Raw genomic sequence first — 55,013 nt, 5'->3', positions numbered from 1 at the left:
ACTTCGAAAGCGGCGCAACTAAATAATGTATTGATTAATGTTAACACGTGCGGATTGATTGTAATAATTATATAACATTCGGAACACTCGGTATGTAGCGGAAAGTTCCAGAAGAGCGGAGAAACATGCCGAAAAACTTGTTTGTGCCAGGACATTGTAATGCCACGGATCTGAGCACAATAGGCACACGTGAACACACGTGATGATTGCATGACGCTAAGCGAGAACAACAGCTAGGCAGGGCGAGCGCTCGAGGAGTCTCTCGCCAGACACGATACGGTGCGGACGTACATGTATCTGCCGGTCTGCGAAATACGAAAATCCCGCGTACGGAGCGAATCCGAATTAAATAGAATTACGTTGTTATAACGCGAAGTATATATATTATCGCGAACGTAGAACCAATATTACTCGCATAGTGCGGTTACGCGTTCGGACACTAGTTTGTACTTGAAATCAAAGGGAAATAAATTCTATTTTACCCGAAATCGAATCGAGTGACAAATCATTGACATTTCCTGCACAACGATCCTGATTTCGACTTACCTATCCACCTTACCTGTCGGCGTTCCAAACGGAGATCCAGTGGCGGTCCAGCAAAGGTCCCGAGGCAGTCCAGCGGTGCACAGTGGCAGTCCCACGACGCACAGTGGATCGAAGCATAGGGAAAGTCGGACATTGGCATTAAATCAATTACAACAAGACAAATAATGCATTTTTAATTAACTCACACATAGTTTTATAGGTTTTTGGGGTCGCTGATTACGATTCTGCTGTCAAAATTACTATTTGACAATTGACAGCTGTCAATTGTCAAAACCATTGTCAACTTTTAAGTAATACGCGATTGTCCCTGAACCACTTTGCGTATAAGAATTTTTGGGAACGCTGAGTATAATTCCGATTACAAAATTTCGATTTGACAATTGACAGCTGTCTTTAGACACAGTTGTGTGCGATTATGCAACGTCCTTTGCTACTTTGGTAGAATTGCGTTGATGAACCGTTAGACTACTCATTTAGTGTTTACTCGCATATGTATCTATTCGGAAGTAATGGAGGTATTTATTTCGATATCATGGTATTTATATACATGAAATGAAACGTCTGTTATTAGCCTACAAAGTTGTTCGTAGTTATCAGAGTCTACCACGTGGAGGTAACAGTACGTTTTTAGACTCCTTTGGGGTGCTTATTTTCCGTGAGTCCCCTTGCCTCTCACGAATCGGGGTGCTTGTTTTCCGTGAGTCCCCTTGCCTCTCACGAATCGGGGTGCTTGTTTTCCGTGAGTCCCCTTGCCTCTCACGAATCGGGGAGTTTACTAGATAAAGAAGCGATAAAAATGATAAAATTTATAATAACAATTCCAATGTTTCATCGTACAATTCCTTTCTTTTAGTCACAACAAGTTTTGGTCTGAGGCTAGAAATTAGAGGATCTGACGTAATCAACGGATGATGCAAAACATCCTCGTTAGTTGCTCTTCGATTGATTTTTCGCGAATGATTTTCTCGGTATTTTCGGAATTCTTTATTTCTCGCTTCACTAGCTTCTTCTGATAGCTGTCCTATCGGGACCGTAAAGTGGGGAATAATTGCTTCTCCGTACATGAGCAATTTGTGGACCGAAACAGGCATGTAATACCAACCGAACATAGAAACGCATTGCTTTGCCGTTTCGAGAGCAAATTCCCCGAATTTTGTGGCATTTACTTGTTCTCCACAACAAATAGCTTGCAGAATAATTGCAAACCTTTTAATTAATTCTTTGTCCAAACCAGTAATTTTGGCTGATATTTCAAATTCAGTGCAAAATCGCCTAGCCGTATTTCCATCGTGCGTTAATCCAAATCCTTGTTTTACGACATCTATTAACTAGCCTAATTTTTCTTTAAATTCTTGCTGTATTTTTCTTTTTGTCTCTTCTCGTTGCTTTTTATGATTAGCATCTCGGACACTCCATCTTTTGAACTGTGAATTGTATGCAACGTGAAGCAAATATTCCATACAACGAATTCTCGCATGAAGGCTTGAAACACCAAAATTACATAAATTTACATTAATTTCTCGTGTTACAACCTTGTTGAGGTCGTTCATCTGTTTGGGTGTAGCCAAACACAGAGGACATGTCGCACAAGATGATGTGTTTGATATTGCTGTACATATTTTCCCATCAATCATGGTTAAAAGCATTTCGTGCTCAACAATCACATTTTCATACATTGTTGGTACTAAACTCTTAATTTCTTCTTCCATTCGATAATATTCTTCTTTCGATATTTCAGTATTTTCGTGAACAAATTCAAATCGAATGGGTCGACAATATCGAGTGGATGATAGACTTTCATTTTTCCAAATAATATTAGTGGATTGAGACAATTTAATAGGCACGAAACTCGTCATTAAAACTGAATTATCTGTGTGCAATAGGTTTTCATCGTGAAACCTTTGTTTATACATGTGTTACGTCCTGCGAACTCCACGACTTCCCTTTTTCGCTTAAATTCCTCTGCGCTCCGGATAGCCGTTAAGATTAGGATAGGGTAAACTAAGCACGGACGGTTGTCGATCGACGAGTGAGCCTTGATCCTTGCACATTCCTTTTCCTTTTTTTATAGGTAAAGTATCTGTTTACCTAGGCGCTTAAACGCAACCTTCCAGATGACGAATTAGTGACGGACGGGGCATACGTGACAGGATTTTCATCGGGTTTGTCAGGCCTAAAACTGAAAGAATGTAAACCTGGCGACTCGACGCGCCAAATGGGCCTTAATGGGTTGATGAAGATCTTTATTGCATCAAGCGAGCTTTCAAAATGCACGTACGATGTTTCCGACAAGCGGAAACAAAGCCTGAGACGTGTCCGTAAATACACGTGGCGGAGTTTTTGCTTGCATTTGGGATTGAGAGGTGTGTATCGTCCGTCAACACAAAAACAGGGCCGCGAGATAAAAAAGAAACCCTAATAAAGGAGAAACCAGCGATAACCGAAAAACAAGTGAGTCACTGGAGGAAGCGATGGGTTGCACCCCCAATAAGACAGTGGGGGCCTTACGAGGGGACTCACCAATGAACACCCGGAAAAATCGACAACCGTCTCTAAGCTTCTAGGATAGGCAAAGACTTAAGAATCTAGCTCTTGGGTGAGAAACATCTCGCCCAATAAGAAATCCTTCAGACAAAAGTTAGAAACATCCCGCCAACCAGAAGTTCCCAAAATGAAAACCTGACACATCCCACACGCAATTCACCCTTCCCATCCTTAGAACTTTCCTATATAAATCTCGACATCGCAGCACTTGCCCTCTTGCCCAGCTCCTCTTCAGCCAGATCATCTCGTCGCTTCGCCTCCTTTCAATTTACTGCGCTAGATTCAAATCTCATCTTGAGTTTAAGTTAAATTCTGTGCGTGAACTTAAACCCATCGAGCGCCAACGAGAGCCTATCCACAGGACCCAAGGAGAGCCAGCTATTTCAAAAGAACCAGCTATTCGATCAGCGACAAGTAGTAAGTTCTACACACACCATATATATATATATATATATATATATATATATATATATATATATATATGCTCCCCTTCTTCTTCATATATCCACGCGTTAGGGAAGTCTCCCAGTATAACCCTTCCATCCCTCTTGCTACCCCTGTTCCGAATTAGCCGATTTATCGGTCGATTCCAAACAATCTCCTTTGCTTTGAGTTAGCTGGCTCGGTGGACTCGGGGTATGTTGCTTTGAGTTAGCTGGCTCGGCGGATCCGAGGTATGTTGCTCTGAGTTAACTGACTCGTCGGTGGACTCGGGGTACACTGCTTTGGGTTAGCTGGGTAGGCGGACTCGGGGTATATTGCTTTGAGTTAGCTGACTCGCTGGTGGACTCGAAGTACTCCTTAGATTTATTCTCCAAAGCATGAGGAGACTTCCCCGCACGTGACGGACTTAAATTTTAACAATCCGCTAATTCGTAGTGGATTCGGCCGGTCCCACCAATAAGAAGTCGCAAAACGCCGCGAAACACGGGAGACGTCGCCACAAGCGGGCGCGCAGGGAACCGGAAGAACCCACACAGCCCGGTGCTTCGCGTCTCGCCACTCCACCGCCCCTACCAGCCTTCTCAGAGGAACCCTGTTCCTCACAACAGTGTCGTCCCGTCATACGATCTCGCCCCATTATCCTCCCATCTCGGTTTTCCCCCGCACCTTATCGTCCGGTTTGTCGGGTGGCCCCATTTCGCGTGGTCCCCGTCAACCGCGATCCGGTCGCCCTCCTCGAACCTCCCGACTCCCCCTCCTCTTCCCGAACTCCGTCTCCGGCCCCGTCAACCGCCTCGACAGTTATAAATCTCGAGGAAGTAGACCAACCCGAGATGATAACCTTGGAATAGCAATTATAAAATACACTTTATTTATTTTAATTCTCATATGTTTCGCCTCAATAGAGAATTTCATTAAATGTAACCACGCAAATCGTCCAGAATCCGCATAATGTACAACAACCGTTTACACAACTCTCTTTTGTTTTATTGTATACACATACACATTTTACATTAACGCCTATATAGTCTATAGTTAATTATTATTTTTTAAATATACTAAATAACATTTTACCTATGTCAAATAAAATTAAGTATTTATGTTAGAAGCATCTCCATTCATTCTAAATTAAGACCTCCCCTACTCATCTTCCCTCTCGGAATTGCACGAGGTCCGATCCCGAGTTAAAGGGATTAAATTTCTTAACTCGAAAGAGGACCGACGATCGCACCGCTCACGGAAGGCGTCTTAGCGTCCCTACAGACGTTGACCCTTCCTGAGTCATAAAAGTGCGTTCGGGCTCGCGCCACGCGCCGCAGAGCGCGTACCTGCGAGCAGTATTCTTAAGCTTCGAGTTGCATCCTTCCTTACCCCGACCCCTCTGGTTAGCCTTTCCTTCGCTTCCCAGATTTTCTTATCCTAATCCCGGGGTTGGACGTAACAGAACTTAAAAATTGGGGGCCTCTCCGGGATTATTGGTGCGATTTTTCGAGAGTGGTAATGAATACGAGGTCAAAATCTGATAAAGATCAAGTTGACGATCTCTATAAACAAGCCCTAGAGAATCAAGGCAAAATTAAACCTAGCTCTACACCATATACATCCACTCCCTTTCCTAACATTAAATCAGCACCTAGACAACTTTTCACCCCAAACGTTGGCGAGACAGCGGAGGACAAATCAAATATAACCGACGCGTCCGATTTCACCCTTTGCGTTTCTGATTCCTGGGATAAAACAATACTACCTGCACCGCAGGATCAGTATCCCGTTTCCGACGATCCCTCGAATAAAACAATACTACCTGTGCGGCAAGATCAGTATAACTCTTTTATAACCATCGCAGAAACAATGGCCCACGCTAACCCTTTCGCCACATTAAAATACGCGGTAGAGGCCGTTCCCTTCTTTGACGGAAAAAGTATTCCGCTAACTTATTTTATCGATGGATGCGAGGAAGCGAAAGCTATGCTGCCCGATGAGGCAGAATCTTTAATTCACTAAAATAATCAGAACCCGAATTATAGGCGAAGCTCGTCGTACCATACAAGATCAAGATTTCGATACGGTAGCCTCGTTAACAAAATATTTAGAGCAAGTCTATGGCGCTGCTAAAAATATTTATCAATTACAAGGAGAGTTAGGTTGCATCTATCAAAAAACCGAGGAAGATGTAGTAACATACGCGAATCGTGTAAAATTGTTAGGCAAACAGATATTAGAAGCACATAAAAATTCAGGACATGCTGCCGCTCCCGGTCAAAATATTAAAGCCTCGTTAGAAAAGGACATGTGTAAATGTTTCATTAGAGGGTTGAAACCGGAAATTGAACAAAGAGTGACAAAAAATTTGGATGTCCAAGCCACTGTGGCCGACGCATTGAGAATAGAAAGAGAGCTGTACGAAATGACAGATTTACGACAGGGTCAAGGTAATCTTGCAGGAAAATCATCGAACACTAATCGCTTGCGGGAAACCTGCCAGATCTGTTATAAGGAAGGACATTTAGCCTCTAATTGTAAAAAATTAACTCAGTTTTCACCGCAATCTCAAAATAAAACCGATCTAGGAACTGAGATTTTAATATGTCAAATCTGCAAAAAACGCGGACATAGCGCTGATAAATGTCGCCTCCGCGATCCTCAGGTCCGACGCCCTGTTAATATCGTCCAAGGAACTCATCTTATTTGCCAATTATGCTCTAAATCCGGCCATGACGCTAAAACATGCAGAGCGAACAACAATCAGAATAAAGTTTCGATAATTTGTCAATGGTGCGATAAACCAGGGCATTCAGCTAATAATTGCTGGAAGAAACAGAATGAACAACTTAATACTGAAAGCAAACCAAAAATCGTTTGTCAAATTTGCAATAATCTCGGGCACATTGCGAGAAATTGCCGAACTAAAACAGAGTCGAATACAACAGTCAAAAATTCATTGTTCTGTCGTTACTGCAAGGGAGAAGGGCATCTCCTCGAAAATTGTGAATTACGCATTGCGAGTAATAATCGCAGGCAAGCAATTATTAATCAGGGAAACTCCAATGGCCCCTCGAAGTCGGGTGTGCAGCAGGGGTCCGATCGGATCTCACACCCATCGACATCTCAGAAAACTCAATAGACAAAAAATCAATAGAGATACGACCCGTAACCGTAAATCTCGATAAACACCGTCGCGTGCCGACTATTCAGGTAGATTTCGGTAAACCAATTTCACACGTTACCCTTATGCTGGATACCGGTTCCGGCCCGAATTTAATTAAAGAAAAATTCTTATCAAATAACAATACAGTCAATCACAATAAACTTTTGCAATTAAGCGGTATAAATGAATACCCCGTTTATACCCTCGGAGAGGTTATTTTACCACTTTTTGAAAAGCCAGTAACTTTTAACGTAGTGTCAGATGATTTGCCGATTCCACAAGCCGGTCTATTAGGGAACGACTTTTTTCAGCAAACTTCCTCAAACATAGATTACGCGACGGGACACTTAAACGTATCAGGAATTACCTGATACCTTTCCTCTCACCGGAAACTATTACAGCTTTTCCGCGGTCAGAATCTCTATTTTATATAAGAGTGGAAAATCCAGAAGTAAAAATAGGATATCTACCAAAATTAAAAATAGCCCACGGGATTTATCTAGGAGATACCATAGTAGAAAACAATTCCGGAAAGGCATATTTAAAAGTTATAAGTACTTTGGACGAAGAAGTGGAAGTTCAAGTACCAACCCTGCGTCTTAAACCATTAAACGACTTATTTGACAATCCTGAGTCAAATATGGAGACGCATAATAACCGAGAAGAAATTGCGATTACGCAAATTAATCCTCGACACTTAGTGGATAATCAAGTCCATTGTAAAATAATTGACGGAACAAATGAAGAAGAAACGAAAGATGACATCAATAATGAAAATAAAAATAATTATGCAAGTTCGAATAATGAAGACGGGATTATAAATGGAAATAAAATTATGAGAGAAAGTATAAAATCAGATAAAACTCTTAATCTAGATATTCAGAAGGAAGGTTTCCAAATCTTTCCCGAAATGCTAGATTCCCAAATCCTTGGAGGGGGAAGTTACCAAACCCTTCCTGAAATATTGAATAACAAGATCTCTGGAAGGGGAAGTTACCAAACCCCTCCTGAAATATTAAATAATTCCAAAATCTCTGGAGGGGGAAGTTACCAAACCTCTCCAGAAGATTCCCAAAATCCTGGAGGGGGAAGTTACCAAACCCTTCCTGAAATATTGAATAACAAGATCTCTGTAAGGGGAAGTTACCAAACCCCTCCTGAAATATTAAATAATTCCAAAATCTCTGGAGGGGGAAGTTACCAAACCTCTCCAGAAGGTTTCCAAAATCCTGGAGGGGGAAGTTACCAAACCTCTCCTGAAAAATTGAATAACAAAATATCTGGAGGGGGAAGTTACCAAACCTCTCCAGAAGATTCCCAAAATCCTGGAGGGGGAAGTTACCAAACCTCTCCAGAAGATTCCCAAAATCCTGGAGGGGAAAGTTACCAAACCCCTCCTGAAATATTGAATAACAAAATCTCGGGAGAAGGAAGTTACCAAACCTCTCCAGAAGATTTAAACAATCCTAGAATTGCGGAGGCAAGTTTCCAGGCTCCTCTAGTATATTCTACTCCCGTCGATTGCGAGGAGGGAAGTAACCAAACCTCACTACGTAATACGACAGAATTTTGTTTAAGAGAGCCAAAAGTTGAGAGCTCTTTAAATCATGTAGAGAAAATAATATTTCCAAGGGTTGGAATACCCATAAAAAGTGCAGATATTAATAAGAATAATACTTCTCATGTTACTATTGGAGAACTCATGAGAAGAGTAAAATCATATAATCCTAATATAAAAAAAATTTATGAAATTAACAGAAAAAGTAAACCGTCTTCAAAAACCTTGGCATGCGCACAAACTTGATTCCAAAAAATAATGGAAAATTTCCGGTATAAACGTAAATCAAAGCAACATCAGCTAATGTCAGAAGCACCGACTAATGACATTATTTCACGTGAATGTTTTGTATCATCCGGAGAACCTAAGAAAGATAGGCTTACGGAGATTACGAAATTGCTACGACTGGAGCATTTAAATAATGAAGAAAGGAAAAGCGTTATAAAACTCATAAGTAATAGTCAAGATCGATTTCATATTCCCGGAGACAAATTAACAGCAACTCATGTGTTGCGACATCAAATACCGACAACAGATGATCGACCTATAAATACTCGACAATATAGATTTCCGCAAATCTACAAGGAGGAAATAAATAAACAGGTAAGGGAACTGCTCGAAGGAGGGATCATAAAACCTTCTCAGTCACCTTACAATACACCCATTTGGATAGTGCCAAAAAAGGAAGACTCAAAAGGAAACAAACGTTGGAGAATGGTATTAGATTTCCGAGGTGTGAACGAAAAAACTATGGGCGATGCCTACCCATTACCGAATATTGTCGAAATTATTGATCAATTAGGCAATGCAAAATATTTCACAGTATGTGATCTCGCCTCTGGATTTCACCAAATAGAAATGGATCCTGCAGATAGCCACAAAACCGCATTTACCACTCCTAATGGCCATTATGAATTCGTAAGAATGCCTTTCGGGTTAAAGAATGCTCCCGCCACTTTCCAACGACTAATGGACCTAATACTAACAGGAATAGAAGGTGTATTTATCTACATGGACGATATTATTATTTCCGCTCCTACGTTAGAAGAACATGAAAGAAGATACAAATTAGTAATAGAACGACTCCGCCAAGCTAATCTAAAATTACAGCCCGATAAATGCGAATTTTTAAAAACCGAGGTAACATACTTAGGACACATAATAAGTAGCGATGGAATTAAACCCGATCCAAAAAAATTGGAAGCCGTAAGACAATTCCCTAGGCCAAAAACACCGAAAAACATTAAACAATTTCTTGGATTAGCAGGATATTACAGAAGATTTATACCAAATTTTTCCAAATTAGCTAAACCTTTAACAAATTTATTAAAAAACGATACGCCTTTTAACTGGACATCTGTTCAAGAAGAATCTTTCGGAATGTTGAAACAGAAACTATGCGAAGAACCAGTCTTGCAATATCCTGACTTTTCGAAACCTTTCATTTTAACTACCGACGCTTCCGGAACTGCCGTAGGGGGCATATTATCGCAAGGAGAAATAAACAAAGATCGGCCAATAGCATACGCGTCGCGAACTTTAACCGACAACGAATTAAAATACGACACTTATGAAAAGGAAGCTTTAGCGATAATTTATTGCGTCAAACATTTCCGACCATATCTATACGGGCGAAAATTTACATTAGTCACCGATCATAAGCCTTTACTTTGGTTTAAAAATGCCCAAGATGCAAACATGAGAATTCTCCGCTGGAGATTGAAATTAGCAGAATATGATTATGATGTAGAATACAAGGCAGGAAAAACTAATGTTAACGCCGACGCCTTGTCAAGAAATCCGGTAAATTTCGAAGAAGCAGACTGCAACATAATTAATCATAAAAAACTTTTAAATCCGAATGATCCCAGAGATGTAAAAACAATTGCTAAAATGTTAGAAGAATCCGATGAGGAGGAGGACGAGGATTTCGATCTATACCTTTCAGATGACGAAAAAATGGAAGATTTACCACCTAACGATAACCCACCTGATAGAAACGAAGATTCTATACCTTTTACGCAGGAAGAACTGCGTGAGCCACCGAAATCGGAAATTGTAGAAAAAGCATTAGTCCACGATCCTCCTAATTATAATAGAATACAAACTCGAAGCCAGACAGCGAAAAATATGCATAATCAGCAAGAAAGATCACAGGATCAGGGAAATGAAATCGAGGAGATAGAGGATAGAAACGACCCGCCAGACAAAGAAAGTGGCCCATATAATGAAATAGACGATAAGGGAGACGAATCTAGCGAATCTGACTTCTCTGCTAATGAAAATAAAAACCCACGGATAAAACCTACCATTATTGATAATCAAATACTCAAAGGTAATATAATAGAAACTCGTGTTTTATTATTTTTACGTAAAGACAATGTGGCATACTTTGTCGACACTAATGGGAAACCATTAGATTCTGGATCACAAAAGCTATTCGAACGAAACGAGATCCCACGTTTAAGACCGCTTACCCTAGGTGAAGCAAAGGCTGTAAAGTATAAAAAATACTACCACATAGCACTACCCATCGGTAAAGGACAACGGGAAGGCCCAACAATGACCTTAACGCAGATTACCACAGTTATAAAAAACTTACAAGACGTAGCCGACAGACTAAAATTAGAAACACTCAGCATCGCAAAAACAGATATTGTTAACAATGTACCATGGAATAATATAAAATCTGTTTTACAATTAAATTTTACTAACTCAACAACCAAATTAATCATATGTAATGGATTGATTAAATACCCTCCTAGAGATCTCCGTTCTATTATAATCGGTGAAATGCACTGTTCGCCTACCGGAGGACACCGAGGCGTTACAAAGACATATCATAGAATTAAGCATAAATATTATTGGGAAAATTTAAAAGCCGACGTTCAACAATATATACAGCAATGCTTACAATGTCAATTGAAAAAATTAGTGCGAGTAAAGACTAAACAACCTATGATAATTACTGACACACCAGGATCTTCTTTCGATAAAGTAGCGATGGATATCGTAGGAGAGAGAGAGACCCCTGTCCAAAACCGAAAGAGGCAACGAATATATTTTAACCTTACAAGATCAATTAACTAAATTTTGCATGGGAGTACCCCTACCAGATCAAACTTCCGAAACAATAGCGGAAGCCTTCGTGGACAGATTTATTTGTGTATTAGGGGCACCTAAAGCAATATTAACCGACCAAGGAAGAAATTTTATTAGCGATTTAATGAAAAAGATTGCTAAAATATTCAGAATTCGCAAATTTCGTACAACTGCCTTTCACCCTCAATCAAACGGATCGTTAGAAAGATCACATCATGCATTAGGAGAATATCTTAAACAATATGCAAATGAGCAAAAGCAGTGGGATAGATGGATTAGTCTTGCAATGTTTAATTATAACACCAGCATACACGAAGCAACAAAACACACCCCGTACGAATTAGTTTTCGGTAAAATAGCAAGAATTCCATCGAACGAACCTCTGGCTCCAGAAGACAAATTAGGAAATTACAACGAATATTTAATAAGTCTCGTCACGCAACTTCACACTATACAGACGAACGCTCGTGAAAACGTCGTCGAAGCTAAATTCAAATCCAAGAGACACTACGACAAAAAAATTAACCCTCAAACCTTTAAACCTGGAGACCACGTCTTTTTGCTAAAAGGGCCTAAGCCAGGTAAATTTGGAGAGCAATATACTGGACCTCATGAAATCTTAGAAATACTGAATAAAAACAACGTGAAAATCAGAATCAAGAAAAATAGCCGAGTTGTACATCCCAACCGATTGCGAATTTCCCATATCAGAACCGGCTCTCAACAAGTAAGCGAATAATAATCACAACTACGAGGAACCTGATAAGATGATGCAGCCAACTGTTAATCACCTGCTCAACCATATCCAATCAATCGAAACCACTGCAATTCGGAAGAGAGAGGAACAACAAGAAGAAACCACGATCCAAATCAACAATCCTACTTAAGCGATTAAAAATATCCAGTGGCCCATATTAGACATCCACATTCTGGAAGATATAAACTCCGCGACTTTGGATGGCAGGCAATCCCTTGCGGGCTTGCTAACATCTAGCCTATCGAATCAAAGATGAAGAGGGCCCCGGAGGGTCAATAGACTAGCCAAACTCCTGAAGAACGAAGTGGATGGATGAGGATCCGCAAGGCTCTCAGAGACGAAGCTACACCCGCCTACTTCAGCCCGGAGCCTGAAAGTGAAGACGAGATGAGCAACCTAGAAGAACTCTTATGCGGATGGGATGCGCAGCGCCCAGCATTCCAGAGGAAAAGTAGCAGACACACCTCCCAAAAAATATATATAGAAGGAAAGAAAACAAAAAAAAAATTTTTTTTTCCTTTTATATACGTAATGTACGAATAAGGCCTTACATATAGTCTCTCTTTAGATCTTAAGCATATACAATATATATGTATATATATATATATATGAAATATATATATATATATATAAGAAAGGAAAAGGAATATATTTATATACACATATATATATATATATATATACATATATATATACATATATATATATGTATTTATTGTAAAAGAAAGACATAAGAATTAAGGAAGGGGTTTTGGAGGTCGCCTATTTCTTTCCTCTTTCTAAAAAATCAAGGGATGTAAACAAATGCGAACCTTTCGATATCTAAACCCCGGCATCAATTAAATTTGACCGGCAAAAAGGGAAAATTGCCATTGCAAATGTCGTGCTAAACCCTCAACCTTTGTTAGCTTAATCATACTTTCAACTCCATAAATCGTAACAACTTTCCTTTCTTCTACCACATGTTTGACGCTCACTTCCATAAGTTTTACATCATCCTAACTTTTGTAACAAACTTTGATTTATACTTTATGCTTATAATAACCTTATGTATTCATAATTGTATCCTACACGATAAACAAGTTTCGCTCCTAATTTCGACACATACGAATTAATCTTTTATTATCTATGCCTCCTTCTTTTTAAGATTTTGAATAAATATAATTGCGTAGGTATATAATTGTAGTAAAAAAAAAAAAAAAAATATATATATATATATATATATATATAGCGTGAGGATGCTTTTCTTTTCTTCTAAATAAATAATAATAATAATAACAAAGAGAAAAAGGGGCACACTAATAAAACATAAATACAAGTAGTATAAAAATAATAGCCAACTGACTGTCAAATAAGCACGAGGCTCCGGCACATCCCCCTCCTTGAACTAACTGATGCGAAAGAAAGAAAACTCGCGAATCAAATTAAACAAAATATGTGCCGACTACCAACGGTACCCCGATGAGTCATTCCGTTTGGGAATTTCATCCATTTTATTAACCTGCCGCCATTGCTATGCAAGGCGGCTGCTGGACGAAATTCAGCTAGCCCCTCGTCGTCCTCGGCGATCTAATCCATAAGGATACCATGCCCAACCAGACGAGATCACAGCGATCCAGCTATAATTAAATGGCAAGTGTTAAACCTGTGATATGTCACAAATGCATTAAAAATTGTCAGCAGGCTTACACAAAAACAAGGAGTTTTGGGGGCTGCCGCATGGGACGGTTGAAAAACTGCCACAAAAAAAGGGACGCCTCGGGACGGACGACAGTCACGTAGACAATTCATTACCCTAACTAGTTCCCATTTTCGGCAAAGACTATTATTGCCCCACATAAAGGAAAGGAAGGGCAGCCTCACGCTAACAGAGAACACATGCACTACAAATAGCGTTAAGAAATTAGAAAATTGATTGCGTTAAAAATAAATGTACCCTTGTTATTTGTTTACATGTGCATATGAAATAGAATTACTATTCTTAACTACTTGATAAAATAAAAAGGAAAAGACAAATTTATTTAATCTACCGATCTAATATGCACATGTAAGTAAACATTTCCTTCCAAAGCGCGCATATCTATGCAATAGCGTAAAAAAAAGGGGGGTTACGTAACGCAGGACAAAAGAATGAAATAAGGTGTTTTGGAAGTTGCCTTTTTCTTTCCTCCTTTTCTAAACAGAAACCAAAAACAAAGAAGGTAAGGAGGCTTGCGAAAAACGGAAATCGTTTCTCAATCAATTAGTCTGCAAATGTTGCGTTACACACCCCCAACATTTGTCTAAGGCGGGGGGTGTTACGTCCTGCGAACTCCACGACTTCCCTTTTTCGCTTAAATTCCTCTGCGCTCCGGATAGCCGTTAAGATTAGGATAGGGTAAACTAAGCACGGACGGTTGTCGATCGACGAGTGAGCCTTGATCCTTGCACATTCCTTTTCCTTTTTTTATAGGTAAAGTATCTGTTTACCTAGGCGCTTAAACGCAACCTTCCAGATGACGAATTAGTGACGGACGGGGCATACGTGACAGGATTTTCATCGGGTTTGTCAGGCCTAAAACTGAAAGAATGTAAACCTGGCGATTCGACGCGCCAAATGGGCCTTAATGGGTTGATGAAGATCTTTATTGCATCAAGCGAGCTTTCAAAATGCTCGTACGATGTTTCCGACAAGCGGAAACAAAGCCTGAGACGTGTCCGTAAATACACGTGGCGGAGTTTTTGCTTGCATTTGGGATTGAGAGGTGTGTATCGTCCGTCAACACAAAAACAGGGCCGCGAGATAAAAAAGAAACCCTAATAAAGGAGAAACCAGCGATAACCGAAAAACAAGTGAGTCACTGGAGGAAGCGATGGGTTGCACCCCCAATAAGACAGTGGGGGCCTTACGAGGGGACTCACCAATGAACACCCGGAAAAATCGACAACCGTCTCTAAGCTTCTAGGATAGGCAAAGACTTAAGAATCTAGCTCTTGGGTGAGAAACATCTCGCCCAATAAGAAATCCTTTAGACAAAAGTTAGATACATCCCGCCAACCAGAAGTTCCCAAAATGAAAAGCTGACACATCCCACACGCAATTCACCCTTCCCATCCTTAGAACTTTCCTATATAAATCTCGACATCGCAGCACTTGCCCTCTTGCCCAGCTCCTCTTCAGCCAGATCATCTCGTCCCCTCGCCTCCTTTCAATTTACTGCGCCAGATTCAAATCTCATCTTGAGTTTAAGTTAAATTCTGTGCGTGAACTTAAACCCATCGAGTGCCAACGAGAGCCTATCCACAGGACCCAAGGAGAGCCAGCTATTTCAAAAGAACCAGCTATTCGATCAGCGACAAGTAGTAAGTTCTACACACACCATATATATATATATATGCTCCCCTTCTTCTTCATATATCCACGCGTTAGGGAAGTCTCCCAGTATAACCCTTCCATCCCTCTTGCTACCCCTGTTCCGAATTAGCCGATTTATCGGTCGATTCCGAACAATCTCCTTTGCTTTGAGTTAGCTGGCTCGGTGGACTCGGGGTATGTTGCTTTGAGTTAGCTGGCTCGGCGGATCCGAGGTATGTTGCTCTGAATTAACTGACTCGTCGGTGGACACGGGGTACACTGCTTTGGGTTAGCTGGGTAGGCGGACTCGGGGTATATTGCTTTGAGTTAGCTGACTCGCTGGTGGACTCGAAGTACTCCTTAGATTTATTCTCCAAAGCATGAGGAGACTTCCCCGCACGTGACGGACTTAAATTTTAACAATCCGCTAATTCGTAGTGGATTCGGCCGGTCCCACCAATAAGAAGTCGCGAAACGCCGCGAAACACGGGAGACGTCGCCACAAGCGGGCGCGCAGGGAACCGGAAGAACCCACACAGCCCGGTGCTTCGCGTCTCGCCACTCCACCGCCCCTACCAGCCTTCTCAGAGGAACCCTGTTCCTCACAACAGTGTCGTCCCGTCATACGATCTCGCCCCATTATCCTCCCATCTCGGTTTTCCCCCGCACCTTATCGTCCGGTTTGTCGGGTGGCCCCATTTCGCGTGGTCCCCGTCAACCGCGATCCGGTCGCCCTCCTCGAACCTCCCGACTCCCCCTCCTCTTCCCGAACTCCGTCTCCGGCCCCGTCAACCGCCTCGACAGTTATAAATCTCGAGGAAGTAGACCAACCCGAGATGATAACCTTGGAATAGCAATTATAAAATACACTTTATTTATTTTAATTCTCATATGTTTCGCCTCAATAGAGAATTTCATTAAATGTAACCACGCAAATCGTCCAGAATCCGCATAATGTACAACAACCGTTTACACAACTCTCTTTTGTTTTATTGTATACACATACACATTTTACATTAACGCCTATATAGTCTATAGTTAATTATTATTTTTTAAATATACTAAATAACATCTTACCTATGTCAAATAAAATTAAGTATTTATGTTAGAAGCATCTCCATTCATTCTAAATTAAGACCTCCCCTACTCATCTTCCCTCTCGGAATTGCACGAGGTCCGATCCCGAGTTAAAGGGATTAAATTCCTTGACTCGAAAGAGGACCGACGATCGCACCGCTCACGGAAGGCGTCTTAGCGTCCCTACAGACGTTGACCCTTCCTGAGTCATAAAAGTGCGTTCGGGCTCGCGCCACGCGCCGCAGAGCGCGTACCTGCGAGCAGTATTCTTAAGCTTCGAGTTGCGTCCTTCCTTACCCCGACCCCTCTGGTTAGCCTTTCCTTCGCTTCCCAGATTTTCTTATCCTAATCCCGGGGTTGGACGTAACACATGCTCTGATTTGAAGCCCCATCAAAACCCCATTTACTAATTAATTGTAAGCGTGTTTCTGGTTCGAACTGAATCTTACATGCACTTAAAAGTCTTATGACCGTTAAATTTAAAATTGATTGCAAATTTATTTGAACCAATGTATCCGTAACCATTACTTTATCTGATGGTGCGACCGCTCTCCCCAAGGGCGATTGTGCGCCGCCGCGGGTCACCCCGAGTGATCGTAGAGCGGACGGTAGTACCGCCGAGTGTCGCTAGCGAGAGCGACAGGCCGCTCGTACCGGAGGATTGGCAACCGCGGGGCACGCCCGCAACCTCGCCATCTGACTCGGCGATTACCGGGCCAAGCGAGGAATCCGCGACCAGCCAGGCGATCCCGTTGCAGCCGCCGATTGTCTGGGTGGCAGTACCGGCGGGACAAGTCGATCCGCCGTCCGACGAGTTTCTGTCTCCATCGAGTGGCGAGGAAGAGACAGAGTGACGGGTCGGTGCTTGGTGGAAATTACCGGGAGCCGCGTCCAATCGGACCCGCGTCAGAGACTTAAGTCGATTTCGACAGAACGCACAATTTGTTTGGTCCATTTTTTCTTGGGTTTGTTTATTTTGATTATGACGACGGTCGCGGTTATAAAGCTCCGAAGTTAGAAATTAAATAGTAAATAAGTTTTGCGAGCCCATATGGCACTTAATACAAGATTATATTTAGCCAATACGGCATAAGATAGGTTAAGTTTTGCATAGCGGGCCGCTGGCCAAGACAATAAAGGTAATTGTTTTACGATTACGAGGCGTTTCACGTGGTTAAAGAATATTATTTTGAGCGCACCAGGGTCAGCGGGGCGTTAGTGCGAATTTACCTTCTCGGTAGTCTGGGGTTAAACCGAGTGGCGACCGTTGGATAGGAAGATAGCCGCGATAATCGGGCCGAACTCGTGCCGTCCGGTCACAGTGTAAGGGCACCGAGGATCGCGAAGAAGCACATGCTGACCGACAGACGTGTCGGAACCTGCGGGGTTGAAGCTTGCCCGAGGACAGAGGAGCAAATCTCTAGGCCCGAAAACTTCAAAATGGCGACCGTGACAGGACACGTAAGTGTCAGCAGTGTTTAACGGAAAAGTGCGCGAAATACTACGTTGCACCAAGTGAAAAGCAGGAAATACTTCAAGACAACTCGACGAGGCAACCGAAGACTAGTGCATACCCGTGTGTTAACAACGTGCGCGAAAAGTGCGAGATCGTAAGGCAACAACCGACGCGGTATAACAACTCGTACGAAAAGTGTACGATCGTGGGGTGCGCGACAAAGTCAAAGGCCAAGCGATATACGTCAAGAAGAAGCAACGGCGCAGAAGCGTCAAGAAAGAAGAAGCGTGCAAGTGCGAAGAGGATCAGCGAGGGAACCAGCGAAACGGTCGACGACGTCGATACAACGTGAGACGGAGGGACTCGGGGGCGTAACGCAACGTAACGCGCACGTCCTTAACAACCGTGTCGAGGCGTCGAGCGGACGGACGGAGACCAAATCGAGGTTCACCGAACGAAGAAAATAACGGCCAAAATAGGGCCGAAGGCGAGAGCGAGAGGGAGAACAAACTGTGTGCGATCAGGACGGATGGCCACAGTAGGGCGGACACCGCCGCGAACGACGACCAGGTCGCAAGGACCGGCGTTGACCGAACAGGAAATCCAGCAGGAGATAGAAAATCAGCGGCTCATCGAGCAGCAATTATTGACAGTTCCGAACGGGAACGAGCAAACAGAGGTAATCAACCTCAGCGCGGGGAAGAACATGTAGACCCTGACGGAGAGTGAGCAGCAGCTCAGATTGCAGGTGCAATTCCTAACGGCAGAGCTAGAAACGATGAAGGCCAATATTCGACGAATGCGTGGTTCCGCCGCAACAATTAATACGGAGCGCGATCCGGCGGGCAGGAGTCCCGATCGACAACCGGATGAGCGCGCGTACTGTGGCGAACACCAGCGCGAGGAGAGGAAACACGAAATGGTCCCGTTACAAGCTCGACTGCCGAGAGGGGGATGGATTAAAAACCCCTTCGATGAGATATCATACAAGGGAAAATCAGATAAACAGAACCCTATAAGGTTCATAGAGAAATTTGAAAAGCTCGCGAGATACGAGAATGTCTCGGAGGAAGAGCAGTACTTCTACTTTGGAAAATGTATGAAGGGAGCCGCCAGCCAATGGTTCGAACTTCAACGAGCGGAGGACATCTATGAGATAAAGGATCAATTCAATAAACACTTCTGGGGATGCCAAGCCCAGATGCGATTTAGGCAGACAGTGTACTTTGGGAAGTACAAACCAGGCGAAATGACAATGACCGAGTACGCGTTGGATATGGCCCGGCAGGCCAGAACACTGATTCCGCCGATGTCGGACGAAGAGGTGGTACAAACCGTGAGAGAACACTTCGACGCGGACATCGCGCGTGAATTACGCCCATCGGTCGTAAGAAATGTCAATGAGATGATAGATATGCTCGACACCCTAGAGAATGAGAGAGCAGCCAGAAAATTACGCGTGGAAGCACGCAGAGTGTCGGACAGGCCAGTCAATCGACCGGAGTATCCACGAGAAGGGAACGCTAATAGGAATACCTACGCCAGAGAGGACACCCGACGTAACAATTTCGCCAGACGCGACGCGACGAAGCCCTCGCCGCAAACAAAGTCAGCCAGCTGGCGAAAGCCGGATCAATCCGAGGTAAAAGCGGGAGATATAGACATAGTGGAGATGCCGGACAGCGACGACAACGAAGGCCGACCGACGGTTACGAGATACACGCGAAACAAGGAAGGTTTCCAGAGGAAAGACACCCCGAAACGGGGAGGTGAAAGGAGTCAGCCAAGCCAAGGGAACCGCGGGAGAAACCTCGCGGCCATAACGGCCAAGGGCGAAGCCAACGATGACGAAAAGGACGAAGACGTATCGTCGGAAGATAGTGACAGAGATTGCTGCGTCATAACGCAGGGACATGGCAAAGACATGGAGCCAGAGCTGAAGGAGCACGAGAATAACGGGGAGTCACGCGAAATGCAAGTCGCGACAGGAAAGCAATACGCGCAATGCTGCGTGATAACCAAGAGAATACGATGATAGAAGAAATAGACCGCGCGATATCGGAAGCAGAGAAGGGGAGCGCGGAAACACCGATAATCGAATTAGAGTTCCAAGAGTGCAAGGTACAAGCCCTGATTGACACGGGATCGCAGATCACAGCAATCACGCAGAAACTCCATCAGCAGCTCAACGAGACGGGGGATAAAACGATGGCCGTACCGGTAAAACAATTCACGCTCAGGGGCGCATTCACGAACAAGGGCGCCTTGGTGAGAAACAAAGCGCAGATCACATGTCGTTACAAGGGAGAGCGAATGAAGCACGACTGCTACATCGTCGAGGCGTTAGCCTACGAGATAGTGCTCGGCATGGACTTCCACTCCAAATACCAAATGAACATGAAGTGTGGCCGTGGCATACGGATTACGTTCCGAGGGCCAGTGGACGAAGAACGAGAGGATGTTAGGACGCGAGAACATCGACGGGACCACCACGGATTGCGCGGAGGGACGCGGATAACATGGAAGAAACCGGAGACACCCGATCGCGCCGACAGAGTGCGGAAAGTGTTGTTCGCGAGTGACGGCAAGAGTACGCCGGGCGCGAGTGCGAGATTCCTAACCCCGAAGCGCGGAAATAACGGGGAGCGTGACGATCCAATCGAAAGTCCGAAAACCGTGAGTGCCGTATATATAAACACGGACGAGAGTGATTACGTGCCGCCTAGCCCGGAAGCGACGAAGAATGTGAAAAACGAGCGAAGCAAACCAATTCGCCAAACCGGCGAAAGGACCATCGTGAGGGACAGCGACGATTCCGTAAGGACAGCGAGGACCGAGTCAGGAGCAACGGACCGACAAGGAGAAGAGACGGACAAGCGTGAAAAGGGCCGCTCGCGTGAGAACAAAGGAGGCGTAACGCCAGAGGGCGGCGGAAGTAACGCGCCTCCTCGAAGACGGACGAACGCGAGCAAACGACGGACGAGTAGAGCGAGGGTGACGAGCGAGAGCGAGCGGGACTCAGAGTACGAGGAATTGCGGAGACTGAGGAGCCTCGTGATAAAAGCCCGAGGACGGGGGCCGATCAGGCTAAGATCGCCGAGAAGCGGGAAGTTCCGACCATCGGACGAACTAACACGCCAAGTTACGGCGTTGGCCAGGCGATATTCCAAAACGCCACGGAAACGGGCGCGTTCTGAGACGACGCCACCCGATCCGGACGAGTCAGCTGCGAGCGAGAGTCGGGAAAGTGCCGCGGGCAAACCGAGTGCAACGCGCCGTCGCAAGCCAAAAACACCCGAGCGAAGAACGCGAAGGAGACGAAAAGTCCGTAGGAGCGAAGGAGGAGGAGACCCTAGAGGGCCAGGAGTGGGGGAGACAACTCCCTATATAAGGAGGGACGCCAGGCGCTCGGCGCACAGTCGCACCATGACAAGACAGACGCACGGACGTGCAAGCCAGGAGCGGATGGACATAGCGGACCTCAATGAGGACCAGCTTGCAAGGGTGGAAGCCGGATTCCAAGCCATACGAACGGCGGCTATACCGGAACAACCAGCGGTACAACGAGCTGGCCGTCCAGATGATGGACAGATACGTGGAGACGATGCCACCCACGCCCCGGGCAACTCCGGAACAAGTGACACGGGCCCGCGCCCGAGTCGACAGAGTGCTCAACATGATCGAGCAGAGTGAGAGGGAGCGCGACCTGGTGGTCGAGGTGGTTCAAGACGCCGAAGTCCCAGGCGAAAGGGACAGCCGAGAGCGTCCCACGTTAACGGTATTAACGTCCGTGGGATGGCCAACTAATGTCCCGCGACGACCATTCGCCGCAAGGTTGGAGGTGACAGCAGAGGGAATCACGGTGACCGTCGAGCCCCAACGGAAGGAGGAGATACGCCCGGAGGAACCGAGCGGTAACGACGAGCCCAGACCGGGCACATCCAAGGAGGACCAGAGCGATGCGCCAGCGACGGACCCAGTCAAAGGACCGACGGAGGCGAACGCGGAAGCCGCAACCCAGAGGGAAAGCGAGGACCGCGATCAACGTCGAACAGGCCCGGGGATGTACGCAATGATACTGGAGCAGATATCCGATCCGGAATCTGCGATATCCCCGGCCACTGCATGCCGTACGCCCCGGTACTCGGGCAAGGATATCGCCCGATGCCGGGAGTTGTACGTGCCACCCCTGGTGGAATTGGCGAGCTCCTCGGAAGACGAGAGGGCCAAGCGGGCCGGCCAGAGCGAAGCCGCCGAAAAAGTGCGGCGGGACGACAGGCCCGATCGAGAGAAGGAACGTTCAATCACCGACGCCGGAGCGGAACCACCGATTCTCCCCGCGATAGGCAAAACGTCGGAGGCAGGAGAGCGCGATCCCGAGGCGGCGATACCGCCGATTAGAGTGTCCAGGAAGGACACCGGGAAAGCGGAAGGGGCAGCCACCAGCCCCACCCGAACGACGGGAGTGAGCGAGCGGCGAGCAGCCAAAGCAGCGGTGAGCCGGAGCCGCGCTACGCAAGAAGCGGATCCGGAGACGAGCGAGGCGGAAAGGGACGCACGCCGGCGACGAAGAAGGGACAAGCGCCGACGATCCATGGAGCGACGACGCCGCAAAGAGAAGGAGCGAGCGGACCGCAAAAGGCGAAGAAGTGAGAATCCGACGACAACCAGTCCCACGGATGCCGCCGGATTAACGGGGAGTATGCGACCGCTCTCCCCAAGGGCGATTGTGCGCCGCCGTGGGTCACCCCGAGTGATCGTAGAGCGGACGGTAGTACCGCCGAGTGTCGCTAGCGAGAGCGACAGGCCGCTCGTACCGGAGGATGGGCGACCGCGGGGCACGCCCGCAACCTCGCCATCTGACTCGGCGATTACCGGGCCAAGCGAGGAATCCGCGACCAGCCAGGCGATCCCGTTGCAGCCGCCGATTGTCTGGGTGGCAGTACCGGCGGGACAAGCCGATCCGCCGTCCGACGAGTTTCTGTATCCATCGAGTGGCGAGGAAGAGGCAGAGTGACGGGTCGGTGCTTGGTGGAAATTACCGGGAGCCGCGTCCAATCGGACCCGCGTCAGAGACTTAAGTCGATTTCGACAGAACGCACAATTTGTTTGGTCCATTTTTTCTTGGGTTTGTTTATTTTGATTATGACGACGGTCGCGGTGATAAAGCTTCGAAGTTAGAAATTAAATAGTAAATAAGTTTTGCGAGCCCATATGGCACTTAATACAAGATTATATTTAGCCAATACGGCATAAGATAGGTTAAGTTTTGCGTAGCGGGCCGCTGGCCAAGACAATAAAGGTATTTGTTTTACGATTACGAGGCGTTTCACGTGGTTAAAGAATATTATTTTGAGCGCACCAGGGTCAGCGGGGCGTTAGTGCGAATTTACCTTCTCGGTAGTCTGGGGTTAAACCGAGTGGCGACCGTTGGATGGGAAGATAGCCGCGAGAATCGGGCCGAACTCGTGCCGTCTGGTCACAATGGAACGTAACAATCTTGCTTAGCTTTTTGAATTTGGTAATAAGATTGCCATTGATTATTTCCTTGTTCAATGCAAGTTTGTCTCAGATTTTTGTACTGCGCTTTGGAAAGATCAAGACTAACTATCGTACCTAAACATTTTTCTTTTGAAAGCAAAGGTGTTTCGATTTTATTCTCACAGAAATTCCGTACGCGCTTAATATCATTAGGGTAGTTAATCAAATGATCGATAACCGTTGCGAGATCTGAAAAACCCTCACTTTCAGTTTCGCTGCTATCAGAAGAGCTTCCCCTGAATTTTCTTCCCGTAAAGTCTGGGTTAATCTTCTCTTATGCCTATTACTTACTTCACTGAAAGATTTTTTTTGCAAAGGTGTCGACGATAACTTTGCAGGATTAACAATTGAATTGTCTGCAATTTCAAAACTCTCTGTTAGCCAAGACTTGTATTTGGCTTCAAAAGTTTTCAAATTTCGTCCACATTTATGCCATCGAGTACGTAAATTTGTACAAAATAGTCTTAAACGAGTTTTTAATTTATTTTCAGCAGTCTCAGACAAGCGAACATTAAGATGTTGAATTACAAAATTAAGAAACGTATCATCATAATTAATACCATTTTCAGAATTCCTTAAATAACAAAACAAGTCATTGTTTATTATTGACGTCATATTTTGAAAATATAAGCAAAATTAAAATGATAATAAAGAGGAATACACCAAATTAATAACAAAATATATTATTTATTTTTATCTATATATTATTTATAAGAGTCAATATATTCATAGAAGAATCGAACAGACGTCTATTCCAAAGACGTGCTAATTGCGTATAGGTTCAATAGTCTCGTCCAGAGATTTGGAGATATCCAAACGAAAGCTGCGTGGTCAAAACAAATGCGGAGCGCTTCCCTTTCTTCTCCTCTTCCCTACGATGCGCGCGGTGTGAGGTGTGAGACGCGATGCGGACACAGTCGGACGCATAACAAGCGCGCCGAGCGATTGTATGCGCGTGTTCCCCCACTCCAGAAGCACCGTGGGTGTTAGGGCTCAGTCACAATGAGAAAAATAAGGAATAAGATAAAGGAATAAGGAATAAGGGAATGTCGCATCTCACTTCAGTACATGTACATTAAAGTGAGATGCAACATGCCTTATTCCTTATTCCTTTATCTTATTCCTTATTTTTCTCATTGTGACTGAGCCTTTAGAGGGCCGAATCTGGCACCATTGTGCGGACATCGCGTATCCCCACTCAACGAATGCCATACTCCTTTTCATATTTTGACGGTATTGCAACATTAGCGACTCGTACATTAGATAATTTTTATCGAAAATAAACAAATTTAGCGTTTTGGAAATGTCTCCTCGTCAGCTACAATAATATGTAATCATAAATGCGGGTTCCCATTTGAAAAATTCAATACGAGCTAAATAGGGCTCAAAACATTAAACCCAGGCTCAAATTTTTATTGCTCCATATAATATCCCGCTCGAAATCCTACAACTTTTGTATTGATCTTTTTTTTCTAAATTGCATAGTTTTCGAGATAATCGATATTTCCGTACTTTGGGGACATACTCAACAAAAATATTTCTACATTATTCAACGTATCTCGAAAAACCGCAAATTACCGCAGCCAATTCTTGCAGATCCTAGTAGCCCAAGGTTGTCTGAATACCGTACAATAAGTGATTTAGCTATCATTTGTTATCATTTTTTTGTAGGCAGAATTGAAATATAAATTTAAAAAATCTAATTTATAACTTTTGATCCGTCAAATATTAAATGATGAAATAAAGAAAAATATCTTGGAAATGCATTTTTCGTTAGTCTCAGACGTAAATAATATCATTCTAAGAGATTGATCAAATTTATTTGATTGTATGCAATGTACTGGCAATTCATTATCGATTTAAAATAGGCTAAAAAATTGCACTTTTACAAATGTGCAACCTTGGGGTCAAAATTGGCATAATAAACTTACATTATATGTAATAATTGAATATATTTCAATTCTATAAACATTGGTTGATGATAATTCATTTTAAAAAGTTGATAATTTAGCCTTTTAATTTTCTACACAATGTCCGCTTTTTCTTAACGCTCGATCCACTGTGCGACGGTCCAGCGGCGGTCCAGCAGCGATCCATCCGGAGAACCTGAAACAGAAGAAAGGGGAATTAGCAAGGTCATCGAAAGGGTCAGTGATATACATATTCATATCTTTCTCGGTGGGCTAAGATAAAACCGAGTGGCGACCGTGAATAAATTCAAATAAAATTCAAGTTGTGGCATTACTAAACCTCCGTCCGGTTACAACCTCACATAAAATGTGATCTGTATCTTCTATCAACTTATTATTTTCATCATAGATAAAATTTTTAATATTAATCACGCTTTTTTCCACACTCATTTTGCTTCTTTTGAAATAATAAGTATTAAATTTACTGGTTATACCTCTTGAGTACCAGATGCATACATGCAGGATCATCCCTGAGGATCATGCACGCATGAATACAGTGCTGCTTCATCCTAATGCTGCCCCATCTCAATGCTGCACTGACAAGGGAACGGTCGGGGGTGTCCGAGACCGATTTGGATGCGCTTTGGATATGTTGTTGAGCATCAAAAAATATTAGACTCGTATTTTTTTTTGCGGCTTATCTCGACGTTTATTGGTCGAAAAAACCCGATTTAGAACCTACCCGATTTGGATGCGCTTTGAATATGTTGTTGAGCATCAAAAAACATTAGACACGTGTTTTTTTTTTTGCGGCGTATCTCGACGTTTAGGGGTTGAAACAACCCCTCAAAAATAACGGATTTTATAGTTTTTAGCGAATATCTTCGAAAATATAAGGCGTATGAAAAAAAGTTTGGTACAAAAGGTTTATGGCTTTTTGTGCTCTTTACAATGGCGTAATCAGATTTTTCAAATTTGTCACATTTTTTAATTTAACCCCACCCCCACCTATTATTTTTGCCAAATATAACAATTTTTCCAACGCAAATTTAAGAGCGTCAAATGCCAAATACATCCATGTGTATTTTTATTATGATACCATTATTAGATTTTTGGCAAGACGAGATGATATGTGGTATAGGCGTCGCGCTGTAGGTAGGTGTTGCGTTATTTCTGTTCAAGTTGCGCCGTACGCTTAAAAATTTCCATTTCAACTCCGGGATGACCGAAAGCGCTGATGCAAAGGCCAGCGCAAGGCTATTTCGAGAGTCCTGGACTAGCAACGGAATGTCGACTCCGACATTATAAATACCGCCGAATTGTATCGGGCGGGCAGTCGCAAATTGGAAAGAGACGGTATCAAACCTAACAAAGACCACTCCATTAATTATAAAGTGCGTATTTATTTATATAATTAAAGTTCGAGACAAATATTTAATTTTAATATCTTTCAGAATGAAGTTTAATCCATACAATGTAATAATGCTACTTTCTGCAACTTTCACTGCTTTCAACTAATCACCTCTCTCTCTCTCTCTCTTCAAATTATGTTATGTACTTCTCGCTCAGCGACTCAAATCTATCTGCCGTCCGTCCGTGCCTTCCTTCAGAACGCGCGAAGGCTTTCCCCTACTCCATATAACCTTCCGGACTTCCTGCTTATTTATTTTCGTGCTAACGCTATCGAAATAGCGTAAACTCCTCGCTGTCAGCGCCTAGTGCTGACCTTCGCATCAGCGCTTTCGGTTGTCCCGGAGTTATAATTGGGATAGTGTATTATTGTAGCGGTTAATGTGACGCACGTTCAAATTTGCGACTGCCCGCCCGATACAATTCGGCGGTATTTATAATGTCGGAGTCGACATTCCGTTGCTAGTCCAGGACTCTCGAAATAGCCTTGCGCTGGCCTTTGCATCAGCGCTTTCGGTCATCCCGGAGTTGAAATGGAAATTTTTAAGCGTACGGCGCAACTTGAACAGAAATAACGCAACACCTACCTACAGCGCGACGCCTATACCACATATCATCTCGTCTTGCCAAAAATCTAATAATGGTATCATAATAAAAATACACATGGATGTATTTGGCATTTGACGCTCTTAAATTTGCGTTGGAAAAATTGTTATATTTGGCAAAAATAATAGGTGGGGGTGGGGTTAAATTAAAAAATGTGACAAATTTGAAAAATCTGATTACGCCATTGTAAAGAGCACAAAAAGCCATAAACCTTTTGTACCAAACTTTTTTTATACGCCTTATATTTTCGAAGATATTCGCTAAAAACTATAAAATCCGTTATTTTCGAGGGGTTGTTTCAACCCCTAAACGTCGAGATAAGCCGCAAAAAAAATACGAGTCTAATATTTTTTGATGCTCAACAACATATCCAAAGCGCATCCAAATCGGTCTCGGACACCCCCGACCGTTCCCTTGTTAGTCTGTTTCTCTTCCTATCGTCTTCCTAATCTCCTTACACACACACACACACACACACACACACACACACACACACACACACACACACACACACACACACACACACTCTCTCTCTCTCTCTCTCTCTCTCTCTCCTCTCTCTCTCTCTCTCTCTCTCTCTCTCTCTCTCTCAATAATTACATTAGTTTTATGATTTTTCTGTCATTCAAAACTAACTTCCACTTACTCTGTCTCTTTCTAACGTCTTCTTCATCTCCTTACACAGACACACACACTCTCTCTTTCTCTAGCTTTCTTTATCAATAATTACGTTAGTTTAGTTTTATGACTTTTCTGTCATTCGAAACGAACCTCGCAAGTTGACACATATATGTATATAAAGCATGCCACGCATAAAACAGGAAAATGAGATACCAATTATTACCATTTATATTAAATGAATACATTACTTTTCGAGTATGTGAAAAATTGAAAGCGTTCTTAGAGGTTGAAAATCATACTTTGAAAGAATTAAGAACCAATTATTATTATTCATGTATTAAATCATTATTTATGTATTAAAAGTCAACACATCCATAAAAGTTCATTCAATTTGAATATCTTATCGACACACTCCATTTTATTGTTTAAAATAATTTTTTATTGCTTACATTTATCGTCAAGTATCAAGGGCCGAGATATTGAAAGGCCAAAATAGTGAAAATCGGGAAATTTATAAATACTTTAGAATACAATACAAGAGATTCAAGTAAAATACGAGATGCGTGTTATAAGTATATGTACAATACACGTTGCAGGAATTTCGTGCAATTTGTTATCTAATAACTGTCCACAATTTTAATTTTTTTATTATTTTTATCGTCTTGATCATCTTCATCATTTTTCTTACGCTTGCTACATTTAGCCTCTATCCCATCACTACGTTTCTCTGCTTGCTTTTCTTTATCCTCTACGTTTTTCTCTGCTTCATCCTCTTCAAAAACTATCATGAAATTAACCAGGACATCATTCCAGCCGTCATCGAGTACTAAATATAACCATATATATCTTATAAAATCATAAATATATCAAATATATATTATTTAAATCTTCTTGTTAAAAGCGAATACTTACAATTTTTTAAATCTTCCATCGTTCAATCACCGCGATTAAATTCTTCTAACGTATTATTGTGAAGATTACAAAATAAAATGTAATATGACATATATTAATATACTAGCTGGTTACCCGGGCTTCGCCCAGGAGGACATATGTAATAAGACACGCAAATAGTCTCTCTCTCTCTCCCTCTCCCTCTCCCTCTCCCTCTTCCTCTCCCTCTCCCTCTCCCTCATGTATAATTCTCCCTCTCCCTCACTTCATGTATAATTCTTTGAGATTCAATCAATTATTTCCCGAAAAATTGGAAAAATTAAAAAAACCGGTTTCCAGAAAATCAGTAACCAAAAACTGTACACATCATGGCGCTCCCCGTAAAATTCTACCCCTACTTCATATACAATTCTTTAAGATTCGGTCAATTAATTCCCAAAAAATTAAAAAAATTTTGGTACCGGCATCCAAAAAGATCGGTAACGAAAAATTATACACTTTATAGCATTCCCCGGAAAATTCTACCCCTGTTTGATCTATAATTCTTTGAGATTCGGTCAATTATTTCCCGAAAAATTAGAAGAATTGGAAAAACCGGTTTCCAGAAAATCGGTAACAAAAAACTATACACATAGTGACACTCCCCGGAAAATTCTACCCCTATTTCATATACTTTTGGTAAAAATTCGGTTCAGGGGTTTGGGCTGGGCGTTGATGAGTGAGTGAGTCAGTCAGTCAATCAGGACATCTTCCTTTATATATATAGATATATTTTTTTTCGCTTTAATTCTTTAAGAGATAGGTATGTGTAAGAAAATATTTTATCTTATTGAAAAATATAATTAACATTATTACTAATAATAATTTTTTTAATTGAAGGTGTTCGAAATAGTGCGTAATTCAGTGGTTGAAATAAATATAAGGCGTACAATCAACAGGAATTTAGTTATCTCAATATATTGACAGAAGCTCCTCCTGATAGGCTGAGTCACAATATAAATATAACATATAATATCAGCACATGTAAACATAAAATAATATTGCAGTTGACATAAATCAGCATAATAACGGGATTTCCATTGGCTAAATAAAAAAGGTAATTATATTGTAAGACACAGTGAGTGTCGAGAGCATAAATCGTGGATCGCTAGTATTGCGGTACAAAATGTAGTTGTGTAAAGCACGAGACTTTGTGACCTTAGTATTAAAGTGAAAGCAATAACGCGTTTGTAGAAATCGAAGGTAACTTTCAGTGATGCATTCAAAGAATTCTTTACGATAAATAGACGAAAATACACTTAAAGTAACTAGGTATGTAATGCGCAATAAAATGGATACGATAATAAATCGAATAATGTAAGACATGAAATGCCTCGCCGGTGAGACTTTCTTATAGCAACGTAAAGCAATTAAAACGAAAGTATTTGACAATAAAATTATACAAAGAAGTGCTTCAAAGTAACGCAGAATCGAGAGAATCTCGTTTAACACGTGTACACGTGTAGCAAGCCGTTACTAGGCTTCTTTATCTTGCAAGCGCAAGAAAGTGTCCGTCGTACGACAGAGTTATCCGACGCATATCAGATGGGCTTGCACGAGCCCGCAATGGCGTGGTACACGCTTATCCGAAAGTTCGGAGAGAAAAAGGAACAGAGTACTTAGCGTGGATGAACGTGGTTCAATCGTCAACGGCGACGGCAGGGAAAGATGTAATGGATCCTCGTTATGGTCCACTCGAATACATCCGTCGCAGGAAGTGCGCATGTAATGCGTCTCTCTTATCTGGCAGCGGCAAGAATACTGTTTCTTTGTGCTACGCACAACTTTCACACGCACGCATCATTCTATTCGATCGCGAGCTTTGGCACCGTACCACGCGCGGTAGCGCGGGCATGAGGCAGAATGCCTCGTAAAGAATGATACAATGCTACCGATGGTCAGGCTTCCGATTCACTACTCGCGTTAATATTCCCAATTTCCGACTGATTTCAATTGAACGCGCTTTATCGGGACTACGCAATGAACTTGACTTATCTAGGCAATTACACGAGTGAATAGAGAAATCGAGGAACGGACCAAACGTGCTTTCGGTACCGCGAACCTTGATTGAATGACGCAATTCTCTGCAAGCGCGGACCGGAAACTACACCCAACGATCGGCAGCGCGCCCTTCGCCACTGCTGCCCCGCAGAGCAGCGCTCTCGCTGTCACGTCGCCACGCTAGCGCGAACCGACAATACTAACAGACGATTGGTACAGCGCCTCGTCTCCACGGTTGCCACGCCTGTTTCGCTTTCTACCCGTTTTTAGAGCGCTCTTTTCAAACATTCTCTCCCCGCCTTCGTTGACCGAAGTCAACGAATGTTTACATTACGTCGGTTGAAATTGGTAGTGGACAAATCTTAACTATCGGTCGCTTTAACACAGAGTGTTGCGTACGAACTGAGACCACTCGGATGTGGCCGTCGCGTCCAGGATATGTTTCAACGATTCGGCCTAAAGGCCATTTCGATGGAGGGTACCTCTCATCGACGATTAATACGAGAGAGCCAACCTTCAACGAAGGAGTGGCTTTATTTCATTTGTAAATGGAAAGATAACGCTGCAAACACTCGCTAGACCATCTGGTCCAGAAACTGCCCAACATTTGTCGAATCAGTTGCCATCGGGATAATCGTGATACTTTAACCGCTTCAAGTGACGGTTCCGGAATAATCGATGGAGCACCTCCTATCAGGAAGTGACCAGGCGTTAAGGCATTTAGATCCTCAGAATCATCCGTGAGTGGGCAGAGGGATCGTGAATTGAGGGTAGCCTCAATCTGAGTTAACCAAGTATTCATCTCTTCAAACGTAAGCAATTTGTCACCAACAACTCGTTTGAGATGAAATTTAACGGAACGAAGCCCAGCTTCCCATTTACCTCCGAAATGAGGTGCAGATGGCGGGTTGAACTTCCACTGAGTTCCGTTATTGGCAAGAAGCATAGCCAAGTTCCCCAACTCTTTCGAGGAAGACGAGAACAGTTTTTTGAGTTCGGAATCAGCTCCCTTGAAATTAGTGCCGCAATCGCTCATTAGGGTTGCACATATTCCCCTTCTTGCAGTAAAGCGTTTGTATGCAGCAATAAACGCATCAGTAGAGTAGTCTGTCACGAGTTCCAAATGAATGGCCGAGATAGTGTGACAAACGAATAGCGCTATGTATGCCTTGTAAGTCTTGGCATTTCTTCCCTTCCAAGTCTTAAGGACGAACGGTCCTGCGTAATCAACACCCGAATGTAAAAATGCCCGAGATGGCGTTAGATTTTCTATTGGCAGCGGGGCCATTAATTGCTGTGCTTTTTTCTGACGAAAACGGGCGCATCGAATGCATTTTAAAATGAAAGAACGTATTGGAGCTCGTCCTCCTACTATCCAGAATTTGGTTCGAATTAAATTAGTAGTTAGTTGCGTACCTCCGTGCATCGTACGCAAGTGCGCATCAGCGATAATTAGTGTAGTAAGAGGGGAATCTTTCGGAAGGATAAACGGATGTTTAGTGTTAACAGGCAGGAATGCAGAATGAAGGCGACCGCCCACACGTAAGAATCCATCGGAGTCCAATTTGGGTGTCAGTCGCAGAAGTGGACTCGTCTTATCGAGAGATTATCCTGAAATTAAGGTTTGCAGGTCGTGTTTAAAGTACACTTGTTGCACGGATTTTATCCAAAAGAGTTTAGCTTGAATTAACTCTTGCGGAGTCAGTGGCGTCTCGGAGAGTGTCGCCTTTGATCGTCGAAAGCGAGCGATAGCTCTCATACAAGTAGCAGTAATTCGTAGTAAGCGAGTCAAATCTGAGTATCGATGAGCAATGTTCCACAACTCAGAACTGCAGTCTTTAGAGATGGTGACGACTTTAGCTGGTCGTTCTTCCAGATTTGCATCGAGAGAGGGAGTTCTTGATTCGTTAGGCCATGAAGAAGATGGTTCAGAAAGCCAATGTGGTCCTTGCCACCAAGAAGTATACTCTTGAAGTTGAGCGGGTGTTAACCCTCGTGTTGCACAATCAGCAGGGTTCTCTTTACCTGGAACGAATCTCCATTGAGCGTGTGGTAAAGTTTTCTGAATGAAAACTACTCGATTATGGACGAAGTCTTTCCAACGAGATGGATGACCTTTAATCCAGGTACCGGCGATTTCAGAATCTATCCAACAGAAAAGAGGTAGATTCTCCCATTCTAGAACTTTCAATGCTTGAAAACTTAGTTTCGTGAGTAGAACTGCGCCTTCAAGTTCTAGGCGTGCTATAGTAAGCCGTTTCAGAGGAGCGACCTTCGTTTTGGCGCACAACAATGTGACCTTTGTAACTCCGTGAGCGTCGGTGGATCGTACAAATACAGCGGCCGCAATCGCACGCTGAGAAGCGTCACAAAAGCCGTGGATTTCAATGTTTTGATCCGATGTCACACTGATCCAACGAGGAATGGCTATCTTATGTTTTTCTTGTAGTTGATCGATGAACCGGTTCCATTTTGTAGATACCGTTTCCGGTAAAGGGTCATCCCAGCCAAGTTTGAGAGTCCACAATTTCTGGATAAAAACTTTGGCAGGAATAAGTACAGGCGCAAGTAAACCAAGAGGGTCGAATATCTTAGCGATGACCGACATGACTGTTCTTTTTGAAAGTGTATTGGGCTTGGAGATTTCAATAGTGAAATGGAAGGTATCAGTAGGAGGATTCCAACATAATCCCAATGTATTGACGAGATCATTCTCGTTTATCTTCACTGGAGAAGAAATGGCGTGTTTATCCGGAGGGATAGAATGAAGAATTTCTGGGTGATTTGCGGCCCATTTATGAAGCGGAAAGCCTCCTGCATCGCAGATACCAATCACTTCCCTGATAATTTCTAGTGCCCTTTTAATTGAGTCTGCGCCTCCGAAACCGTCATCCATGTAACGTCCCTTCTCTAAGACTTGAACAGCCAGAGGGTATTTACTTCCTTCATCCTTGATGAGTTGTATAATGGTTCGAAGGGCTAAGAAAGGCGCGCAAATCTCACCGTAAGTGACCGTATTCAACTGGAAGGTCTGAATGGTAAGAACACCCTCTGATTGCAGGATCCACAGAATTCTTTGAAGATCTCGATCATCTGGGTGTATCAAAATCTGCCGGTACATCTTCATCATATCAAACGAAAAGACAAACGGGAATCTGCGCCACAAGATCAGAACGTCGAATAAGTTAATTTGTAACTTTGCTCCGGTAAACAATATATCATTGAGGGAATATCCTGTCGGTGTACGACTCGAGCCGTTGAATACAACTCGAATACGATTGAGATCGTTGTCACGTAGCACTACATGGTGGGGCAAATAATAGACGTGTTGAGGTTCCGGACAGGAATCCGGAACAAGTGTCATATGCTGCAACTCCTTGAATTCATCCATAAATTTATGGTAAACCTTTCCATACTGAGGATCAAATAACAATCTTTGAGACAGACTGTGCAATACTTTAACAGCCTTCGTCCGAGAATCTCCTAATTTTTCAGCTGGTTGCCTGAAAGGCAATCTAACTTGATAACGTCCACTTGCATCTCGAGTGTGAGTCGATTGGAAGTGAAGTTCGCATTGTTGATCTTCTGCAGATAACGAAGAATTATTCGACACAGGAATCTTTTCCATCTCCCAAAAACGTTCAATCAAATCGTAGAGCTCTTTATCAATTGAGATATGATGACTTCGAATCAGGAAAGAGGTAGGAGCGTTTGTTGCAGGACCAGAAATGATCCAGCCAAGTTTCGTGCTTTGCGCGATTGGAGAATCCAAAGCTCCCTTAACAATTCCTTCTTCGAGAATAATACCATAAAAGTCCTCTCCCAATATAATGTCAATGGGTCCTGGAACTGAAAACTCCGGATCTGCGTATTGTAAGCCGTTCAAATGAATCCAAGTTGAACAGTCACAACGCACGGAAGGTAACGCAGTAGTGAGTTTAGGTAGTATGTGGGCGTTGATGGACCATTCGTATTTACTACTGAAATGTGGCTTCAAATTGAAGGTAACAACTCCCTTTGTTCGACGGGCTCTCTGAGCCCCTATTCCAATCAAGGGAATTGGCGAATGTTTTCTTGGAAGGCGTAGCCGTTGTACAAGACGTTCCGTAATTAAGGATATCTCGGATCCTTGGTCAATTAATGCGCGAGCTTTGCCGCGCTCTCCATTGCAACCTTCAATCAAAATTTGTGCTGTGGCCAATAATACGCTAGAAGATGTTGAAATCGACGCAGAATTTACTGTTTTTGCATTCGAGTTCGTAGAAGTCGACTGTGCTACTTGATCCGTTGTAATCGTCGAAGTAGAGTCCGCTTTAGTTTCTGTCTTAGTCGAAGACTGATCAGAATTTGTCGATTTCTTATTAGGTTGATGGATAGTGGTATGGTGCTTGTGGCCACACTTCTGACAGCGCTTGGTTGTACGACACGCCGAGGCTCGGTGTAAACCGAGGCAATTAAAACACAGTTTGTTTTTTGAAATAATAGCCATTCGTTGCTGCACAGTTTTCGATGTGTACTGCGGGCAATATGCTATATAATGTTTCTCGGAACATATCACACAAGAATTTGGCTTCCCGGTTTTGTTATCTTTCGATTTTCCTTGAAAATGTGACGCGGCAGACGCTGGATGTAAGCGGGAATTTAATCTGCATTTTTCAACAGCTTGAAGCGTGTGAAACCGATCGAACAAGAAAGTGCTGACTTGCTTCCACGTAGGCGGTTGCTTAGCTGAGCCTAACTGATTCTCCCAAGCTTTTACCGAATTTGCGTCAAGTCGTTGAACGGTAATAAATACTAGGATGTCATCCCAAGTTTGCACAGGGCGTTTGAGAGTTTCGAGTGTGCGATAGATCTGCATTATATTCGTGTAAATCTGCTCCATTTCAGTAGCCGATTCCTTTGTCATTCGTTTCAAAGAGAATAAAGATTGAAGAGCTTCATCAACGAGTAATCGTGTATTTTCGTAAAATGCGATTAAGGTCTCCCACGCCTTTTGAAAATTATCTGACGTGAGTTTCGTATTTTTCAGTAATAGGGCAGCTGATCCTTTTAAACTAGTCTTTAAATATTGTAGTTTCTCGACAGATGTCAGCGAGGTATTTGTTAATACAATAGAGCAAAATAAATCTTTAAACGACAACCAGTCATTTTGCGTACCGTCAAATTCGGGTAATTTAATAATCGGCAAACGTGCGCGATGATAAAACGCTAGATTATCTGGAAGAGATTGCGTCGAAGTCGATGGTATTGCGGCTTCTTGTTCCGACACAAGAAGAGATTTTAATTTATCGATTTCCTGGAGATAACACTGGTGCGTTTGTGAAAAAAGACCTTCCGAAAAATACGCGTGATTAATTACCCGTGATCTTTCCTTTGCACTTAATCCGCGTATTGCCAATCCGATGGCTTGGTGTCGAATCGAGAACTGATTCCAGTTCTCCTTTAGATCGGTAATACGCGTGTGCACCATTGTTGTTGTAATATTAGATCGTCCGATATTAATTAAATTGTCAGCCGTTTTGGCAATTATGCCCATCAGGGTGAGCTGCTGCTCTAAATGATTTTCTACGTGACTGAGTCTCATCCTGCAGCCGTACACCGAATACGGCTCGAAGGACCAAAATGTTTGAAATAGTGCGTAATTCAGTGGTTGAAATAAATATAAGGCGTACAATCAACAGGAATTTAGTTATCTCAATATATTGACAGAAGCTCCTCCTGATAGGCTGAGTCACAATATAAATATAACATATAATATCAGCACATGTAAACATAAAATAATATTGCAGTTGACATAAATCAGCATAATAACGGGATTTCCATTGGCTAAATAAAAAAGGTAATTATATTGTAAGACACAGTGAGTGTCGAGAGCATAAATCGTGGATCGCTAGTATTGCGGTACGAAATTGAGACCGGCGTTAAAATCTTTGACGAAAATCAATAATTAATTTTGCGTGTAACGCCGACACCTGGCGCGGCCTGGGTCAAGGGCTGCCAGGGCTCTAGGAATTGACTAATATACTACGACAATTGGGCGCCAGTTAGTTTTGTGAGAACTAACAAACTCACGTTTATTAATCCGTGACTAATTATGAGACACTCAAGGGGAGTTCCGTCGGGGACCCAAGGAATGTTGCGAAAGTCAAAAGAAGAGAGATAGACAAGCTATACAAGCGTATTAATTTAATTAAACTTACATACAGGTTATGTTGCTGCTACCGTATACAGCGTACGGCCCGCTCACAATCTCGGTATCACGTTGACAATCGTTCGGAATACTCGTACAATACAACGCTCCACAATATTCTCAACTGGCAGACAAAATTACTCGGACCCTACACGCCGAAGACCGACGAGCAAGTTCTCTAACGCTCTAATATGACAATGTATGATTCGGACTGTTCACGCCGAAGACCGACGAGAGAGTCTTCTTCGTCGATCTCTCGGTCGTCCTGCTACCACGCGACCACACCTTCGATCCTAGTCGTTATCGGTCGATATATTTCGTCGCGTGCGGCTACGCTATTGGCCCTTTGTCTCGGCGGTTTTCGGGTCTCGGCGCTCGCACAGCGCGGGCAATACGACGATCGGCAGCCCTATCGGATCGGTTATTACGTCGAGTGTCGATGTCGAGGGGAAGGATTATATTCTCCTGTCACACTCCCCTCCCTCGAACCTTGACATCGTGAATGAGATGTTCGGAAGGTCTCGTACGGGCCGTACCTTCGCCTTGCTGCTCCACTTATAGTCACCTGAAAATCTCCCTTTCACCCATAATTTATGGGTATGACATTTCTCATTGACTTTGGCAATTTGAGGAAGGGATGTTAGTAAGTGGGGCTGGAAATGGTACACTTATTATTTTGGTGACAAATGTATTTAAAGTCACGGTAGCCTAATTATGCTTTATAATCTTGTAATGCTTATTTGCTAAGTGAGACGAAAGAACACAACGGAAGACTTATCTATACTTATTTCGACGACCCTTCCTTAAATTAAATTTGACAAATTCACCGAAACAACGTAAATTAAACTTGTCAATAGTCACGGTGAATAATAAACTCGGCAAAACAAACATATGAAAACAGAATATTTAGAACAAAATGTTTAACATTGGTCGTCGAGGTCTTCATGAGGAGGGTAGCTTACGTCCTTTTCTTGTACTTGGTGGGTACTAAGACGTGGATTTCCTCCCCGTCTCGCATTTCCGGCCTCTCCCGCATGATCTCATCCAGCGCTTTCCTGTTGCGCGGTGCGCATACTGCTTGAATCGCAAGGAGGTTCTTTTCTACCGACAACTCTCTTGCTGATGGTGCAGCGGAGTTGGCGACGACCGGTGCGGAGAAAAGGGCGTTCTCCCGAATTAGGAAGGCGCGTACACGGTTTGGATAGTCCGTGGGGTCGTCGAATTTAGCCTTGACTCTCCTTTTCAGGGTCTCTGTGCCCTCGTTGACCAGGTATTGGTGGTCTTTGGGTATCAATGCTGTAGGCCAGGTTGCGTAATTGAGTCTCAACCAGTCGACGATGTCTCCGTACCGGATATTGCAGTCCGGGCATTCCGGGCAATAGAGGGACAAGTCCGTAGCGCATCCGGGGCACCGGTTGAGGGCGAGTTCGTGTTCTATCCCATGTGGGTAGACGCAGTCGTCGGTGTCGAATCCATCGGCCCCGCAAACTTGGCAGAATCCGGGACGATAGGGCAGTCTGCAATCTTTGAAATGATGCTCCTTTGAGCGGCAGTTGACGCATCCAGCGACGTGCTTTTTGCCTACGGAGGTGACGAAGGTTTGAGTGCCACGATCCACCTTAGTTGATTGCATGCGTTCGACTAGGAGTTTAGCCCGTTTAATAATAAGGTCTTTGAGCATGCCTTCGCTGATTATTCTACAATCGGCGAAATACAACGGCGTTTTCCCGCCCGTGGCATCGGGAAGTTCCGGGACGCCGAGTTCCTTCCGCACTTTGTCGAAGGACGGCATTTTTGCCAGTGGAAGTGGCATTACGGCTACCGAAGGGGCGACCAATGCCCTAGGATCGTCGGTTGTCTTCAACTCCCTTTTCCATTTCGACGATGTTTGCGAGGGATGATCCTTGCTGTGGATGCGGTTTCGTTTTATGTTTTCCGCACGGACTTCGGCAGCGGAAACCCTCGTTGGTTTTGTCAACTTGAGACGAGGAGGGGGAAGGGCCCGGATTTCCTTAAGTAAATTTTCGTTGGAGTAGCTCCTCCAAGCTCGGCGTGATTTCGTCGTCTCCGCCGTCCATGATGTTCTGTCGATTACAGATGAGTCCTGTCGAATGGCATGCAAAGTTTAAGAGTTGCGTAAACTCCGTCGAGGAACTTTCAAATCCGTTACATAATATTTGCCTATGACTTTATCAGTCTTGTCTGCCAGTTCGACGATCATTGGCCCGATTATTCGCTTTACAATTGCTGGGCCTAGGTAGCGGTGACCCAGTTTAGCTGAGTACCCTCCAGCTTTGTTACTCAGTTTTTTGTTCGGATAAAAAACTTCCGCGCCGATATTTAAGTCAAACCGTCTCATTCGGTCACGATTAGCCTTGGCAAGACGTTTGTCGGAGTATGATTTCAACTGATTTTCGACCTGATGTCGTAATTCGTCGAATTTACTCAGTTTTTTAACCCAGTATTTGACCAGGTCATCCGTTATCTCCTCATTACCGTCGACGAAACATCTCCGCTGGTTTATGTTTGCCTCTCGCGCGTAATTTAAGTAAAACGGCGTGACTCTACTACCGGCATGTGGTACCGTATTGTAAGCAAGTTGAAGTTTTGACAAATCTTTATCCCATTTATTTTGACTATCTTTTATGAACGCGGCAATCATTGGTTTTATCGTCCTATTGACGCGTTCTACCGGATTTGCTTGAGGGTGCGCTAATGGGGTAGTGATGTGATTTATTTTCTTAGCTGTAAGAAATGCTTTGACGTCTTTGTTTACGTATTCAGTACCGTTATCTGTAATAATTGACTCGGGGATAATTCCCCATTTATCGAATACCGTCTCTAAGATTCTAACGACATTTTTACCGGTTTGCTTGCATACTGGGAACAGTTCGACAAATTTCGTATAGAGATCCTGCACGACAATTATGTATACATTCCCCTTCTTTGAACGAGTAAACGGCCCTACCGTATCGATTGACAATTGCGCCCACGGTGTGAGTAGGGGTCTTGTCATCAAAGGTCCTTTCAGTGGCCTTTGATTAAACTTGACCTTCATACACACGTCACAGTCCTCGACGAAGGATTTTACGTCCTGTGACATGCCTGGCCAGTAGTGGTTCTGTCGAATTCGATCGTATGTGCTATCTCTACCTAGGTGTCCTGCCTGTGGGGTTTCGTGATTTTCACGTAAAATCTCGAGAACTTCCGCTGGTCTAACTACTCTTTTCCACGGATGTTCGTCATCGATCAGCATTTTCGCGTAGTCTGGTCTATGATAATATAACTCATCATTCTCGATCTTCCAATCCGCGAACCTATCGGGTTGTTTGCTTACGAGTTCGCGTTTTACATCATACCAATCTTTGTCACAGATAGTTGTTAACCTAGTTTGACTTTTAATTGTTTCCTCGACCGTTTTCTCCCACCCGAGAGGATCGACGTCAACATCGTACATGCGCGAAAGGGCGTCCGGCGCCTCGTTTGTTGTTCCGCGCCTATACTCGACTGTCATTTTATGCTGTAGGAGATAGATAGCCCACCTCGCTAGGCGGCCTACGGGGTTTTTTAATCCGTAGAGCCACTGTAAAGCCTGATGATCCGTGACGACTTTAAACGGCATGGCCTCCAAGTAACAACGCAATTTATCGACCGCCCAAACCACCGCCAGACACTCCTTCTCGGTAGTAGTATAGTGCAATTCCGCGCCTCTCAACGGTCGACTCAATACCTCGATTAAATTCTCTTTATCACCGTCAGGGTCTTTCTGTACTAGTATCGCGCCTAACCCGAAATCACTGGCATCTGTGTACAAAATAAAAGGTTGTCCCGGTATCGGCGTGTACAGTCGCGGCGCGTTGGCTAGTGCCGATTTAATTTCGTCAAACGATCTTTGTTCGACTTCCGTCCATTTCCACGGAACTTTCGGACTGGTTAGTTTATTCAACGGTCCCTGAACTCGGGCGATACTTTTCAGGTGACGATGGTACCAATTTACGAGACCGTTAAATTGTCGCAACTGCGTTCGATCTTTGGGAACCGGGAAGTCAAGAATTGGTTGGATTTTTTCTGGGTTTGGCCTCATACCAAACTCGTCGACTATATAACCAAAGAATTTCACTTCTTTACAGGCAAAACTACTTTTCTCACGATTGATCACGAGTTTTGCTTCGCGTAGAACCTCGAACAAAATTGATAATATTGCAAGATGTTCCTCAAGATTTTGACTAACTACAATCCAGTCATCTAAATACGCGAATACCTGATCCGCCCACTTATTCGGGAGATGTCTTTCGGCGATTTTTTCTTTAATTTTACGTTTTAATTGGTCCATCAGACTCTGGAAAGTAGACGGCGCGCCTGTTAACCCGTATGGCATTCTCAACCATTCCAACAATCCTTTACCCTCGACAACAAACGCAGTATATTTCCTACTTTCCTCGTCCATTGGAATTTGATGAAAAGCCTCACTCATGTCTAGGGTCGAGATTATTTTTGCTTGATGTAGCTGAGACAAAATTGACTTCATGTGTTGGAGTGGGTAAGCAGGTTTCGCCGTTTGACGATTCACGGGACGGTAGTCTATACAAAACCTCAGACCTCCGTTTGCTTTGGGAGCCACGACCGGTGAGCACGCCCAGTCACTATTGCTCGAAGTTATGAATCCCTTTTCTAACAACCTGTCGACTTCTTTGTTAATGAATTCGCGGATTGCTTCGCTATGTCGATACGGTTTCTGCCTGTGTGGGGTCGGGTCCGTTAGTTCGATTACGTGCTTTGTTAGATCTGTAACACCGGTGGATTCCCGATCAAACTTCGCGAATTCGGCGTCGAGGAAAGTTTTCAGTCTATTGGCATGTTCGTCTGTCAAAGCCGTTAAGTTTGTCGGTGTGACGAATCGGTGTAATATGGGGTAGGAGTATTTACTCCCCTCCAAAGTCCATTTTTTCGTCGTTGGATCAGTTTTGACCTTAAAGGACATCCAAAAGTCCATACCGAGAATCAAATCACTCGACAAATTTGGGAGGACACTAAACCATTGAGGGCCGTAAACGTCGCCTACGTCAATTATGAAAGACGTGCCCCCTTTAGTTTTGACGATTGTTCTATCACCGAGTCGTACTCCCTTTTCCGATGTCGAGTCCGTAGAAAGTTCCTTGACTTGAAAATTTTTTACTCGCTCGTAAGTTGTTTGATTTAGGTACGATCTCTCGCTACCACTATCTATTATTCCGCGAATTTTCTCACCAAAAATCGAGATCTTCACTGGTATTCTTACGACTTTAGTCGGTTCCGTAAGACCGTTGCCCGTACAAAAAATTCGACGCTGAGTTAAGCGATGGACAAGGTGCGGTGGTAACCCGATCGGTCGCCATTCTTTTAAATTGTCTAAATCTGACGAACTACTTTGTTTCGCGCTTCCAACGTCTGATGTCTCGTCAGTCGTCAACGTTGACAATTGAATAATTTCCGCGGGTTGTTCGTTCGAATTGATTGATTCCAGGACCATTCCGAATCGCTTGAGAGCGTTTCTAATAAATCTAATGATACTGTCTCGCGATTAACGTTAGCCACGGTAACTGGAGGCTGACTCGGTGTAGATGTATCGGTGCGCGTTTTTAATCTATCCAGGGATTTTATCTGTTCTATATTAAATTTTGTTTTCTCTCCCTCAATCGGGCCTTCTGTGGCGGTAGCCTGAGGGGGGATTACTGCCGGCCCTGCTCGTTTCCCGACCGCGTTGGACAATCCCTATTCACGTGGCCTTTATTTAGACAAATATGACACAAGACTTGCCGCTCCGCGGTACAAAAACGCGCCGTGTGTCCCATCTCGCCACAGTTATAGCAGAGTATTTTAGTAAAGTCTCGGGCAGGCTTTGCTTGAGGAGCCGGTGGTTGTTCGTTTGGGGTGTCGGTTGACGATTTCGCGGCTTTCTTGAAGGTCGCTATATTTTTTTCAAGCCTCTGCTTTACTAATGTCTTTGTATTGTTTGCCGAATTATTTTCCTTTTTAACATTACGCGGTTTTGTTTGTATCGCCCTTAGCTCGGTTGCACTTTCCTCGTCGCTACTCCCGCCCTCGACGGACTGAATGTCGGACTCGTCGGTGTCATCTTGCAAACACTTCAAATCCGACTTAGGGGATCTTCCGCGCGCTCCCTTTTGAGCTTCGACTGAACGATTATATAGATAATTTCGCTCATTTAAGTAGTGTAAGAATTCGTCGTAATCACGGATAGGTAAATTTAAGACTTCAAAGGTTAATCTTGGATTAAATTTGACGAGAATTTGTTTCAACTGTTCGCGAAATGATGGTGGACTCTGCATTCTTTCGAAAATGAGACGTGCTCGACAAGTAAACTCCGCTAGAGTTTCCCCCTTTTCGAATTTTAAGTTACAGACTTCCAGAAAGAGTGCTCCATCGTCCTTCTTCACCGCCCATTGAAAACGAAAAGCGCGTGTAAAATCTTTCCACGTTTGCCAACGTTGTTTATTCAATAGATACCAAGCTCTATACGGTCCCTCAAAGACGCTCGACAGGCAAGGGACAAACAAATCCTTCTTTATTCCGCTCACGCTCAGCTGATCTTTCAAAATTAATAAAAATTGTTCCGGATCTTTTTCTGTTTTGGGAAACGTGAGATTCCAGTCTCTGACAATACGGCCGGTTTTCATGGCCGATTCAAGTTCGCGGTCGTACGCGGACAAATTATTTTCCCCACCACCGTACCGATTTGTTGACGAGGCGTTCCTTTGAACTCGCGCATGTTGATAACCGTCGGTTTCTCGAGTATCAACGTCGCTATCGTCCGATTCGCTACTACGCCACGATAGAACTCCCCTCCTGATCGATGGCGATCGTTGTTCGCGCCAGGATCTGAAGTCAGGCGCACGGGTCTCGCCATGTCCTGTTTCAGATCTATTTCGCATTTGACGATATTCCTCGCCAGTTACATTTTCTTGATTTACTAGTTCGCCTTCGGAGGTTATCTCCGCGACTATGAATCTATTAGCTCGTCGATTGCCCCGTTCCGTATTCATAAATTGCGGATTTCGGTGACTGCCATTTATTAGGTTTTCTGTCCGAAAATTTACACGGCGAGGGTATGACGCAGCTTGCGGATTATTAATTAACATGCAATTGTTATTACCAAATAGCTCGGTTCCGTACACCATTTCTCGCATATTTTGATTTGCCCGTTGTGTCTCTTTGTCAATATTCCGTGAGCCGTTCGACGATTCTACGCGTACTGATTTTCTCTGTCCGCTCTCCCGGCGATACGGTACGAAAGCTCCCAGGGGGCTCGCCGGTCTTTCTCGCGGTGGCCCACGTACGTTTTGATATAACAGCTGTATCTTTTTATTTATGTCGATTAGGTTACTTTGTTGCCTATTTCCGGCCGTTTTTGACAACCCGGTATTGATCTGGCTAACCTCTACTTCGTTGTCTTCTTCGTCGCTAGTGTACGCGGGATCGATTGTCTCGTTATTCGCTGTTATATCGCGCGTCGCGCTTTCCCCTCTAGACGCTAAGTTGGGCGGCGTTTCATCACCCAACATATTTAATTTTCGCAAAAGCAGGTCTATTTTATTTTCGAGAGTCTCGACGCGTGCATATTTTGTATCAAGATGGTCTAGTCTCGTCGTCACGGTCCCGAGCGTCATTTCTAATGATTGCCGACGCGGATTCTCGTTAAATGTCGGGGTCGGTCCTCGCGAACCTCTCCCTCTACCCACTGGCGTGCCCCCCCGAATGATTTTGGGAATGGCACCAGTGGCTCGCTGTGTCGAAGCGGCCATGTTCGAGTCTGAGCGGCGAGCGAGCTCTCCACCCCCACGTCCTCGATGGTTTGTGACGGGATGGGCCCGATCTGTAAGTCTCCGTTCGACGCGTCCCCCCTTGGAAACGTTTCGTTGAGCGGCATTTGTAAACTCTGGTCATTTGACGGTTTTTTATTACTCGTTTCTATTAATTTCGTTCCGGCTCTGGTCGTTCGTTTAGGTGGCGAAATAAACATAGACGTCATGACGTTAAACTACGTTAGTCTTGCTGGGGCCTTATCCGACAATAATTGTGTGTTTCGGTTTAATTACTCAGTAATTATGCCAATGCTTAGTTTGACAATTTAGTGTCTTAATTTTGGCGTAACCAACTACTCCTTTAACGAGATTCCACTAGAAATCAATAGCTTAATCTATTTACAATTGTTCGGTGAGTCGACCAAAACTCGAGCTATGTCGTAGACTTTCGACGACAACATGTAATACTTATTATCAGTCAGTGACTGAGACAGACTCAAGCCACCGGAATGTCGTCGACTTTCAATAACAACGCATAAGTATGTGCCCCCTCAACAATTCATAGCGGTATAAGTCCGTTGACAGAACGCGTACAGAATAAATTACCGAATCCCGACATCGTTATTGACACATGTAATTATCGTGTTTACAGTTTTCCGGACTTACTCCTCAACGATTTGTCTTGCCAAGACGTTATCAATATTTCGAGTTTATGTTTATAATCGGGTCAAGATTCACAATTAAATTAAATTAAATAAGCGGGTAGGTAATAACGCAAAATTACAATAAATAAATAAGCACATATTCAAATAGCAATTAAATAATTCAGGTGACAGGTAAATAATCAATCAATTAATAGATAATAAATAACACACAAGCAATAAGCAACAAGCAAAATAAATTACTGTTATAAAAGAAACTTTGAAAGCGTTGCGAAAACAATTAATCAAATAACGCAGAAGCGATAAGCAATAGGCGAAAAGCGCTGTAGAATATTATTCATGCGTTAAGCGAAAGAAAGTCGAACATGGCGAGATAGCTGTGTTGTCAAAATTGCCATCGAAGGTCTCTCAGTGTTTATGTTTTCTGATTCGATCGCTCACGCGAATTCCACGTGCTATTGTTCTCTGAACTATTACAATCCGAACAGTTTCTCGTCATGCTCGACCTTACAGATAAATTCCTCCGGATTTCAGTATCTCCTGAGTTGCTCCCAAAATTTTACAATTTACAAATTACAAATTTATATAATTTATTACAATTTAGATTTTACAATTTACAAATATTTTCAATTTATTGCCGACGTGGCCCCACGTTGGGCGCCAAATGAGACCGGCGTTAAAATCTTTGACGAAAATTAATAATTAATTTTGCGTGTAACGCCGACACCTGGCGCGGCCTGGGTCAAGGGCTGCCAGGGCTCTAGGAATTGACTAATATACTACGACAATTGGGCGCCAGTTAGTTTTGTGAGAACTAACAAACTCACGTTTATTAATCCGTGACTAATTATGAGACACTCAAGGGGAGTTCCGTCGGGGACCCAAGGAATGTTGCGAAAGTCAAAAGAAGAGAGATAGACAAGCTATACAAGCGTATTAATTTAATTAAACTTACATACAGGTTATGTTGCTGCTACCGTATACAGCGTACGGCCCGCTCACAATCTCGGTATCACGTTGAGAATCGTTCGGAATACTCGTACAATACAACGCTCCACAATATTCTCAACTGGCAGACAAAATTACTCGGACCCTACACGCCGAAGACCGACGAGCAAGTTCTCTAACGCTCTAATATGACAATGTATGATTCGGACTGTTCACGCCGAAGACCGACGAGAGAGTCTTCTTCGTCGATCTCGCGGTCGTCCTGCTACCACGCGACCACACCTTCGATCCTAGTCGTTATCGGTCGATATATTTCGTCGCGTGCGGCTACGCTATTGGCCCTTTGTCTCGGCGGTTTTCGGGTCTCGGCGCTCGCACAGCGCGGGCAATACGACGATCGGCAGCCCTATCGGATCGGTTATTACGTCGAGTGTCGATGTCGAGGGGAAGGATTATATTCTCCTGTCACAAAATATAGTTGTGTAAAGCACGAGACTTTGTGACCTTAGTATTAAAGTGAAAGCAATAACGCGTTTGTAGAAATCGAAGGTAACTTTCAGTGATGCATTCAAAGAATTCTTTACGATAAATAGACGAAAATACACTTTGTTGTGCCGCCGCCTTGAATTGGAGATCAGGGCCGGCACCGAGTTCTTTGGATCCGCCGATTAGAGGGAGAGAGGACACTGGCGATATGTAGTTTGCAGTCACGTTTAATAAAAGATAGTTTTATTGATACACTTGTAGATTTGCACTACCCTGACTTGCGGGTTACAATTAATGTTTCGTTGACTCGCGGTACGCTCTCGATTCTTAGACTGCCCGCCGTTCCTTGGAAGGGCGGGCTTTTTATCACCTCGGTATTTGCTGACCTAGCAGTCAGCGGATTTTGACTTCGCGACGGCCTAACGGGCAGGTGATGTCCGGCCTGCCCATATATGGTCATTCCCGAGGCTTGTGCAGGTCTTCGCGTCAGCGATCTTCGTCGCTAGGGTCATATTTCCGATAGGAGGAAACTCGGAGTTGCCAAGTGCATTACTTAATCTCTAATACGTTGTGCGCTCACAACATCCCTTCCCCCGCGGAAAAAGGAAAACTGAGGTATTCGAAGTTTTTTGTTATTTATTTATTTGCATTTTTCTTTTTCCTGAGAGGTTACAATCTAATTTGTTTATATGCTAATATGCTGCGGTTTCCCCTTTTAAATTCTTAATGATTCCCTTTTTTTTTCTTTATTACATAAATAATTACAAGTATAATCCTTATTACGACTACTATTATGGTTGCGGGACCTACGGGACATGCAATATTCTTATTTGAAAACGCTTGGTGTATTCGCAGTTATGAATTATATAGGTAAATTTTGATCGCATCTACTTTTATTGGTTTCTCGCGTACATTTGATTTTTATGGTCTCTTAATGGAAGTACGCGTGTTAGTAATGTTATTTTGTGTCTACGTTAAGCTGTGGAAGTCTGATTTTAATGTGGTTGCGTCTATTCGTATCGTTGTTGGTTTCCGATTCTTTCGAGATGGATGCCTGGCTCGTTGATAAATTGTGTCACCTCGTGCGGTGGTATGGGTGATGCTCTTGTTACGAGGTACTGATAAAGGATGAGCCTCGTTATCCTTTAATTTCGCTGACACTGACTGTCAGTGGGCTGTTACTTTGTTCTTGCTTGGAGAGTTTCTTCAGTCTGAGTCTATCGCTGGTGGAGTCTTCGTGACGTTAATATGTCACCGCTTGAGCGTGTGTCAGTCCGGGCTGACGTTGTGGACCCGGGTGAAATTCGGGCTGGCGAGGGAGAGGAGGATGCTGCTCTCCCGGTCTTGGTGGTGCCGGAGCCTCTGGGCCGTGGTCGCGTTCGATTGATGCGCGAATTTGTTGTTCATAGTGAGCAGCGTGTGCCCGAGTGGTTGATGTCTCTTGGTCGTGGTCGATCCCTTTCCGACCCCATGACTGAATATTTGTATATCCACTTTCGGCTCCTTTTTATGTCGGATAGGCCTATTCGTCCGCCGGCTGGTCTGGGGCATGGTGCTCCTCGTCGGGATTAATCGTAAGTTCCGTTTATTTTACTATTACTAGGTTATTCCTTGTTTTTGGTAAATTCCTTAGCTATTCTTATTGTTTTGTTTCTTTCCCTCTGTGTGTATCTAGTTTTCAATAAAAGCCTTCAAGCGATTTGCGTGAACGCGTAACGTTTTTCGTCCCTTTTTAATTATATAGTTTATGTCATTGATTTTTTTGATTACTGTGTACGGTCCTATCCATTGCGCTTCTAGTTTCTTTGATCTTCCTCGTCGGACCGTTTCGTCATATAACAGTACTGGGTCTCCTGCTTTACAAGTTTCAGTATTCGTTTTTTTGTCGTATTGTTGTTTCGCCTTAATCTTTTCATGCTTGGTGTGTTCTCTAGCTATTTCGTTTGTTGCGCGTATTCTTTCTCGAAGTTCTTGTGCGTAATTGTCGTAGGTATATGTCGGTTTTGGTGGTTTCGTTAGAGCTGTCGGTAATATAGCTTGATGACCGTAAATTAATTCGAACGGTGTAAATCCTGTCGTGGTGTGGGGGGTCGTGTTATATGTAAACATCGCATAGGGTAACCATTCATCCCAGTTCGTCTGATCTTCATTTATATAGTGTCTTAAGTATTCGGCTAATGTGCGGTGCGACCGCTCCAATGCCCCATTACTTTCTGGGTGATAAGCTGTCGTTTGTATTTTTTCAATTTTTAATAATTTACACACGTTTTTGAACATTTCGCTAGTAAAATTCGTACCCTGATCCGTGAGTACTTTCTCCGGTATTCCGTGTTCTAACACGATTTTGGTAACAAAAGCTTTCGCGACTGTAGCTGCTTCTTGATTTTCTACGGGTATTGCTTTACTAAATTTCGTCAGGCTATCTTGGAAAGTCAAAATATATTTATTTCTGTTATCCGTAATAGTTAATGGTCCTACAATGTCCAGGGCGCATTTTTCGAATGGTCTTTGTGGAGTATCCGTGATTGCTAAAGGCATTTTCGTTTTCCTGCTTAATTTATTCTTTTGGCAGTATTCGCATTTATTAATATAGTCTTCGACATCTTTAGTAAGTCCATTCCAATTGTGCGTTAGTCGGATTCGATTTATAGTTCTTGTGACTCCTTGGTGTCCTCCCATAGGTAGGTCGTGATATTCATGTAATATTTGTAGTTTATCTTCTTCCGAGTATTTTCTCGGCATTTGCTCTTGATGAATGTTATTTACTTGTAAGTCTTCTACTATCGGGTTTCTACTCAATGCGTCAGCGTTTGCATTCATTTTGCCTGCCTTGTGGACGATCTCGTAATCGTACTCCTCCAGCTTGAGCCTCCATCTAATTAATCTCGAGCCGGGGTCTTTTATGTTAAATAGCCATATTAGTGGTCTATGATCAGTAATTATTTTAAATTTCGTTCCATACACATAAGGTCTGAAATGCTTTACAGCTCATACGATGGCTAACAATTCTTTTTCCGTCGTATTCTAATTTTGCTCTGCTTTATTTAATACTCTACTGGCATATGCTATCGGTCTGTCTTGTCCTACTGTTCCTTGTGATAGCACGGCTCCGATTGCATAGTCGGACGCGTCTGTAGTTACTAAGAACTCTTGAGTAAAATTGGGGTAATTTAATATGGGTGCCGTAGTTAATTTCTCCTTTAATGTTTCGAACGCCATTTGTTGTTCGACTGTCCACATAAATTTTTCCCCTTTTTTCAATACTTTTGTTAAAAATTTTGCAATTTTAGAAAAATTTTTGATGAATTTTCGGTAGTATCCAGCAAATCCGAGAAAAGTCTGGATATCTTTTGATCGTTTAGGTGTATTACACCTTATTACTGCTTGTATGTTGGCAGGGTTGGGTAGTATTCCATTTTCTTAAATAATGTGCCCTAAATATAATACTTCTTTCCGCAAGAATTCGCACTTATTTGGTTGAAGCTTGAAACAATATTTTCGTAATCGCTGTAATACTTCGATTAGACGCCTGTTATGTTCGGCCAAAGTTGCTCCGTATATTATGATATCGTCGAGATAAACGAGACATTTGATTCCTTCTAGACCCATTAATGCTGCTATTATTGCTCGTTGAAAGGTCCTTGGCGCGTTCTTTAGTCCGAACGGCATTCGGTTAAATTCGTAGTGTCCATTGGGAGTGGAAAATGCTGTCTTCTTTTTATCTTTTTCATGCATCGGTATTTGATGGTACCCGGATGCGAGGTCTAGGGTTGTAAAATATTTTGCCTTTCCTAATTTATCATGTATTTCTGCAATATTCGGCAATGGGAATGAGTCTCCGATTGTAAGAAAGTTTAGCTTGCGGAAATCTATAACGATTCGAAATTTTATTTTACCTGAGGCGTCCGTTTTTTTTTGGTACTATTAGTATTGGGGAATTCCACGGACTCGTGCTAGGGCGGATAATTCCGTCCTCGAGCATCTTGTTAATTTGTCGGTTTATTTCCTCCTTGTGTTTCTCCGGCAGGCGATAAGGCCGGATGTTCACCGGCGCGCTATCAGTACGCGTCGGGATCTCATGTTTCACCGCTGGGGTACACGTTAGTTTGTCGTTCTCTAAATGGAATACGTCACAAAAATCTTCGCATATTTGCTCTAACGCTTTTCTTTCTTCGTCATTTAAATGCTCCATTCTTAATTCACGACGTATCTTTTCGCGTCTTTCTGTGATAGGTTCGCGCTCTTCGGTCGGTTGTAACGTGAGTATGTCGGCCGTGTCAGTCACCGGTGCCTCTTCTAGAGTTACATGCGGCGTGATAATTTCTACGGTCTTTTCCGTAACGTTTACGATGCTCACCGGACAGATAAAGTCTACCGGTTTTACCATGCAGTTGCCGATAAATACTCCCGGAATTACCTCTTCGCTCTTTACGATACCTACTTTATTCGTGTTGGTTATCGCGGATATTATGGTTTCGCTACGCGGGGGTAAGGTGAACTTTCGGTACGGCTGTAGTTTAAATGTCGCGGTGCCGATTTTTAATCGATTTTCAGCGTGGTTGGGCACGGCTTGATGTTTTTTCAGGAAGTCGATTCCTAGAATGCCTTCGTAGTCCATCGGGAAATCGTCTCGTATTACGTACATTGTATGTCGTATTATTTCCTTGCCTATTAGTATAGATGCTCGTATTTTCCCTAGGGTGTAGATCTGATGTCCGGTTACTCCGGTCAGCGCTATTTTCTTCTCTCGTATTTTAGTTGTGTCCTTTAGTTTTCCTAATTTTATGAAAGTGACGGCGGCTCCGGAGTCCAGCAAAAAATTTAATTTTCCCTTAGTTGCTTCTAGCATCGGGAGAGTGACGAGGTCTAGTTTAGAATTCTTATCTGTTTTACCTGTCACTTGAGCTACTCGATACTCGAGCGCGCGTCGCACCTTATGCTTTCTCTGTCTCTCTTGTTTATCACTACCGCTGCTGTGGCTGCTGCTGCTGTCGCTATTTGACGTTTCCTTTTCTAACTCTGGGTTCCTGGTTCCTTGATTCTTTTCGATCGCATTTATTTGTTTCCCTTCCCGCGGGTTATATTTAGATGGGCGAGTCCGTTCTTTCTCGGGTCGTCCGTTAAGCGTCCAACAGTCTTCCCGTTTATGCCCCTCTTTCTTGCAGTGGAAGCAATATTTCTCAACGGTATTTATTCCGTTGGGGTTTTCCGCTCTCGGGAGAGAATACCTATTAGCGTATCGGCTAGTACGGCATTCTTCTCCGCTATGGCCTATTTTCCCGCATTTATTGCACTTAACTCCGACGCTCTGAGCTTGTCGGGTTTGCTCTTGACCGTTTCTGCTCCGGCCGGTATTATATGTCGAGCGCTGAGGAGGTCCTTTCCATTTCTCCTCTGACGTGGCGCCGGTTATTGCTTCCTGCAAAGTTTGGTATCGCTGCGCCCTGACTACCATTTTAATGTCCTCGTGCAGCCCGATCTGGTAATTGTGGAGGGCCTGCACCTTTATACTGTCGAGAATGGCCTTCTGCTGCTCTTGTGAGTGCCCTTGGCCTTCCTCCATGGCTTCATATAGTTCTCGCGCTAGTTTTTCTACGCGTCGCCCGAATTCCTGCGCGCTTTCTCCCGATTTTTGCTTTAGGGAGTTAAACTCTAATTACAGGTGGGTCATACTTCGCTTGTCTAGATATTCTGTTTCTAGTTCGCGTTTTAACTGCGCAAAATCATGAATATCGCGCGTGTCAAAATCTATCATGGCTTTGCCTTTAAATTTGGTGCATAACATTGCCTCCAGAAGTGTCCATCCAGAAGGGTTCATCCGCGGGGTGTATGTTCTTCATTGCGTAATTACTGGCGTTCAGAAATTCGCGGATGCGTTCCCGGGATTCTCCGTCTATCTCGGGTATCATGTTTCGGGCGTCCTTTAGGCTAAGGCACCCGAGGTGATGTCCCGGTTGGTTTCGGACGTCGGTCTGCGTGCGCCCGTAGGTAATGTCCAGAGGACCTTGGCTGCGTCCGCGGCGACCTATTTCGTCGGGGCGCTCATAGTTTACAGCTTCTAGCCTGCTTACGCGGTCCTGTACATCGCGCACTGCGCGAAAGAGTTCGACAGAGCGCTCGAATTCCGCGGCCTCTGAACGGTTCATGCGATCCTACATGTCGCGCATTATCCGCTGGATGTCGGTAATCACGGTGCCTAGCGCTCCTAGGTCTGTTTGCGATTGTTGTGCCGCTCCTTGGCCTGCTCGTGCCGGCTCAGGGGCTCGGCTTTGGTCCCTTTCGGACAATCGCTGGGCTTCCGATCGTAAACGATTAATTTCCTCGCTCACTTGTTCGGGCGTTATGTCGACTCGTGGCGCAGGGGCCGCATTAGCTCTCTGTTGGCTCATTTTATTTGCCCGCGGGGTGTAATCTTCTTCCGTCGGGTCAAACAAGTCGCTATCGTTGGACGTCAGGGAGAATTCTCTTCGTTGAGAGATTCTGCTAATCGTACTGCTTGCGACGTCGGAGTGTGCGTCTGTTTGTGTCGGGGTCAGTCTATCGTCGTCGTTACCGCAATTATTATTGTTATTTTCACGCGCTAAACTTGCGTCTATCTCGTCGAACGAAAATTCCCGCTCTGTAATGACGTTCGGGTGCAGTTCTAGCACCGGTGTGTTATCGTCCGAAAATTGTGAGTCTAAATTCCGTCGCACGCGGTCTAATGTCTCGCTATCGGTATTTTTATCGACGCGCACGGGACTTCGCGAGCTAGATTCTATCGCGCGCAGGGCTGGTTCGCTGTGTAGGAACGATGCGTTTCGGACGGGGCGGAATGGGGTGATTTCGCCGTCCGACATCTATCGGCTCTCACTATTTTTGTTATCGGCGTTTGCGGACCGTCTCGCGTCGCAAAGTTTTACATTTGGCGTTCGCAATAATAAATCGTAACGGACTTACAGTAACGCCGTGTAGCGCATCGCGTCTGTTTTCCGCTAAGTCGTTGTCCTGCAGGGCCGCTTCGCTGCTTCGTCGTCGCTGCTTCGCTGCGCCTCTGCTTCGCTGCTTCGCTGCGTCCCTGCTTCGCTGCTTCGGGCTGGCGAGTCCGTGCGGTAGGTCGGGGCCTTCTCCGGTGTCGCTGATAACACGCGGGGGCTACTACCGTGGCTTTTCTCGCTCTGGCTCTGGTCGGCTGTTCTTCTCCGGGATGTTTTACCGCCTTTTGATGATCCGCTCCTTTTTGCAGGCGTAAGTCTGGCAGGATGTCCTCTCGTCCGGTTAGCAGATCCCACCGCTGCCACCAATTGTTGTGCCGCCGCCTTGAATTGGAGATCAGGGCCGGCACCGAGTTCTTTGGATCCGCCGATTAGAGGGAGAGAGGACACTGGCGATATTTAGTTAGCAGTCACGTTAAATAAAAGATAGTTTTATTAATACACTTGTGGATATTCACTACCCTGACTTGCGGGTTACAATTAACGTTTCGTTGACTCGCGGTACGCGCTCTGTTCTTAGACTGCCCGCCGTTCCTTGGAAGGGCGGGCTTTTTATCACCTCGGTATTTGCTGACCTAGCAGTCAGCGGATTTTGACTTCGCGACGGCCTAACGGGCAGGTGATGTCCGACCTGCCCATATTTGGTCATTCCCGAGGCTTGTGCAGGTCTTCGCGTCAGCGGTCTTCGTCGCTAGGGTCATATTTCCGATAGGAGGAAACTCGGAGTTGCCAAGTGCATTACTTAATCTCTAATACGTTGTGCGCTCACAACAACTTAAAGTAACTAGGTATGTAATGCGCAATAAAATGGATACGATAATAAATCGAATAATGTAAGACATGAAATGCCTCGCCGGTGAGACTTTCTTATAGCAACGTAAAGCAATTAAAACGAAAGTATTTGACAATAAAATTATACAAAGAAGTGCTTCAAAGTAACGCAGAATTGAGAGAATCTTGTTTAAC

At 43.9% G+C, this 55,013-nt stretch overlaps 2 protein-coding genes across 2 annotated transcripts; both read right to left on the bottom strand.

The window, feature by feature from the left end:
- Positions 1 to 31,523: 31,523 nt before the first annotated feature.
- On the bottom strand, positions 31,524 to 32,021 carry LOC139781719 (uncharacterized). Its single transcript, XM_071720601.1, has one exon. The coding sequence runs from the start codon at positions 32,019 to 32,021 to the stop codon at positions 31,524 to 31,526; it is 498 nt and encodes a 165-aa protein (XP_071576702.1).
- Positions 32,022 to 32,591: 570 nt separating this feature from the next.
- Positions 32,592 to 36,569, bottom strand: LOC139781718 (uncharacterized). The gene has a single exon (XM_071720600.1). It carries the CDS (start codon positions 36,567 to 36,569, stop codon positions 32,592 to 32,594), a length of 3,978 nt encoding a protein of 1,325 aa, XP_071576701.1.
- Positions 36,570 to 55,013: the final 18,444 nt, after the last annotated feature.

This window comes from Temnothorax nylanderi, unplaced genomic scaffold (genome assembly GCF_030848795.1).
Source record: "Temnothorax nylanderi isolate EJ_2023f unplaced genomic scaffold, tnyl_v1.0 TNYL_tig0357_pilon, whole genome shotgun sequence".
NCBI classification, from domain to species: domain Eukaryota; kingdom Metazoa; phylum Arthropoda; class Insecta; order Hymenoptera; family Formicidae; genus Temnothorax; species Temnothorax nylanderi.
The sequence above is the reverse complement of the archived record's forward strand: the minus strand, read 5'-3'. Positions and strand labels throughout refer to the sequence as shown.

Bases quoted from the DNA above. Each gene is read 5' to 3' on its own strand.
- LOC139781718 (XM_071720600.1), bottom strand. From the start codon at position 36,569: ATGAGACTCAGTCACGTAGAAAATCATTTAGAGCAGCAGCTCACCCTG.
- LOC139781719 (XM_071720601.1), bottom strand. From the start codon at position 32,021: ATGAGCGATTGCGGCACTAATTTCAAGGGAGCTGATTCCGAACTCAAA.